Source organism: Periplaneta americana, chromosome 2 (genome assembly GCF_040183065.1).
Source record: "Periplaneta americana isolate PAMFEO1 chromosome 2, P.americana_PAMFEO1_priV1, whole genome shotgun sequence".
Lineage (NCBI taxonomy): Eukaryota > Metazoa > Arthropoda > Insecta > Blattodea > Blattidae > Periplaneta > Periplaneta americana.
In genome coordinates, this window is record NC_091118.1 from 212,491,512 (window position 1) to 212,563,600 (window position 72,089).

General features: G+C 36.2%; 2 protein-coding genes across 6 annotated transcripts in view; both read right to left on the bottom strand.

Annotated features, from left to right (window-relative positions):
• Positions 1–14,357: 14,357 nt before the first annotated feature.
• Positions 14,358–33,795, bottom strand: LOC138695110 (ankyrin repeat domain-containing protein 7-like). Of its 2 annotated transcripts, XM_069819511.1 has the most exons (5): positions 33,414–33,795; positions 29,714–30,023; positions 21,717–21,848; positions 18,748–18,776; positions 14,358–16,521 (listed from the first exon to the last, which is right to left on the bottom strand). In XM_069819511.1, exons 2-5 carry the CDS (start codon positions 30,018–30,020, stop codon positions 15,757–15,759), a joined length of 1,233 nt encoding a protein of 410 aa, XP_069675612.1. In that variant the 5' UTR covers positions 30,021–30,023; positions 33,414–33,795; the 3' UTR covers positions 14,358–15,756. The 2 variants fall into 2 exon arrangements, with proteins under 2 accessions (XP_069675612.1, XP_069675613.1); XM_069819512.1 differs by lacking the exon at positions 21,717–21,848.
• Positions 33,796–48,552: 14,757 nt separating this feature from the next.
• LOC138695104 (serine/threonine-protein phosphatase 6 regulatory ankyrin repeat subunit B-like) overlaps positions 48,553–72,089 on the bottom strand; it is a 29,210-nt gene continuing 5,673 nt past the window's right edge. For all 4 annotated transcript variants that reach the window (XM_069819500.1, XM_069819499.1, XM_069819497.1 and 1 more), the window contains 4 exons: positions 66,830–67,129; positions 65,533–65,652; positions 61,794–61,822; positions 48,553–57,963 (listed from right to left, as the gene is read on the bottom strand). In XM_069819500.1, coding sequence (XP_069675601.1) covers positions 54,226–57,963; positions 61,794–61,822; positions 65,533–65,652; positions 66,830–67,109 — 4,167 coding nt within the window. In that variant the 5' untranslated portion in view covers positions 67,110–67,129 and the 3' untranslated portion in view covers positions 48,553–54,225. The remainder of the gene's footprint in view (positions 57,964–61,793; positions 61,823–65,532; positions 65,653–66,829; positions 67,130–72,089) is intronic.

Sequence of the window (72,089 nt, forward strand, 5' to 3'; positions counted from 1 at the left end):
AGTATTATTTGACATTCAGTTTACATGTTGGAGCCAATTGCTTTGATATTGATGTATATGATCCAAAACAGGTATCATTTGGAGCTCGTTCAAGACATCTTCATTTCTTTTCCTATCCCATTTCGTATAGCCTGCTGTGCGGTGCATGAATTTCATTTCACTGGCAGTAATGCGGTTTTCATCACGTCTCCGAAGAGTCCAAGCCTCACTACCATAACACAGAACAGGTCTCGCCAAGTTTTTATAGAGGCAGAGCCGTGTACGTCTTTGGACTAATGATGATTTCATAACGCTGTTGATTATGCCCATAGATTTATTAAATTTAAGAATTTTGTCTGGTATATCTGATTCTGCCATAAATTATATTTTATAACCAAGATAACTGAATTTTTTTTATTATTTAAATTTAAATATACAGAATAAAGAATATAATTACAAAACAAACAAGAGAAATAGAAATAAAATAATACAAACAATATAAAAAGAAGATACAGTAGTATTAACAAAATTTGAGACCGAATGAGCAGCATTCGTGCTTAGTCCCAGTTCAGATATAATATTAAAATTAAAAAAAAAAAAAGATAATAATAATAATAACAATAAATAAGAAAAATAAAATAGAAACTAAAATATAATTACAGCGGCAATGGAATTATATAATATAATATTAACACTAGAGAAGAATAATATCGCACGTGAAAAGTAGGATTAATATATATTTCAGAATTATAGAATACAAATATAATATAGGTTGATTAATTCATACACATAGGCTATAAATTTATTTAATCAAATTGAAGATATTAACACGTTTCTAATTTTCTTGTTATATGTTGGTGAGTTACATGTTAGAAGTTCTGGGTGTAATTTAGTTACAGCATTGTACAACCGAGGGCCAAAATTTATGCTATGCTTTAGACCAGCAGATGTGAGACATTTAGGTTCTACTAATGTTGAATTAATATTTCGTCTTGTGTCATAATTGTGTGTCTGTAATACAAACTTATTACGATTTTTATGATAAAATTTTAACAGCGTATACTTATAAATTTGTTCGATATTAAATACATTAAATTCAGAATAAATTAATTTAGTTGGATAATCGAAACGTTTCTTCAAACAAATTTTAATTATTCGTTTTTGTAGTAAATTTAACGGACTAAGATTAATTTTTGTACTTCCACCCCAAACAATTATACCATATTGAATGAGAGACTGAATAATGGCCAAATAAACATTTCGTAGAACTCTAATAGTTAAGTAGCATCGAAGATTGACGAATTTATAAATTGTTTTACGAAGCCTCTTACAAAGATAAGTAATGTGATGAGGCCATTTTAAATTCTGATCAATAATGATACCCAGAATTCATTTACTCTTTCTAATATTTCATTACTGATACAAATTTTGCTTGGTATTGGTTCTTTTCTGTAAAAAGCCATAAGTTTAGATATGTCTGTAGAAATTTCCATTGAATACATAGGACAGGCAAGTTTGTAGGATTGAAATCAATTGAAAAAAGATATAAAATTGAAGGATGAAATGTTCTGGGAGGAGAGTCGATAAACAGTATATTCCGGAAAGCTCTAAGATATTTTAAAGAGTTAACAATGAATTAAAAAAATAATATCTTGGACTCTCACTTTGAGAGAGGAACATAGGTTAAGGGTGTTTGAGAATAAGGTGCATAGGAAAATATTTGGGGCTAAGAGGGATGAAGTTACAGGAGAATGGAGAAAGTTACACAACGCAGAACTGCACGCATTGTTTTCTTCACCTGACATAATTAGGAGATGAGCAGGGCATGTAGCACATATGGGCGAATCCAGAAATGCATGTAGAGTGTTAGTTGGTGGGAAGATAATATTAAAATGGATTTGAAGGAGGTGGGATATGATGATAAAGACTGGATTAATCTTGCTCAGGATAGGGACCAATGGCAGGCTTATGTGAGGGCCGCAATGAACCTCCGGGTTCCTTAAAAGCCAGTATCGTGACGTCTACAGTTTTCAACATTCATATTGCATAATTTGGCAAAAATGTAAATGGAATAGAATTATAATACATTCATATTACACTTACTTACACATAATAGTCATCTTGGGAGGTTTTAGTGAATGTTAATCCCGATTCTAAATTTATTTTTTATGTTTTCTGGTGTTTGACATAACAAAAGAAAGTCGTCAAAATCAAAATGGCAACAAAACGATACAACATTTACAACGCATTCTAAACACAGGGGTGCATACGTTAATTTATATTGCGTAGATAATTAACCTAAATTGTTATTTACAAGGACAAAATAGTTTTCATACGCTAAATGTAGACTATGGCTAAGAGTTGAATTTAATAAAGTTAGTTGCAAGATGTGTTAATGATTGGTACCACTGGTTACGATTTGAAGACTGACTCTTTTTTTATAAGATACTTTTCGCGGTTTACTATCTGTAATGGTTCATTTGGTTGTTTTTTTGTTTTACTCGGAATAATGATTTTGAGCAAAGTTTATACGCATTACGCATAAAGAAAGCTGTTTAAAGAAGATCACGAATGCAGCGCTACATTAGGTAAGTTAGTTTAAGGCCTTTATTGATAAGTAATTTAGTTAAATCAATATTATTTCATTGGTTTATTTAATAGGTATATGATACAAATAGTATCATTTAAGAAGTTATAGGTTAATAGGCATTGTTACGCAGTGTTGGATATGAATATAACTTTAACATACTGAAATACAATAAATAGGAGTCATATTTTGTAGAAATGCGAAAGCCAGGACTTTCCGTATGACATTGTGTAAAAATCTAGAATCCGTATGACTCTGTTATTGCACGTACTCACCTGCAATTGCGCACAACACATGCGCATACGGTTTGCGAGTTCAAACCCGGCTCAGGGCATTGAGTTTTAAAGGCTATCGCCTTATTAGCATAGCTTGATCCTGGAGGAAAGCAAAGCTGTAGTTCCATTGTCGTAGATATAGCTCTATATGAGCCGGTTAAAAGAATCATTATTTTTGTAAATAATATTAGCAGATTTTGCAGTATATCTTTGGCGCTCGTATACGACAAACTACAAACATTCATGACATACCTCATCTGATACAACTGATGTGTTGTATCTACAGACTAGAAATCAGTGTACCATTTACAGTACGTTACCAACTACTTCCAAAGTAACAGCCGTTATCGCTCAAGATCTACCTCGTGATATGTACGCAGAGGGTCATTAAAATATGCATGGGATCTAATTTCTGACGTTTTACAGGGACTCTCAGGGAAACAAAGACAGGAGAAATTGTTTATTCAGTCGTTCATTTATGTAATTATTTACTTTATTAGGCTTATTATTATTATTGTTATTATTATGCTTTATTTATTTATTTATTTACCTTTCTATTTAAAAGGAGCGCCATTAAATATTAAAAAACACGCCAAATGAATTATCTTTGCACCAAAAACGGATGCTCCCTGGACCAAATGATCGTATTTTGTTTGATTGCAACAGAATCCACAAGTCTTGCTAAAGCGCTACGAAATGGCGTTCCTGTGCTTATCATTTACTTTGGAAATTATTCTCAATATTCAGGCTGCAACAATAGGAAATATTGATCACTGGCTCCTAGAATGTCAATATCCTTAGGGGTGTATGGAAATTCCATGCGTATTTTTAATGGCCGTCGGCGTACGCATACCAGTTATTGTATCAGTGACGTACAGCACTTACCCAAATCAATTAAAAGGAAACTGCAAGCACTGTTTTAATTATTATTGTAGCAACATTTTCCAGTGCTAGAACTGAGGTGTTAGTAGAGATGTGATTTTTTTGGTATAACAATATCGCGAAATGTGTTACAAATTTAATTTTATGCATGGAAAATGAAAGTCCAAAATAAAGTGGAAATATATCTGCGAAATTTATAGAAATCCACGGAATTACTTCATAATGATATTAAAAGTAAAACATATTTTATGGAGAATTCGCACCATAAAGATGTTTTTTTTTTTTTTGCAAATAAAATGTGAAAATTTTCATTATAAAATATACGTGAACATTTCTATTATTTGATCGTTCAGCATTACATGCATGGGACATCTGGAACGATGTACGTATAGTTTGAGGGAGTGCTTCCAGGGGGCAGCGCAAGCAGACAACGGTCATTTCTCTTTCCCGCAACAACTGCCTTCGTGAGATCAAGAAGGCAGTGTCGTCACCCTCTCACAGTCGAATGAAATTAAATTATGAATTTAATTAATGATGCAAACAATTTTCTGTTAGTTTCCAAGGGATTATTTGAATAATACGAGTAATTATAAAAATATATTTTATAATTTTTTAACTTTCTTTAGGCTGCGAAATATGCGTGAAATTGCATGTTATTTTTTACGAAATATTCACCGAAATTAAACCATTTTAATCACCGAAATAAGGGTAAAATAATTACCATAAAACCACAACCCTAGGTAGGCCTACTAGTAATAAAAAACATACGTAACTATTTCAATTTTGTTTTATTTCAAATAATTAATAGTACAAACTATTGTGTAGGAACATCACCTTTCTTATTGGACGTGATAGGCTACATATTCGTTGTTCATATTTATTGTGGTTCTCAACAATGGCATTAGACCTAAGTAAGAGAATTATCCTTGTACATACGATATATACGGTATCGTTGAATCAACATTGACGATGTTGATTTGTTACAGTTTAACCTCCTTTCGTAGTAATCCTGAAAATGAGTACTGGATAGAGATGGTAATAGTAGGGATCCTTGTTATTTCTTCATTGAAACTTAATATCAGCTGATCGGGCTGCCAGCCGATAGTACAGGACCGGTCTATCTTCTTTCCGTTTTACAGAGTTGCCAAATTTATGTGAACAACTTGATTTTAATACGAGTATATCTGTGCACAGGGGCGGACGCAGGATTTTTTTTCGGGGAGGGATTTGAGGAGATAGTAAAAATGGAGTAATGAGAAATAAGTTTATATACTCACAATTTGTTTCCGAGTCACAAACATTTACAATTTGGCCTGAGTAGCGTAGTCGGTATAGCCTTCTGTGCTCGAAGTTGCGGGTTCTACCCCAACCCAGCTCGATGGCATTTAAGTGTGTTTAAATGCGACAGGCCTCATATCAGTCGATTTACTGGCATGTAAAAGAAGTCCTGAGGGAAAAAATTCCGGCACACCGGCGACGCTGATATAACCTCGGCAATTGCGAGCGTTGTTAAATAAACCATAATTTTTTAATTTTAACATTTACAATGACTGCAATACAAAAACAATGACAGAATGACATTTACAGAAGAAGGCGACGAGGCTTCTTAGATATTTCATCCAGTACTTCATGAGCTTTTACTTCTACATTTTTATGTATATATATCAAGGCCAGTCCATTTAATCTGTCTGCTCCCATCGTGCTCCTCAAGTAAGTCTTCAAATACCGCAATGTTGAGAACGACCGTTCTGGTGTTGCTGTAGTTACAGGCAACGTGCAGAAAAGTTTCATCGCCTTGCAGGTGCAGGGAAAAATAATTTCATTGCACCTGTTCAAAGATGATATAAAAACAGTAGGTATTAGGTGAAGATTTTTCTGATGAAGGAAATTTCTTCTCCACATCTTCAGTTCATTGAAGAAAGACTCTGGTGATGCATCAGCATCATTGGGCCACTGATTTACTACAGCCTCAACAGCAGTTTCTAAATCTTCATCTGATGCTCGCACTGTGTTTTTAGGCAGAAAAGTTTGTATGGACTTCAGGATTCCCTTGTGATTTAAAAACCTGTCCTTGAGCTGACTAATGAAATAGTCTAATAAGAGAAGGAAAATTAAAAGCCTAAAATACTCTTCATGACTCTCTGTCTTGAAAAAGAATGCTGTGTTTGTCTTCCTGCAGTTCTTGGAATTTAACACTTTAGCAAAGAGAATTAACGTAGAAAACTCTTTAATTCCTATGTAAATTCACGAATTAAAATTAATATTATTTTTGTTTCTTGTTTCGTATTTTTCTTAAAATTTCGGGATGGGATATATCCCATTAATCCCCCCCTTGCATCCGCCCCTGTCTGTGGTAGTAATAATTTCACACGTTACGACTACCAGCTCGCCACTTCAGGACGGAGATGAAACAAGGAAGCCATAGAAAGAAGTTTACGAGAAATTTCGGAGAAAATATTAGAGAATTTGGTGACAATAATAATAAAAAAACAAGCGAGATGGCAAGGAAACCCTTATAATTGCGTGGAACGTTTAGTCCTACGTGGTTGGTAGTTGTGTGTGGACTACATAATAATAACCCGTGGCACGACAGCCCATGAAGGACCATGACCGACCAGCCGGCTGCTGGCCTCACGTCCATATGCCGAAGCAGAGGTGGACGATCATCCAACCAGAATGGAGGTATTGTGTGATTAGCATGATGATCCCCCCAGCCGTTATAGCTGGCATTCGCAACCGGATTTCGCTACCTATCGTAGCTTCCCAAGTGCATCACGATGCTGGGTGGGCACCGGTCCCATACACTGGCCGAAATTTCATGAGACAATTTCTTTCCCCATGAGGACTCGAACCAGCGCGCATTCCGTGACGCGACTCCTAGGCAAGATGCCTTAGACCACGACGCCACGGCGCGGGACGGATAGGACTAAAGTTCTTGTAATGTGTTAGAGCATGCAACCAATTGTGCGAAAGAGCAGTAAAGTGTATCATACAGGGTTTACATTTCAAAACTTCCCAGTCTAAATAACTAATTATTTAAGTTGAATTCAATTTAAACAAAAAACACGTTAATTTAGATATTGAGGGGGAAGTCTGAAGCCGGGCTTAATTCCATTTTAGATTTCACCCCCCACCCATCAGTCACCCCCACTTTGAAATTTCAAATGGCACCCCTATATTTTTATCTATACTAATAATAAATCTGTAGCCAAAATTTTTCTGGTAATTTTCGATTTTCCAAAAATAATTGATGTTAACATGTATAATTAACCATCCCGAAACCGAAAATCGCTGTTTTGAAATTTTTGTTTGTATGTCTGTCTGTCTGTCTGTCTGTCTGTCTGGATGTTTACCTTTTCACGCGATAATGGCTGAACCGATTTATATGAATATTGAAATATAAATTAAGTTCGTTGTAACTTAGATTTTAGGCTATATGGCATTCAAAATACTTTATTTAAAAGGCGGGGTTATAAGGGGGCCTTAATTAAATAAATCGAAATATCTCGCTTATTATTGATTTTCATGAAAAATGTTACATAACAAAAGTTTCTTTAAAAATAATTTCCGATAAGTTTTATTCTGTACAAAATTTTGATGGACTGATATTTAATGAGATAAATGAGTTTTAAAATTACAATAACGCCATCTAAGGCACTGTACTGAAATAAAAACAAGTGACTTCGTCTATAAGGGGCCTTGGACAACAACAATCGAAAGCTATTAAACATAGCCTACAGAGAATTTTTCTGTGTTTGTAGGAAGTAATATCGGAAGCTAATTAATTGTTTGATTATTATTTCACCATTGGAAAGTGTAGTTTCTCTAGATGGACATAATTCTACAATGTTATTACAGTAACTTCTGAAACATATAGCAAGTAATATAAAGTATACACATTAAAACTAAATTATATGTCAGTCTTCATTAAACTATGTTTGCATGTAATACCAATTAATAAACATGTTAAAGGAATTGTCATTGCACCAAATGAGTGGTCTCTGGACCAAAATGACCGCATTTTAAATATTTAAATACAATTTAAATTAATTAACATATTAAACGATTTATCCTTCTATCAACCACGAATGTTCCCTGGATCAAACGTCCTATTTTAATTATGTAATTACTTTATATTTATTTCTAACAGGTGCAGCGGAGCGCACGGGTACGGCTAGTACTTAAATACGACAGAACATTCAATTGCTTATATACCTCATTTGTTATCGTATCTTTTGTTTTCTATCGTCGCCTGGCAACCTGTACTTTTGTTATTATCAGTTTATTGTAGGATGAAAAACACAGCTTATTTTGTGTAATTTCCTAAATGTAATTAATAAGGATGATTTATGTTCTCTCTTGAAAGACATACACCATTTTAAAATAATTTAATACTGCTCAATCAGTTTTTGTAGTTTTTTTCTCTTCAGCTCTAATCAACAATAACAACAATCCAGGTTTCCAGATGACGATAGAAAACAAAAGATGCGAAAACAAATGAACGAGGTGTATAAATAATTGCATATTCTTTCATATTAAAATTTAAAAATATAGGGGTGCCATTTTAAATTTCAAAGTGGTGTGGCTGGGGTTGGGGATGAAATCTAAAATGCAATTAAGCCTGGTTTCAGACTTCCCCCTCAATATCTAAATTGACGTGTTTTTTTGTTTAAATTAAATTCAATTTAAATAATTAGTTATTTAGACTGGGAAGTTTTGAAATGAAAGCCCTGTATAATAACCAAGTGCAAGCAAAAAAAAAAAAAAAAAAAACTACACAAAAGAAAATGAAAATCCCGTCCATATAGTTTGTGCGTTTCTGGTAGTCATCATTGGTATGACGTCAAAGACAGGATTGCCAGGTTGCATTAGCTCTTAATGGGTTGAGGGGAAAACCCAAAACCTCGGAAAAAACCTCAACCAGATAACTTGTTCCAACCAAGAGCTGTGGCGTTGTAAACAAGCGAATCAAGTGGGATGGTCTAACAAAATCGAAGCGCGCAAAAATTGGATACGATCTGTTTTAATCTTTGCTCTCCTGTGGATGCTTTCCTCTGTAAATATAGCATACGAAATCCCGTCAGTCATTCTCGGAGAGCTCTGCTGGGAAGAAACTGCGTTATACACTCTATAATAAGAGCTTTAAAACCGATTGTAGCATGTAGAAGTAGTAATTATGTACATTATTGACCCGCATTAAGCCCGATATAGGAGTCCACGCACCAGAAAAGGATTTATCTTCGAAATTAGAGAACTTCACGATGCTATTGATAGGAGTTCTTTTCGATTTCATTGCTGTGTTCTTCATCATTGAGATATTAGCCTATTTTTACCTCTCAAATTAGCTTCTATTATCCATGTGCTAAAAAGGATAAATGTTCATCTCCCCTCTTGCTTAAAAAAGTCCCTTGTGCAGACGCTTGTATTTCCCTATTTTGACTATGCTGACATTTTACTGACTGACCTCTCCAGCGACAACAAAACGAAACTTCAACGTGCTCATAATTTGTGTGCACGTTTTGTAAGCAATGTTCGTAAATATGATCATATTACCCCATCCCTGGAAACAATAGGTTGGCTTAAACTAGATAAGAAAAGAAATTTACATTCACTTCTCTTTCTCTTCGAAATCTTGAACTCTTCTATTCCTTCGTACCCGTCGTCTCGCTTCACTTACCTTTCTTCCCACCATAATCTGAACACACGCTCTCGTCATGAAACAATACTAACAATACCATCCCATCGCACCTCCTCATACTCATCCTCTTTCACAATATCCCTGCCAAGACTCTGGAATTCGCTACCTGCTAGCATCAGGGACTGTCGAAATAAAATTGAATTCAAACGCAAACTTACTAGGCACTTGGTCAGTAATTGATTTCTTGTAAATAGTTTCTTTAATCTATCACAAAATATTTCAATATCCAGTAATTTCATCACTATGCAATTTTGTTATTCTAGATTTAATTTGTAATTCAGTAAATATAAAATATTCTTTGTTTTTCTATGATAAATTATCTAGCTTTAATTAGTCAGGTAATCTTTTCGTACTTTGGTTTTTATTGTAAATGTAGTTGTAAATTTAATACTAATTGTAATTTTATTTGTAATTGTAATTGTAAATTTAATACTAATTGTCATTTTATTTGTAATTGTAATTGTAAATTTAATACTAATTGTAATTTTATTTGTAATTGTAGTTGTAAATTTAATACTAATTGTAATTTTATTTGTAATTGTAATTGTAAATTTAATACTAATTGTAATTTTATTTGTAATTGTAGTTGTAAATTTAATACTATTTGTAATTTTATTTGTAATTGTAATTGTATATTTTACACTTATTGTAATTTTATTTGTAATTGTAGTTGTAAATTTAATACTAATTGTAATTGTAAATTTAATACTAATTGTAATTTTATTTGTAATTGTAATTGTAAATTTTACACTTATTGTAATTTTATTTGTAATTGTAGTTGTAAATTTAATACTAATTGTCATTTTATTTGTAATTGTAATTGTAAATTTAATACTATTTGTAATTTTATTTGTAATTGTAATTGTAAATTTAACACTTATTATAATTTTATTTGTAATTGTAATTGTAAATTTAATACTAATTGTCATTTTATTTGTAATTGTAGTTGTAAATTTAATACTAATTGTCATTTTATTTGTAATTGTAGTTGTAAATTTAATACTAATTGTCATTTTATTTGTAATTGTAATTGTAAATTTAATACTAATTGTCATTTTATTTGTAATTGTAGTTGTAAATTTAATACTAATTGTCATTTTATTTGTAATTGTAATTGTAAATTTAATACTATTTGTAATTTTATTTGTAATTGTAATTGTAAATTTAACACTTATTATAATTTTATTTGTAATTGTAATTGTAAATTTAATACTAATTGTAATTTTATTTGTAATTGTAGTTGTAAATGTAATACTATTTGTAATTTTATTTGTAATTGTAATTGTAAATTTAACACTTATTATAATTTTATTTGTAATTGTAGTTGTAAATTTAATACTAATTGTAATTTTATGTGTAATTGTAATTGTAAATTTAATACTAATTGTAATTTTATTTGTAATTGTAATTGTAAATTTAATACTAATTGTAATTTTATTTGTAATTGTAATTGTAAATTTAATACTAATTGTAATTTTATTTGTAATTGTAATTGTAAATTTAATACTAATTGTAATTTTTATTGTAATTGTAATTGTAAATTTAATACTAATTGTAATTTTATTGTTCATATTATAGTTGGAATCTCCTGGTAGAGGGGCAGAGAAGGCCTGACGACTTTATCTCTACCAGGTTAAATAAATAAATACTAATACTACTAATACTTCCATACTTATTTTTATTTACCAACTTATTTATTTTCAACTACATAACTTAAGGTCACCCTACTCGAAAATTATTTGAAGCCGAATTTACTTGAAGAAAGAGATTCTCAGTGATCAACTTAGTGTGAAAGCTGCCATTTGAAATAATGCTTTTCCTTCAGTTGACTGACTTCAGTCTCGCCTATTATAGTAGTGAGGTTGAGCTATAGTGGAGTTCACGTAAGGTTATTTTCTAAAAGCAAATATGTGCATCTTTTCATTGTTGCCAACTGTTATCAGATATCACCAAAGCAAGTGAAGTTACAATGTTATATACTGAAACAGTAATATTATTTGAATATTCGTTACTGGAGGTACGTTAACAGGAAGCCACAATTTAAGTCACACAGAATTTGTGTGCACTCAAAGTTGGGTTCTGGCGTCTTATTAACCCATTTGAGTTGTGTGGATATAAAGGGAAAATTGTGACGGTGTCGTATATAGTTCCTGGGGTAGCTCAGTCGGGAGAGCATTCGTGCACTAAGCGAAGGGTCCCGGGATCGATACCCGGCCCCGGAACAATTTTTCCTTGAAATTATTCAAACTTGCTTTACAGGGAGCTACTACCTGAAAGCCAGATTTGCATAGTAATATTACTTATTTATGATTGATTGATTGATCTAATTTTAAAATCTATTTAGTCTGGAAACATGAAATTCATTGGTTTTACTAAACAGTTTATGATTCATGAGATATAACTTCAAAATTTATTTTGTTTGACCACATTAAATATCAGTACGGACTCCAAAAATTTAATGCCACTTTAAAATATATGTTATCTATTTATCAATTAAAGGGCTCAGAGCCAAAGGCGACCAACCCACAATTTTGTATTGTTCATTATTAAGCCTTTTTTCAAAACTGTACATTGTTGTTATAGATTCATGATATTTTTTTGTGTTTATTCAATGTAAACCAATTAAAATAATTTATGAAACCAATCATTTTTGTCAGGATCTTAATTTCAACCCTTATTTACTCATTTTGTAATTGTGGGTTAGTCGCCTTTGGCTCTGAGCCCTTTAATTGAAGAGTACAGGGAAAAACAATCAAAGTCACAATTTCCTTAAGGGCGGTGTCATCTTCTAATTCAGGTTATTACTGCAAAATTTATTGCTGTTCGTAATGAAAAAGTAGGAAGGGTTGACTACAGTGATCCGTGGTGATAATTCCCCTTTACCAGTTTTGATAAGAAATAAAACTAAAATTTGCAGCAATATACTGAATTAGATGATGACATCACTCTTATGAGCATTGTGACTTTGATTGTTTTTCCCATGTATTCTTCAAATATTAGGCCTACTGTATTAAATATTAATATTGTCAATTATGTTCAAATTCCAAATAACACTAGCTAGTAACTTCCGTTTCATGAGCGTTGACAGCGAGCGTATTCCGAATCTCACCGGTGAGCAATCCGATGGCATCACGGTGTTCCCAATTCCACCGATAACGTCATTGATGCTCCACCGGTGTCGCACCGGTGCCATCAACTTGCAGAGGTGGTCCATCAGCCGCCATCAGTGAATCTGATTGGTTCTTGTGTAGGGCGGGAATTAGCAGACGAATAACATCGTGCACTGTTGTGTCATGGCGGTGTGTTCTGCTTTAGTTCTGCTGTATTGTTTGTAATGAGCACAACGTAAAAACAATATGTTAATGGCTTATGAGCGAACATGTCAACGGACCAGTTATTACTACCGGTTCAAGAAATAAATTGTTTATGCTATCTTTTCTTTGAACGAGACGGGAGTACGAAAATTTCGCAAAATTTTGCTAGCGTAGCACAGACAACAACTTGTACAGTCGCCATGACAGCCATAGATCCTTCCAGCAGTTTTGTTCCTTATTGCGCTGCAACGTGACGTCATTGATGCCACCGGACCGGTGAGATTCGGAATACGCTGAGCAGCTTCTTGAAAGGCAAACGATAACGATGCTGTTTGTCAGTACCGGAATTCGAAAAGAAATTGGCAAAAAGAAAATTCAACCTGACAACTAGAAAATCACTATAATCCACAGTAATAGGGGGGAAATGGTCAGGTTTCACCCTTACGGTATAAAGTAAAAAGACCGGGACTATACCATAGACGGGCGCTGACAACACTGAATAACAAGAATTTTGCTCCGACATAAAACAAAGTATCCCTTATGGTTTGGTGTGCGCTGAATTCGAAATTTCTTCTCTTTTCTTCGTATCCTGTTAGACTTTTAAGATACTCATATAATTAGTATGATTTCACTTTTTGATAAGCGCTATCCCAGGAAACATCTGGCGCGGGTTGGGGGTTGTAAGCCATAACAAAAGCTAATGCATTTTATATGAGTTTATGACCTATTTCCGGTTTCTTATGGTTATTGGCATGTTCTTTTGTACTTCTAATAAATAAACAGATATTGGTCTCTTCTGTTCAGTAAATTTTGTAACAGTTCAAAGTGAGGTCTATGCAATGAACATAGTAGAAGGGTGTGGTTTTGAATATTTAAAAGAAAAGTTTACCAGTTTGAGTGAAGGCGAATTAAAAGAGGCACATTTTTACCGGTCCACAAATTCACAAAGTTATGACTGAATCTTAGTTTGAGGAAAAACTTTCCATTACAAAAAAAAATGACATGGCGCGCTTCCAAAGATGTTTGCTCAAATTTCCTTGGAAATTCTAGGGCAGACAACTACATCGAACTCGTGGAAACCATGTTAAGTGCATATGAGAAAATGGAGTGTAATATATTTCTCAAAATACACTTTTACATTCTCATTTGGATTTCTTTCCTCCTAACCTTGGAGCGGTAAGCGACGAGCATGGGGAAAGATTTCATCAAGAAATATCTGAAATGGAAAGGCGATATAAAGGAAGATCATCATCCAGCATACTTGCAGAGTATTGTTGGTTCCTTGTAAATGACAGTCCTGAATCTAGTTATAAACAGAAGTCATCCAGAAAATTCTTTTAAATGCTAAGTTCAAATTCGGAGATTTTTCTCATTATAGGCATGAAATAATTTTATTGTTATTGTTTTTTTGTGTTTATACTATACAACATCATTTTTGTATCCAGTACACATTTTTAAAGTATTAGGAGGCATTTTAATCCCTAGTATGTTTTAATTTTATCAGTAGCAGTGAAAAATAAAAAAAAAATATGTTTTTTCATAAAAAATTCAATTCACTTTCCCCGGAAAATGGTACGTGATGGGGTAATTTGGATTCTAAATTCAGATTTAGGACACACATATTAGTAATATTCACCTATTTTTATTTCGGTGCAAGACAAAAAGTAAAAATTTGTTACCGTATACATCTTGATTACACAACTTTTAACACTGTATCACTTCGGAATATGTATGATAAGAACTTTCTTGTATTAAATATTATTAACGTACCTTTGTTAACATGTTTCGACTTATTTTCGGTCATCTTCGGAACTGGTCGTTATTGGTCTTGGCGCCTCTTGTTTCCTGTGAGGGTGCGTTCGTAGTGTAGAGTCAAAGAGTGTGTGTGTGTTTTGAAGTTGAGTTGTGTGTTGAGAATATCGTTGGGGTGTGTTTTCGTCTGTCTGTATATTTCATATTGTTCTAGTGTGTTGAGTTTCTGGCTTTTTGGTTGGATGTGCAGTATTTCCATGTCTATGTTGATGTCTCTGTAGGTGTGGTTGGCATTTGTGATGTGTTCTGCATATGTGGAGGTGTTTTGTAATTTTGTTATGGCTGTGATGTGTTCTTTGTAACGTGTTTGAAATGATCTGCCTGTCTGCCCTATGTCAGGATTACAACGAAGAACTAAACACAATCAAATACATAGCACAAGAAAACGGATACAACCCCAACATAATAGACAACATAATACGTAAAACAAAACAAAACCACAAAAAAAGAGAAGAATACAACACAAACACAAGAACACACAAAATACATCACACTAACATACGAAAATAAAAACACACATGAAATTGCAACCTCATTCAAGAAATTAAATTACAACATCGCATACAGAACAAATAACACTCTACAAAAGCATCTCAACACACACAACACAAACAAATAAGTACAACCACACAGGCGTATACAAACTCAAATGTAACACCTGCAACAACTTCTACATAGGACAGACAGGCAGATCATTTCAAACACGTTACAAAGAACACATCACAGCCATAACAAAATTACAAAACACCTCCACATATGCAGAACACATCACAAATGCCAACCACACCTACAGAGACATCAACACAGACATGGAAATACTGCACATCCAACCAAAAAGCCAGAAACTCAACACACTAGAACAATATGAAATATACAGACAGACGAAAACACACCCCAACGATATTCTCAACACACAACTCAACTTCAAAACACACACACTCTTTGACTCTACACTACGAACGCACCCACATAGGAAACAAGAGGCTCCAAGACCAACAACGACCAGTTCCGAAGATGACCGAAAATAGGTCGAAACATGTTAACAAGGTACGTTAATATTTAACACAAGAAAGTTCTTATCATACATATTCCGAAAATAAATTTGTTGTTCGGTGCAATCTGACTGCAGTTGTCTCGTTGAAAGTACACAGTTAAAAAATAAAGCTGCCAAAAACGTTACACCGATCTGTCACCTACCGCGAAAGGGCCCTAAATCCCACATTCTTCTGTGCCGTCACATTCTAAGTACGCCGACAGCCACTTTTTAACACCAGGCTTTGCCACTTCCAGGGGAGTTTTATGCAGATAATTACGGGCATGTATATCTGCGCCTTTCTGTACCAGAAGACGAGTTAAGTTCACATTGTCTTCGACAGCTGCATAGTGTAGAGGTGTTTCCAGTTTGTCGTTTGCAAGATTTACGTCAGCACCTTTAGCTATCAGCAAATCTATCGCTTTTACGGCGCCTAACCCAATAGCAATGAAAAGTGCAGTCTCGTTACGGTTGTTTCTAGCGTTCACATCGGCTCCGTAGAGTATGAGACGGTTCACCAACTCGTCATTGTCGTTCATGGCTGCGAAATGTAACGGCGTGTCCAGAATCTTGTTCCTGCAGTCTCCAGGAACTCCATTCTCCAACAGCAGCGTGGCTAGTCTGAGTCGGTTGTACGCCGCGGCCCTCATGAGCGGGGAGTCCCCCTCTTCCCTGGACCGGATGGTGAGGTTCGCGCGGTGTTTGATGAGGACGAGCGCCTTGCTCTGGTCGTCGTGCTGAGCTGCGATGTGCAAGGCAGCGAAGCCCCTGTCGTCCAGGACGTCCGGGTCAGCTCCACAGTCCAGCAATGCGTCTAGAAGCTGAGACGTCCCGTACCTCGCAACTGATGCTGCAGACGTCCAGTCAGCACTGATGTTTCTGTGCTTCTCCAACATGTCGAGGTAGCGTTTCAACTTCTTCCAGCTGGCGTTAGCAGGTTCCTGCAAAAAAATAACATAATGATTGGTGTCACGAAACGATCACTTCATTACTTTATCATATACCAAATTATCTATCTATCTATCTGTCTGTCTGTCTGCTTGTCTGTCTGCCTTCTACCTACCTACCTACCTCTCTGTCTGCCTGCCTGCCTCCCTGCCTGCCTGTCTGCTTGTCTGTCTGTCTGCCTTCTACCTACCTACCTACCTACCTCTCTGTCTGCCTGCCTGCCTCCCTGTCTGTCTGTCTACCTATCTACCTATCTACTCATCCATCCATCCATCCATCCATCCGTCTGTCTGTCTGGCTGCCTCCTACCTACCTACTTACCTCTCTGTCTGTCTGATTGTCTACCTGCCTGCCTGACTGTCTGTCTGTCTGTCTGTCTGTCTGTCTGTCTGTCTGTCTACCTACCTACCCATCCATCCATCCATCCATCCATCCATCCATCCATCTATCCCTCTGTCTGTCTGGCTGCCTCCTACCTACCTACCTCTCTGTCTGTCTGTCTACCTGCCTGCCTGTCTGTCTGTCTGTCTGTCTACCTAACTACCCATCCATCCATCCATCCATCGATCCATCTATCCATCCATCCGTCTGTCTACCTACCTACTTACCTACCCATCCATCCATCCATCCATCGATCCATCTATCCATCCATCCGTCTGTCTACCTACCTACTTACCTACCCATCCATCCATCAATCCATCCATCCATCCGTCTGTCTGGCTGCCTCCTACCTACCTACCTACCCATCCATCCATCCGTCTGTCTGTCTGGCTGCCTCCTATCTACCTACCTACCTCTCTGTCTGTCTGTCTGCCTACCTGCCTGCCTGTCTATCTATCTATCTATCTATCTATCTATCTATCTATCTATCTATCTATCTATCTATCTATCTATCTATCTATCTATCTATCTATCTATCTATCTATCTATCTATCTATCTATCTATCTATCTATCTAATCTAATCTAATCTAATCTAATCTAATCTATCTAATCTAATCTAATCTAATCTAATCTAATCTATCTAATCTATCTAATCTGTCTGTCTGTCTGTCTGTCTGTCTGCCTGTCTGTCTGTCTGTCTGTCCGTCCGTCCGTCCGTCCGTCCGTCCGTCCATGTTGAAGTGCTGCACTTGTATGACATTTAGACTCAATCAATAGAAAAATAGACTTTTGTCTTCGAGTACGATATTCATGTCGATTAGATTTATGTTTTATTTGATTTCTGTGGTAGTAAGTTAGTAAACTATATTTATAAATTTCTTCAATAGTTAATACTTTAAAATCTGTATAAATTAAATTTGTTGGGTAATCCATATTTTTGGTCAGACAAAGTTTTATTAATCTTCTTTGTAATAAAATTAATGGATTAAGTACAGATGATGCTACTCCACCCCAATTTATTATACCATATTGTATTAATGATTGTACCAAAGCTAAAAATATTATTCTCAATGCCTCCTTAGTGATAACATTTCGAAGTATTATGAATTTATAAATTGTCTTTCTTATACTTGTACATATGAAATCAATTTGTTTATCCCAACGTAAATGCAGGTCTATAATAACTCCTAAATATTTGACTTGTTAATTCATTACATGAAATATTATGTATTACTAAGTGATAATTATTCATAGGTGGGGGTAAACTTTTCGTTGTTGAAGAAAATGGAATGTACGTAGTTTTATTAGTATTTAAGGACAGGAGATTAGGGTCAAACCAATTTTTCACTACCTTAATTGCATTGCTAGCATTGAAATAAGCTTTATCCCAATTTACCCATTAAATTTTAGTACAGTGTCATCTGCAAAAGAAAATATATGACAATTTTTTTCCGAGTTTAGTATTATTTCCGAAATTTAGGTTAGTTTTTCCGAAATTAAAACTGGGTTTTCTGAAATTGAGATTAGCTTTTCCAAAATTGTGGCTGAAAGGTATAGATTGTAACAACTGTCGTGGAATTACTTTCCCGAATTTGGGATATAAAACGAGTGCAAAATTCCATCATCGAAATCGTCACAGACAGAATGGTTATCAAGAGCGTGGTTTGAAGTGTTAGCCAATGATAACCAGGACTGGCGCCACCATAGAATGGCTACGTCTGGTCTACCAGCATTTGAAATAGACTGTAATAATGTTGTAGAAGAAATCCCACAAGTTCCTGTGGGCTTACCTTTGAGGAACTCTGATATCAGTTAAGTTTCATATTATACAACTTACCTGATTTATTCTTTTCTCTCTGTTATTATCTGTAACAAAATTAATACATACATACCAATTACTCGTATAGTGACAGTATTTTCTAGAAGAAAGTAATATTTACATAAAATACTCCTGAAAGAAAAATAAACCAGAGCTGAATCGATCATAAATTACTTAATACATTGAAATGCAATTCCTTCGGTAAATTAAAAGTGAACTCTGTGTGTATAAATTGCATTGTTTTTTTCGATTCCCGGCGGGGTCAGAAATTTTCATGTAACATTTCTACCTCTGGACTAGGAGAGATAGCGGTGCACAACTTCTAATCACTAGATTGTGCACCAATATGCCTGGGTTAGATCCCAAATCTCTCCGCAGTGACATATGAAGAGAAAGCATTTGTCACTGTTGATTCGCCCGTCGCTGCATGGGGACGTTAAGCCTGGCGGCCTCCTTGGTGCTATTCGACAGGAGTAAGCTAAATGGCGGCACCGGATTTTCCCTTCTCCCTTCACCTTCATCATCATCCTCACACATTCCGTACACTACACTTACACGAACACTTAACATACACTCGCCCTAGTACACGACATAACTCTTCACAGATACACATCATGCATAACGTGGCCCGCCGAAGTGGTGTGTAACTTGAAAATGGGTCACAGTCCTGCCATCTATCCTTAATATGCGAAACCCGAATCATACACATATTTTTTGATACACCTAGGTAAGTTAGTGCACATGACTTGAGAACAATAATTGTACATAATATCTCAACGTTATACAATACACGTGATAGAAAATACACAGTTTTCATGGACATACAGAGTGACTCAAAAGAACGGAAAATTTTGGAACTGTAAATTTATGGAATAGAATAAATATTTTAAATACGTTTATTCATTTCTATTAATAGTAGAGAGTATGCCATTAATGAATTTAGTATCGACAATTATGTCTGGAAGATATCATCCGGCAGATGACCACCATTACTGCGCAGGTATTCTTGCAGTCTGTTAGGAACATTTTTCATGAACCGACGTAACATTTCAACAGAAATGTGGCGATTTCCTCTCGGACCCTCGCTTTCAGTTCTTCAGTCGTAGTAGATTGAATACACCTTGCCCTTAATGTGACCCCACAAGAAAAAATGGCAGCAGCTCGAACAGCCTAGATATTGTATAGTATACCAGGGGTTCGCGTTCGTCCTACAGTTTCTTTTTTTTTTTCTTTTTTTTTTTTAGTTCCGAACCAATTTCTTAAAAATTACATATCCATGTGTTAATGGAACACAACCATGGAATCCTAAATTAGTCTAAAGTTGCGCTTCCACGCTGTAATATTGTTCTTGTAACATGCTTTGATCACAAATGCACGATGCACGGCATGATAACAAAATGGCAAGATGTTTTAGCAGGGTTTTATATGTCATTGAGCTCTATATGCCTCATAGGGCTGCTGCTACATGTTTCAAAATTTCCCATTCGTTTGAGTCATGTTGTATTTTTACTATATCTATTAAAAAAAGTAACAAGGCAACCGATTTCAGACACAATCAACACAGCACTGAGTTATGCAGTATAAAATCGCGTATCCACGAAGCGAGGCTGCTCCATGCCGAGCTCGGATTTTAGGTAAAAACTTATTTTATTCGTCATGTAGTGCATGAAAGTAAATTCATATAGGGTAAAGGTTGCTAACACTGTGATACGAGTAATATTGTGATAGTTCTTTTTGAGAATTTATTACAATTTTACTGAGCGAGAGAAGGACCGGTTTTGTGCAGCAACTTGTCCACGAACATTCTCTTCAGGAGTTAAGTACAGCTTACAGATTTTAAATTGCTCTCCTGAACAATTTGCTAAAGCTCCTACTTTCCCTGCAGCTTTCAATTGATTTTTGGATGCGATCAAAGATGCCTCGCAGTGATTAACTCGCTCCGTGTGGACTGTTCGTTAGTGAAGATGCCATCACGTAGCACTATGTTAACTGCCTCAATTGCAGCGCACTAAAGGCTGGTTCACAATAAACCGGAAACGAGAATCGGAACGAAAACGAAAATGGTAAAATTGTTAAAATGTGTACATTTAAATGTGAGCATTCACAATTAACGAAAAGCTTGCCGGAGCCCGGGATCGGGAACGGAGAGTTGGCCAAGTTTCAATTTTGGCGTTCACGTTTCCGATCACAGCCCGCTAGATTCATTCTATTGCCATCTAAAAGCTATTTTGTCGTCGTATATTTTGTAGCAAGAAGACCGTGACATAACCTATGCATTATTTTGTTCTGTGCTGTGCATCATGGAGCAAGTTTTATTTGATGAGATTCTAATATTGAGTGTTGAGGAAAATCCTCACGTTTACGATAAGCGGCGCGCCTCGTATAAAGATGAGAAAATGAAGGAGAATACGTGGCTTTTAATGGCTGCATTTTGAACACCGATCGGAAGTGAATCATATTTTATTACTGTATTGGTTGTATTACACACTACATATTCATGCTTCAATTCAATAACTACTGTTGTGTTCATTTTTGTTCTATTACAAATGTTTCTTCTCTAATTATTTTACGTTATGGTAAACTTAAAATAGGTTGTGATAATAAATATGCATGGGTATATTTATAGTTCCGTTGAAATTTTGAAGTTGGTTAACCTGTGTTTATGTTGGCTGCCTTGTACTCATGAGAGAACGCCTTTGGTCAATTATACACAAATAACATCAGAATGCGTAATATCGACTTTACATATCGTTATTGACATGCATATCGATATGCATAGTCGTCTGCGTTCTCGGTTTATTGTGAATAAAAAATTTTCATATTCACATTCTTTGCTTCTCGTTTTCACTCTGGTTCTCGTTCCCGGTTTATTGTAAACAAGCCTTAACTATCGCGCTCTTACCTCGCTACCCGAAGAACAAAACCGCGAGGCAAGCAACAAGCGAGGCAGCCGTGGATACGCGCTGCACTGTAATAAAGCTACTCACGTGTGATGACGAGTGAGATGGTGGTGGACACGGCGATGTTGGCGATGAACACGGCCACAACCACCAGCAGCACGTGTCTCCGCCTGATCCAGGCGAACAGCAGGCCGCGCTGCACGTTGTAGCGGACCTTAACTGCGCACACAGATCAAGACGCCTGACTGTGAGAGCATGTAATATTTAACATAGGGTCTGGTCGCTTTGAATGCAAGTTATACGGCGATCGTAACTAGCCTGTGTGTATAAGTCCGCGAGCAACAAAAATAGTACGCATGTACGAAATATCAATCCCTGCAATGGCCAAGTCGTCAGACCTTCACCCTGTCACGCAGGCAATCCGGGTTCGAGTCCCGGCTAAGTCTGGAATTTTTCATTGACTATTACACTTTTACTATGTCATACTACTTTTGACCATTGGGTCACTTCCCACAGACTGTCATGTTAAATTTACAGTCCCATAACTTCTGTTCCTATGGAGCTCAGGCGGAAAAATTTCACCTGCTAACTTACTTTTGCCTGCTCTTTCCAAAGATATAGGCACTACCGCCTTTTCAATTCACCATGAAAGAAGGTTCTCTTGTGAGTGCCAAGATCCATATACTAATAATAAGTCTGTAGCCGAAATTTTTCTGGTAATTTTCGATTTTCCAAAAATAATTGGTCCTAACATATATAATTAATCGCCCTGAAACCGAAAATAGCTTTTTTTTTTTTAATTTTTGTTTGTAGGATGTCTGTCTGTCTGTCTGAATATTTGTTACCTTTTCACGCGATAATGGCTGAACAGATTTATATGAAAGTTGGAATATAAATTAAGTTCGTTGTAACGTAGAATTTAGGCTATATGGCATTCAACATATTTTATTTAAAAGGGGGGCCTGAATTAAATAAATCGAAATATCCCCCTTATTATTAATTTTCATGAAAAATATTACATAACAAAAGTTTCTTTAAAACTAATTTCCGATAAGTTTTATTCTATGCAAAATTTTGATAGGACTGATATTTAATGAGATAAATGAGTTTTAAAATTAAAATAACGCCATCTAAGACGGTGCAATGAATTAAGAAACAAATGACTTCGTCTGTAAGGGGCCTTGGACAACAACAATCCAAAGCTATAAAAAATAGCCTACAGAGAATGTTTCTGTGTTTGTATGAAGTAATATCGGAAGCTAAATTAACCGATTTGTATAATTAATTATTAATTCACCACTGGAAAGTGTAGTTTCTCTAGATGGACATAATGCTATAATGTTATTACAGTAACTTCTGAGTGAATCGAGGACAGGTAAGATTAAAATAGCTTCTTATGTACAGAAAACTTGATAGGCTATTCTGTACATTTGTTTCCTGTATTTCCTAAAATAATTTTTATGACCAAATGAGTGGTCTCTGGATCAAAATTATCGCATTTTAATTTGTTTAATACAACTTAAATTAAGTAACATAATAAAAGATTTATCATTCTATCAAACACGAATGTTCCCTGGATCAAATGTCCTATTTTAATTATATAATTACTTTATATTTATTTCTAACGGATGCAGCGGAGCGCACGGGTACAGCTAGTCACAATTAATGAATTAAGCAATGTACATTTTAGGGAATTTCTGGAAAAGTACATATAAAATTAGTGGGTTTCCAGTGTTGAGCGACGTGCCATATCCTAATGATACACGAAAAAATATCAGACAATAGGAATATTTTGTACAGAGACATCATTTTATTTTTACTTCAATTTTTATTGTACCTGAGTTTTTGAATGTATTTCACTCCCATCCCTTCTACTAAGGAAGTTCCAACTCCACACAGAACCAAGACCGCAGATAGTAAGCAGTACTGAGTTACTGAGTGTAGTACGTTCCAGAAATATGTTCGCGTTTTCCAGTGACGAAAGAGCTTCCAATATTGAATCATATTTTCGCACAGGTACTGTCCGTTTGCCTACGTCGCATCCCGATTTCTCCCCCCCCCCCTTGCTTCTGCTCGCCCCTCTGTAATAGCTATCTTAGCTCTTTTCTGAAAACATTAATTTTGTCTTAGGAATTGGACGTTTACGTAATATTATACAGCTGTTTAATTTAACTTAAATAAAAGGGTCTCGTTAAGTAATTAACTGTCACGTGATTTCCTCCCTTTCTACAATCCTGCGGCATAACCACTTGGACGGAAAGTAGATAGCATGTCTGAGTAATTTTATATTGTCTGGTCGGGCAGAAGTGAAGATTGAATTTACAGTACGTAGAGTAGGTACAGAATTATTTCAACATGAGTTACTAGTACGAAGGACGAAACTGGCAATTGGAATTAGATGCAATAGTCTATAGTGCGATAATATGCACAAAAGAACTGAAGCCTGTATCGAAATGAACGGCCACCATTTTCAAAATTATGTTTAAATATTCATATTATGATTATTTTTCAATTTAACTTCTTTCTCTATATTGTGAATTTTATTAGTAACAACAATGTAATTTATTCGCCACAACAATAATTCCTTTCTACAATTCACCTTAAACGCTCTCGTCAACAATTGGATCTTCACTCAACACAGTATTCGTTATAGCACTCCACCGACGACAATGACAATTTACTTGGACTAGTACGAACAACAATGAACTGTTAATCTTAACTAATATTTACAAAGCACTATTTACAAATCAGAACTACCAGTTCTCAGTTCACAGTTCTTCTATCTCAGTCACTCGAGTTCACAGTATCTCGAACCACAGACCTTCAGAGACAGTTCACTGTACTCGAACTCGGGTCCCTCCAACTGCGGTCCACTGCACTCGAACTCAGGCCTTCGGATGCTGACGCAGATGCGGACGCACACTCGAGTCGAACTCCGGCACACAAGTCTGGCTTGCTTGCTCTGGCTTACTCACTGACTGAATAACTGAAAACTCTGCTCTAGTTCGCTGGCGCTTCTTCTTTTATAGCAAAATCATAGTTGCGAGAAATTTCTACAGGTGTGTAGAGAATTATCTGGATATCTCCACTTCGACGGACTTCTGGAATAGTCGAGAAGGTCGTTCCACATTCACTGCTTTAAGTAGCAGCTGCGCGCGCAGCCTTCCCTCGCGTGTAGGCTCCTTTCCCCTTTCCCCGTGAAGCCCGCGCGATATGCTCTCTCGCGGGACGCTGGTCGTGAGTTCGAATCTCACGTCGCTGTCACAATATTGTACGCTAATGTGCTGTAGACAGTATAATATACACCGCATAATGAATACGTTCGCATGGATAACTCACTTCGTGAGTAAAAACACTTATTCTTAATACAGTACTGTACTTTGATTAAAGAAAAACCTAATGAAAATTATCAAATTCAAAATCGCGATATTTCCTAGTTTACGTAAATGGATGAACTACTTTTCTTCCCTCCTATACCTAGTAGAGTGATTTGTGTTTTACGCCAGTATCATCGAACTCCAGTCTTGAAAGGGGGAGCAAGCGGTGTTTCCGGTTCTCTAAAGGTATAGACAGGTTAATATTAAAAATGTTAGTAAAAATAAAATGATGTCCCTGTATTACACCATGCACTAGTAAAGTCATGTGCTATTGAAAGAATTTCTTGCGATATAAAATCATTTCAAGTGACATCCGCATATGTTCAAGTTCCGTAATTTACGAATGCACTGATAAGCATGAGGTGTACGAGGAAATTGGGTGCCTTTCTGCTGACGGTTCAACTCGAAGAGCAGATATCATTATTGTAGACCGAAAAAAAATTGTGGACTCGTTCTCGATCCCACAGTCCGTTTTGAGAACAGCGAGGAGCAACCTGTAGAAGTCTGCAAAGAAAAACGGGCAATTTTATCTGCCATGCTGCAGCGATTTGGGGACCAAATATAACATCAAGACATGGGACGTTATAGGATTGGGGCTAGAGGCACAATCCTACGGAAGTCCTTAGAAGTCTTGCGAAAATTAAAAGTTCCTGACAGCACCCTAGACATGATATCCTCCACTGCACTGAAGTCATCGATTAGCATAATTAATCACCACATCTATATATATATATATATATATATATATATATATATATATATATTGAACTGGCAATGGAAATTACGGGAAAACGGCTGAACGGATTTTAATAAATGACCCCTCATTCTGAAGCTTGAAACCCAAAGTTTTTCAGAAAAATAGTAGTTTTGAGTGAAATGTAAATTTTTCAACATAATTTTCCTATTTTCTAAAATCCATCTGTTGTCACTAATTGCATTTCAGAATAAAACAAAACACACACTACAGTAAACAATATTACACGAAGGCCATGATCTGCAAGAATGCTGACATATTTAGAGCTCAAATTAAATTGGTTATTAAACATTTCAAGACTGTAAAATTAATTTACAGTTCTGATTCTGTGGTGTGTAATTTTCTGAGTACAGCTGTGTATTGGATATTAAAAACTACAAAGCTTGAGGTGGTTTGATGACATTATTACCATTAGAAATGAAATATTATTGTAGTTAATGCCATGCTGTGACTATTTTTCATTAATTATACATATTAATGCTATATTGATGATATGAAAGTGAAACGTTTTGGGGTTATATAAGTAGATGTAGAGAATATCTTAAATTAGATCTTGATTTATATAATTTACTGAGTGGCGGCTATATAGTATATGTTACTGAAAACTATAAAACTTAAGTAAGATAATAATATTGTTGTTAAAAATCAAATATTTTTATAGTTATTAATCAAGTGGGGTTGGGTCTTTTTCATATATTTAATGGCGGTGTCGTGTACATATTTATATGCGTGATTCTCTTCAGTATTGGCTCGAGTGAGCGCAAAAATTAGAGTTCCTAAGGAAAGACCAAAAGATATTACTTACTGATAAAATATGAGGCCTACAAGATTTTGTAATCTCCCGATCATTTCAGCAAGATCTCTTAGCAGGATAAAATGATTTTACTCTCTACATTTCAAGGTAGTTTACGAAACATGCAGCAGCTATACCAAGATGCTATGTCTATTGTTCGAAAGCATAGCAAACCTGACATTTTTTTAACTTTCACCTACAATCCGCAATGATCTGAAATAGCTACTTCTTTACTCCCACATTAAAAACCGACTGATAATCCTGACATTGTTACTTGCGTTTTCGCTTTCAAACTAAAAAACTGGAGGTATATAGGTTCAAGAAAAAGTATTTGGCATAAAAAAACCATTCAGAGGGAGTATGTTTCATTATTATGGAAGCAAATAACTTTCAGAATGTCTGATATTCTTCATTGAAAATAATTCTGAAAAATGTTTATTTGAACGTCTAATGAACTTAGTTTGCAGCATTTGCTGCACAAGCCACTAGTATTCTTTATAAAATGTAATTTGTCTTGTAGCCTAAATTGTTTGTTGCATTTCCAATAAATTTTTCAATGATAGCCTACCTAACTAGGGTTTCTATTAAAGGAAAAATTGAATTAAAAATAAATATTCATTTAGAATTGATTAGGAGGCCGATTATTAAACCCTGGTTGGGACGGCTATCAAATATCTATATATCTGCAAAGATCACGACGAAAATGAACATCACTGCACAAGCATGTGTGTACTAGTATAGCTTCAGAATGTCGGGAGTTGACTGTAGGTACTCCACGAACACGCAGCGACGACCTGTTTGTTTACATTCTTATCCGTCGCATTACCTGTGTTCGGCGTACTATATACCCAATGTGTCTTTAACTTCAGTCTTTAGGTAGCTGGAATACGAAGCCTACTCCTTACATACTTATATTGTTGCGGGTTGCTTGAAGACTAGGTAATTAAAACCAGGGAATGTGAGCAGGTGTTACCGAACTAGGCGACATAGTGGAAATGGCATTGGCTACAACCCCCATCAGGAACAAATTCCGCCGAAGAATATTATATTGCCAAACAAATTATGTTCTCAACGAAAATTTAGTTCACATCCGAAACCCCTTATACAGGGACATCATTTTATTTTTACTTCAATTTTTATTGTACCAGAGTTTTTGAATGTACTTCACTCCCACCCCTTCTACTAATGAAGTTCCATCTGTCCTTGAGACAGAATCAAGGCTGCGTATAGTAAACAGCACTGAGTTAGTGAGTATAGTACGTTCCAGAAATATGTTCGCGTTTTCCAGTGACGAGAGAGCTTTCAATATTGAATCATATTTTCGCACAGGTAGGCTACTGTCCGTTTGCCTACGTCGCATCCCGATTTCCCCCACCTGCTTCTGCACACCCCTCTGTAAAAGCTGGGCTGTCTTAGCTCTTTTCTGAAAACATTAATTTCTCTTAGGAATTGGACGTTCACGTAATATTATACAACTGTTTAAAATATGCCCTAACTTAAATAAAAGGGCCTCGATAAGTAATTAACTGTCACGTGATTGCCCCCCTTCCTACGATCCTACGGCATAACCACTTGGACGGACAGTAGATAGCATGTCTGAGTAATTTTATCTGTGCGGATCGGGCAGAAGTGAAGATTGAATTTACAGTACGTAAGGTACTCTGTCATAGAGTAGGTACAGAATTATTTCAACATGAGTTACTAGTACGAAGGACGAAACTGGCAATTGGAGTTAGATGCAATAGTCTATAGTGCGATAATATGCACAAAAGAACTGAAGCCTGTATCGAAATGAACGGGCACCATTTTGAAAAATATGTTTAAATATCCATATTGTGATTGTTTTTCATTTTAACTTCATTCTCTATAGTGTACGTTAATGTGCTGTAGACAGTATAATATACACTGCATAATGAATACGTTTGCATAGATAACTCAGTTCGTGAGCAAAAACACTCATTGTTAATACAGTACTGCATTTTGATTAAAAAAAACCTAATGGAAATTATCAAACTCAAAATCGTGATATTTCCTAGTTTACGTAAATGGATGAACTACTTTTCTTCCTTCCTATACCTAGTAAAGTGATTTGTGTTTTACGCCGGTATCATCGAACTCCAGTCGTGAAAGGGGGTAGCGAACGGTGTTTCCGGTTCTCTAAAGGTATAGCCAGGTTAATATTAAAAATGTTAGTAAAAATAAAACCTCTAGACGTAAACCCAATCACAACCCAATATTCTTCCGCGATGAATGCTCAACATAAGCACCACAGGTCGCTCGCGTCAAATCAGTCGGCAAGATCATCGTAACTAAGTCAACCGTATTTCATCGTAAGTACGTTCATACAATTATTATATTCATTTACACCAAATTTCATATATTCTGATATTAAATTTCATTACAGATAAAACCCAGTCCCAAAAATCGTCTCAATGCAAATGTCAACACAGATAACCTGTGCAGTACACATGATCTTAAATGTGAGTATTTAATAAATTTTAACATCGCGTCATATAGGATTCTCCACATAATAACTAATATATTTCAGATTGAGTTCACCAGAACAAGTAATGAACCATTGAGACAAGACTAGCAGCAAAACATCCAATTAATGAAATTATGAAGTTTAAAGAGGAATGAAATGTTTTATCATGTTCAAAGTTTTATGATGTTATAACACAGCAGTGCAGCCACAATTGTATGTCATTATTATGTAATACATTTTCATATCTGTACATTAATTTTAGATTGTTAATTACCATAAGTCAATTTTAAATAGTTATTATTTTCATTATTAAAAAGGTTGTGATTAATCATTCGTTCCACAATAAGAGACAAAATGTACAAGATATTGCATGTAAAAAAGCCTGATGATGCCCGAAGGGCGAAAACGTTTGCTTAATTTTTACTTTTTAATAATTAATTAATTTCTAATTTTTATATTTGTATAGTACACAATGATCACTCACATGGGTAAGTATCATTGACTTTTTATATTTGTGATATGTCAATTAGACTGCATTAATAAAACAATATTATATTATATTGTCTATCTGAACATTTCAACATGCATTCTAAGATAACACATCCCTGCCTAAAATAATAAATGTGTGTTTTTTTTTTTTTTGCTTTGCGCCGTGTAGCATTCGCCCAGTCTCACCTTTGTCGTTGGGTATAATTTCATCAATTGTTTTCTTCGCAGTGTCCTGGTCCTTATCGCTTAGGAAGTTCTGGTTGATTACCACAGGCGCGTGGTAGTGTAGGCGATGTCCTAGCTGTACCTCGGAGCAGTTGAAGAGATTGGCTGTAGGGGTCGCCATTGTCTGTGGATCGTGGTTCGAGATAATGCCTTCCGTTGGCGGAATTTCTGAGACGTCGGTACAGTTCGCTTCTGTCCCATCTTCGGCAGAAGAGACTCTTTCTGACAGTGTTCTAACCATTTCTGACTGACCATCTGCCATTACCATTCACTAGTGAAAAAATAATAATCCAGTTTACTATAAAATGAAAGAATTTACTTTTAGAAAAATGATAATAATAATAATAATAATAATAATGATAATAATAATAATAATAATAATAATAATAATAATAATAATAAGGAATGGTCCTCCAGCTTGGGGGTTGGGCGAAGGGCTAACAACCCAATCACCGTAAAAAACAGCTTGTTACGAAACCTAACAATAAGCCTCGGAATGAGAGAAGATAATATTAAAATGGATTTGAGGGAGGTGGGATATGATGGTAGAGACTGGATTAATCTTGCTAAGGATAGGGACCGAGGGCGGGCTTATGTGAGGGCGGCAATGAACCTCCGGGTTCCTTAAAAGCCAGTAAGTAAGTAAGTAAGTAATAATAATAATAATAATAATAATAATAATAATAATAATAATAATGTGTATCCAGTGCCTATCCATTTCACTTACGTGATTAGGGTTCCGCATATTGCGGATAGATGGTAGGACTCTGACCCATTTTCAAGCTTCACACTACTTCGGCGAACCACGCTGTGCATTATATGTAATCTGTGGAGAGTTATGTCGTGTAGTGAGGTGAGTGTACGTGTAAGTGTTCGTGGAAGTGTAATGTAGAGAATGGGTGAGGATGATGATGATGATGATGATGATGATGATGAGGAGGAGGAAGAGAGATGGTGAAACCCGGTGCCGGCACGTAGCCTACTCCTGTCGAATAGCACCAAGGGGGCCGTCAGGCTTAACGTCCCCATCCGATGGACGAATCACTATCAACGTATGCCATCTCGTCCACATCTGTGGAGTAACGGTCAGCGCGTGTGGCTGCGAAACCAGGTGGCCCGGGTTCGAATCCCGGTCGGGGCAAGTTACCTGGTTGAGGTTTTTTCCGGGGGTTTCCCTCAACCCAATACGAGCAAATGCTGGGTAACTTTCGGTGCTGGACCCCGGACTCATTTCACCAGCATTATCACCTTCATATCATTCAGACGCTAAATAACCTAGATGTTGATACAGCGTCGTAAAATAACCAAATAAAATAAAATAAAAATATACCATCTCTTTATATGCACTGCAGAAGTATTTGGGATTTAACCCAGGCATATAGGCTTAAGAACTTTACTAACAGACGGTAATTATACACAGTATTTAAAGGGTGTAAATGATATGTTGTTATTGAAGTGTTGTATCAGTGAAGAATTATGTTGTGTCAGCGAAGTATGTTGTATCAGTGAAGAAGTATGTCGTGTCAGTGAAGTGTGCTGTGTAAGTGAAACGTGTTCCTGTCAGTGAAGCTTTATAGTTTATAGTGACAGTGCAAAGTATTTGAACAGTGAAATGTTTTTGAAGTGTTAGTGAAATCAGGATAGAATCAGTGAAATGTGTCGTAGTTCCAGTGCAGTGAGTGAGTTGACAGCGAAATGAGTGTAATGTTGAAAGGTACTTGTGCACATATGAACATAGGCCCTATCATACTCGTGGGTTTTAGTTCGAACTTAGGTTTAAGATACAAATTAGATGTATTTCAAATATTATTTTAAGTGATCGTTTCATTTAATTTAGGATATTCCCTGTTATTATTATTATTATTATTATTATTATTATTATTATTATTATTATTATTAGTATTATTATTATTATAAATTATTGTTAGTATTAATTATTAGTATTATTATTAATTGTATTTTTAATTAATAAGTTTATTATTGTCATTATTGAGTGTAATTAGTTATCACTGCCACCGGGTATATATCCATTGCAGTGTGAATAAATACATACATACATATTGGTGCACAATTTAATGATTGGAAGTTGTGCTATCTCTTCTAGTTCCGAGGTAGAAATTTTACACGAAAATCTCTTGTCCCACTAGGAATCGAACCCGGAATAGCCAGTCTGAAGGCAGACGCGCTACGATAGGGCTTACTCGGCGGGTATAATAATAATAATAATAATAATAATAATAATAATAATAATAATAATAATAATAATAATAACTAGTACATTTCTTGTGGAGAAAAAGGTGGTGAAACCCTGTGTAAAATATTTTATAGTGGACGGGGAGATGATTAGCTACTGTTCAATGCACGGAATTTTATCGTTTTTAACCTCCTTTTCGCCCAACTAAAACTTTCAAGGTCTAACCGGAATTCAAAGAAAACATATATTAAAAACATAGTTATTCACACATAGGTCTATTTCGGTTCCATGATGAAAAATGCAACAGAAAGGTTTCGGAACGCCGTTCCAGCGCGTTCCGCCAGAAAAAAAACATTGATAACAACTTCTATGTAGTGTTGTAGATAGGTCGATGTTAACACGCAATCGAAAATTCTAAACGAACAAGCAGTAACTTGAGTGGCATAGGAAAAAAAGCAAAGGTATGTGTCAAAAATCCCAACCTATCAATGCTGGATGTCCGATAAAAGATGTACGATCAAAGATTATCGTTTTTGAAAACTCGCCTATTTAAATTAATGTGAAATCTGCGCTTGGTGGGTTGCACAGAGTTTCTTTATACGTGGCCTTATGGTTGAAAAGCTGAACTGAACATTGTTGCAGGTGTTCACGTTTCATTGGTAAAGTCTGTCTCAAAATGAAATGTATCATATCAAAGACTTCGTTGCAAATAAAAAATATGTTGTAAAGAGACTTTCTGGATGGCATAAAATTTATTTTTCAAATTCAAAATTTCGCGACACACTCCATGGATCTGCTCGACACACCGGTTGGGAACCCCTGCCTTAATACGCTGACGCAAAAAACCGATCTTCTCTCGCTCAGTAAAATTGTAAAAAAATTCTCAAAAAGAACTATCATAATATTATTAGTATCACAATTTACCAATCTTTACCCTATAGATTAAAAGTACAGTTATCACATTTTTAGTAGTTACATTTAATTGAAAAATGGGCATGAAAAAAGGCTGTAAGTGCAAATATCGTTGAAAATTAGTTTTTTTTTTAGAGCGTGTCTCTGGCTCTGTCCACTAAGAAAAAATAAGTTCTATTGCAATTTTATTTAGGCCCTAGCTTGTCCATAGAAGTGCAAAACTTATAATATTACAAGTTAGCCGCAGAAGAAAGCTCTGTTTTCTGCGGTTTGTATCTTTGAAACTTAAGCATTTTTATGTCCAGACTTCAATTATGATTTTTTTTTAATCTTCAACTCGAAGGGAACAATTACCCCATCCTATTTCTCTGTATAAAACCTCTGTATTATATAGAATATCGACAAAAATGTTACTTACTAATCATTGTGCTATAGCAACTTGTATAATGTTCAAGGTTGGCACTGCTAACTATGGCTGTCATATCTAACACAAACTCGATATCAAAGAGGAAGTTATGGCACATTCCAATTAGATTCTTATGAAGGAATACTTACAAAATTGGATCAACATAGTAATGTAGGCACTGCCGCTGACAGTCTTCTATCACAACCCGGCCATATTTTCCTTTTCAACTTCCTCATGAAAATGAGGTTAGTGTCAGATAAGGAATCGTAACCACAAATATTACACGTTCGTAGCGTCATTTCGTAGAGTAAAAAGATAACAACTTCTTTTCTTCAAACATATTTTTAGAAAATACGAATTTTCAACAATCAACACGAATCGATCACATCAAATCAATGCAGACTCGTTTCCAAAGAATAAGTTGCAGAGCCGACGTTGTCTGTCTGGTGTCGTAACACTCCCGCTCACCTTCACACACAGTTGCCACGATAATGCGAGCCATTACCGCAACCAGCCTTGCGCAGTCAATGAGTGACTCTGTGATATTCCAACAGTCGTACGAGCGGCAGCCCGGCACATACATAAGTCGCCACTGCAACTAACAGAACTGCTGTTTCATGCAACTTTCTGTGGTAAATGAATTGCGGGAAATAACTGTGTAACTTTATACAGGATGTTTAAAAAATACGGGGCATAATTTCAGGTATGTATTTTCCACATGGAGCCAATCAAAATAGTTCATTACAACATGTGTCCGGAAATGCTTCATTTCCGAGTTATGGCCTTCACAACATTGAAATTTACCGGAACGTTTTTCTTTCCGCAGGTCGTTGTCATTACAGAAGATGTTCAAAATGTCCACCTCCTGATTGAATACAGACCTCACATCGATGTCTCATGACTTGCGAACTGTGACCTGTACACGTTGCAAATGATAAGGATACAATTGATACTCTTTCAACAGTCTCCAGACAGTCGTATGAGGAACATTGACTTGCACCGCTACCCTTCGTGTGCTGATAGAAGGAGTCATGTTCGCAGCCTCCAGAATCTCCTCCTGTACTTCTGGAGTTGTAGATCTTGGTCGTCCCCTTCCCCAACCAGGAGAGTTAAATTTTCCATACTCGCACAGATGGTAATGGAGACGTACAAATGTCTTCCGATCTGAACATTGTCGCTGTGGGTACCTCTCCTGGTACAAACGACGAGCCAGCGCAGCATTGCCGTCCGCCTTACCGTACATGAAGTGTATCTCTGCCAGCTCTTGATTTGAATACATGTCGCACAGTCTAACGCCTACACAACACTGAATGTAACCTTCGCCTCGGAATGAACTGTCAGAGTGCCCTCTTAATGTCTCCTTTGACGGCAACGACCTGCGGAAAGAAAAACGTTCCGGTGAATTTCAATGTTGTGAAGGCCATAACTCGGAAATGAAGCATTTCCGGACACATGTTGTAATGAACTATTTTGATTGTCTACATGTGGGAAATACATACCTGAAATTATGCCCCGTATTTTTAAACACCCTGTATACAAGATGAATCTAAATTCGACCGACAAACTGTGTTATTATCGCCGCGCTCTCATGGTTAACATTCGGCAGGTCTTTGAAATTTAATTGTATTATTGTTTTCAATTTCTAATGTCGCCGCTCCAATCATTCGCCTCAATTTAAATATTGCAACCAATAAGCTGCTTCCATTATTAAATGACACCTACTTGTCTAATCAGCGTGGACTAAAACCCAGGCTGCAATGTCTTGTGCTGAGGACGAACATTAAGGTAAGTTATGTGATTAAAAATTATTATTAAAGAGTTATTATTAAGAGTTAAGAATGTCAACGTACTCGTATATGAAATAATAATAATAATAATAATAATAATAATAATAATAATAATAATAATAATAATAATAATAATAATAGCCATTTAACAATATAACAAACTACAGTCGCGACGCTGTTATTCCCGGCGTGACTCCTCTTCTTTGCTTACGTCTTAGGAAGTGAAGGCTCTGTAAAGTCTAGATAGGTAGTATCGTTCGCCATTTTTGTTCTTTCGTTGCCGAGCTACCAGACGAGGAATCTATTTGCCACACCGTTAAACATTATTACGTAGTAGTTTCTATGATAATAAATCAAACGCAATGTAATTCAGCAAATAATTGAGCGGCAAATAACGTCTTCGTGTGCTTTCTGCGAACGCCAACGAAAGAGCCAAAATGGTGAGCGGTTATATTAAGTATTTATCGAGCCTTAAGAAATGAATAACGTCATCATCAGCGAATCACAAGACGCACACGTTTAAATGTAGCCGACCTGCAACGTGATTGACTGCCGGAAATTAGAGCGACGGGACAGTGCTTAAGGCTGGTTCACAATAAACCGGGAACTGAAACGGCAACGAGAACGAGAACGGAAATATTATTAAAATAAATGTATTTAAATGTGAGGCTTCACAATTAACTATTGTGAACGTTCACATTTAAATACATTTATTTTAACATTATTTCCATTCTCGTTCTCGTTGTCATTTCCGTTCCCGGTTTATTGTGAACCAGCATTTATTCTTATGGAGGAAGTAGACGTGACAACGTGACGCTTAGAGTGAAACCTACAGAGCAACAATCGGTCGGCAAAATTATGTTTTAAAAGCACACCGCATGTTATTGTATGATGCCAACATGTTAAGCATGAGGCCGCGGCGATAATAACTGATAGGAGACATCATTTGAAGCAGGGGTGTAGGCCTATTTAAGGCCTGGCGGGCTCTGGCGGCACCAAGGTACTATTTTTCGGCGCCAGGGCACTTTTGTGATTTTCATATTATAGACAGATTTTTCTGAAGTCTGATTAGTATAATATACAGAATGTAACTAAAATGTATGTTAAAAACTTCAGGGGCGTATTCCTCTCATAGAGTGGATGAATAAATGTTATATGAACATTGGTGCACAAACACTTCATTTCCTTGCTACAGCTCTTTTCATTCAACATTAAGCCTACTTACGTTGATGCGGTACATTACTTACTTACTGGTTTTTAAGGAACCCGGAGGTTCATTGCCGCCCTCACATAAGCCCGCCATCGGTCCCTATCCTGAGCAAGATTAATCCAGTCCCTACCATCATATCCCACCTCCCTCAAATCCATTTTAATATTATCTTCCCATCTACGTCTCGGCCTCCCCAAAGGTGAGGTACATTATGAAATAAAAATAGCATACCACATGGAAATATCAATGTTTGCGCTGGCAAACCAGGCTCAACGGAGAATGATGCAAAGAATTCTTAGAGTACACCTTAGCGAATCTAACTACTTGGCTCCTCTAGGCAGAGAAAAATATTTCCGTCCCTTATTTCGCCCTATATGTGTTTCTAATATCGGAAATGCCTGACTCAGATAAATCGGCACTCCACTATGTTCGGTACTGTTCGGCACATTCTTACACTCTGATGTATCTGGACTCGAACTGGAACAAGCTGGTTGTGTTTGTTTTTTAAATAGCACATCTATTTTTGCATTTTTTTCTCACATTTTCCTCTTTTTTAATGCCTTGTCTTTCGCGAGTTTCCAGTATTGTTGTTTAGTCAGCTGTCCGAAGACACGTCTGGACTCCACAAGTGACACCATCAAGGCATCACTCATAAGGCAATTTGGCCAAGAGATACTGAGGTAGGGTGGCCAGTTCCTTTTCGTCTCCATTGCATACATCGCTGACTAATTACATATTACAGTAGTCACACTTCAGATGCATACAAACAATATTGTCCTTCCTCTGGCACATATCGTGAAGTGAGATATACTGCCTGATAATAGATGTACATTTCAGAACCTCAATCAGAGGTTTTTCTGACTGTCACGCATAATGAATATTAAAATATAAATATAAATCATCTAGGTACAAAACAACTGCACTCTTTACTGTTTCAAATTAAAATTAATGCGTTGATGCTGGCTACTTTTATGACAGAGTTAGCGAGCAACGAGATTTGCCTTCCTAAAGACCCATTCACAACGATAATTAAACATAACCGTAACATAAACACAGAAGTTTGCGCCCAGGCTACCAAATGGGAACATTCATAATGATTCACATAAGCATTGACATAAACATTACCGTAAGACGTTAACATGAAAGTTTGCAAACTCCAAACTTTCATGCTTATGCTTACGTGATTTGCAAACAGAACACAATCGAGGAGCGCTGAAGTATATGACAGAATATGAGGAAATGGCGTCGTTGTTATGTTTCCATGGTTACCAAGTATGTTTGCTGTTATGTGAATGATGGTATGACTTCTTGATTTTTTCGTAACTTTTATATTCTTAAGTTAACGCTTACGTTATGTTTGATTTCCATTGTGAATGAGCCTTAACGTACCGTAACATAATACGAGTAAGTTCTTTAAGTTTACCACGTGAGACTCTCACGGTGAGAGGGCATAACATTGAAAAAGTGCTATGATCGCATTGTGACACTATTATTGAAAAACTGTTCTTTTTCCCGTTGGTAGATCGTTGATTAAATTTGAACTGATTGTTGCCAATGATTCATATCTTGTCCATTTTGCGTTTAAGTTCATGTACTCTTTTAAACAGTTATGAATAAAATTAAAAAATACGGTACAAAAAATTAACAGTAATACGGTAGGTTAAAAACCGCCCCCTCAAATTTGCCACCCTAGGCAGCTGCCTAGTCTGCCCCTGACTGTTGCCGTTAGCTTCTGTTCACTTCAGTGTCAATATTCGCCGATTTCTGCTCGTAAATCAAAGGTTCCGTAATAAACGACTAGATAGAGATGGACCAATACTTTGAGCTCTGGACTCTCCAGACCTAAACTCACTAGACCAGGCCTGCACAAGGTTTGCGGTCTCCGAGCCGGCTCACAGCTCATGAGCGGAATGCAGATATTAGCTGCGCTCAGTATAGGGGTGGACTGGAAGAAGGGATGATCTCGTACAAAATATATACAAAAGGGAAGTACTATTACGAGTGTTTGTGAAATGAATTCCCGTTCAGTGTTTGCAAAACTATCTTGGACTATTATTAATTAATAAAGAAATATTTATTTTACAGAAGTAATAGAAATTCTATAGCTACTTAAATGTACAATATCATTTTGTTATATTTTTATTTATCAGTACATCAAAACGACGTTTTATGCTGTTGGCAGCTGAAAGAAACAGTAGCCTACTGATCGTAATGAAACATCAGTTACAGATGTTCGATGTCTGCCTTCATTAAAGTTGATTATAGAAAACAGTTGCTCACAAATATAATTGTTGAGCCAAACATAGGAATCATTTTCACAGCCAGCCTGTGTAGTCGTGGATATTATTGCTAATGTTTAGTCTTGTAAAACTCAACCACGCTAGTAGTATTATTCAAACGATCTTTAGCCCTTAGGTCACATTGAATATCAATAACTTCGAGCTGTAAAGGTCCATTCACAATGAAAATTAAACATAAACATAACGTAAGCATAAAACCTTGTGTCCATGTTATTTAATGAAAGCATTCACAATGAATTACATAATCTTAATCATAAGACGTTAAAATGAAAGTCTGCAAACTCCAAACTTTCATGCTTATGTTTATGCGATTTGGAAACAGTACACAAGCGGAAAGCGTGTTTTCACTTTTTGTTTAACATCTCATGGGCTTTGCCTACAGGCAATATTTTGATCTATTGGCCGTGATGATAGCTAGGCGCGCAAAATGGAATCATATGACGAAGAGTTGATTATTTTACATCTCCGTTTCTTTGATTTCAAGTATTGAAAGCCATATACTGATGCCATTGTAGTTATTAGAAACATAAATTGAATAGCTACATCGTCAGTCATTGTGCAATTCTCCATTTTTATGTAACAGATTCTGTAGTTTTGTTGATTCGGTATGTTTGTTTCCACACACGTGTTATGTTTACGTTATGTTTAATTTTCATTGTGAATGGGCCTTGGCTACTTAAGTTTGTGGCATATGTTTATGTGCTTATGTTAATGTTTACGTTATGTTTAATTTTAATTGTGAATGAGCCTTAAATCGTTAAATGTTATGTTCCGTCTTTTAGATTCCTCCATACTGTACTGTAGCAGTAGGTAAGCAACGTGAAACAGTTACTGAGAATAGGCCTACACACTGCACTCCACTAGATAGCTGAGTGGTCGTTTCCCTCTCCTCTACCTATAGCAAGTCTATGTCATTCTGACGTATCTTCCTCTCCGTTTCGGCGAGCGGTAAAGACCGCTCTCCCTCTCCGAAGGAGCGCGCGCGCTCGTTGAGCGCTGTTTGTGCAGGCCTGCACTAGACTTTTATTTGTTGTGTTATTTAAAAGAGCTTGTAAATGGAACCCTGGTGCAAGAGGAAGAGACTCTGCGAGTCCGTATTTTGGAAGGCTCTCAGACAAAACGATATTCTCCAGGGATACGTTAGCACAGTGGTCGTCAGCACTCGCTGAAATGTGCAACAGGTAAGCGGTGCTGTGCCGCGTGCTCGTGCAGCAGCAAGAGATAGAGAGCATACCCGCTAGCAGCTACGAGAGCACCATGGTGCACTGCGTTTTCCGCGGGTAAGAAAGGGTGCTCTGCACTGACGACCGCTGCATTAGCGCATCCGAGATTGAATGCGACGTTGGGTTGATGCATATATTCATGTTAACGGGGACCATCTTGAACACTTCCTGTGAGACAGACTTCCACGTGGTATGCTATCTTTATTTCATAATGTACCGCATCATACAAAGTTGTAAGACAAGGGCTTTAACAAGGAAGTAAAGCGTTTCCGGACCAATGTCCATATAACATTTTTTCATCCTCTATATGAGAGAAATATGCCTCTAAAGTTTTGACATACATCTTAGTTACACTCTGTGTAGATAGTCAGCGATGTAGCCTATGCAATGGAGAGGGAAAGGAACTAGCCATCCTACCCATTATCTCCTGGCCTAGTTTCCTCATAAGAGATGCTCTGTTTGTATCACTTGTGAGGTTCAAACCTGTCTTCGGACAGTTGACTAAACAGACAGATTTTGGAAAAAAAGTTATATTATTCATTTTTAAACAGTTACTTACTTACTTACTTACTGGCTTTTAAGGAACCCGGAGGTTCATTGCCGCCCTCACATAAGCTCGCCATTGGTCCCTATCCTGAGCAAGATTAATCCAGTCTCTATCATCATATCCCACCTCCCTCAAATCCATTTTAATATTATCTTCCCATCTACGTCTCGGCCTCCCCAAAGGTCTTTTTCCCTCCGGCCTCCCAACTAACACTCTATATGCATTTCTGGATTCGCCCATATGTGCTACATGCCCTGCCCATCTCAAACGTCTGGATTTAATGTTCCTAATTATGTCAGGTGAAGAATACAATGCGTGCAGCTCTGCGTTGTGTAACTTTCTCCATTCTCCTGTAACTTCATCCCTTTTAGCCCCAAATATTTTCCTAAGAACCTTATTCTGAAAAACCCTCAATCTCTGTTCCTCTCTCAAAGTGAGAGTCCAAGTTTCACAGCCATACAGAGCAACCGGTAATATAACTGTTTTATAAATTCTAACTTTCACATTTTTTGACAGCAGACTAGATGACAAAAGAGTTCTGGTACAATTTCCTTTTCCCAAATTGCAAGTACAAGGTTATAAATTTCGCTATATAATGCACGTCCACATCTTGTATTAATTCTGCTCGAATTTGATCGATACCTGGAGACTTGTACTTTTTCAGATTTTCTATCGCAATTTCGACTTCAGAAAGTGTGGGTTCCGGTATAAATGGCTCAGCAGTTTGTATTTCAATTTCGTCCCGATCATTTCTACTTGGCCTATGTATATTTAATAGTTGCCCAAAATAGTTTTTCCATCTGTTAAGGATTGAATGAGAGTCTGCAAGCAAGTCACCATTCTCATCCTTGATCAGGTTTACCCTTGCCTGATATCCATTTTTAAATTCCTTTATACCCTTATATAAATCTCGAATGTTTTTATTCTTACTATTTGTTTCTACCTCATTCAGTTTTTCCTTCAAGTAATCTCTCTTTTTATTCCTAAGTGTACGACTTGCTTCCCGTCTTTCATTGAAATAATTATCTCTATTCTCCTCAATTGGATCTGTAAGAATTTCAATTTTGCCTGTTTCCTTCTATCTACTGCAATGGAACAATCTTCATCAAACCACGGTTTCTTTTTCTTAGTTTCATGATAACCTATGCTCTGCTCAGCTGCAATTTTGATATTATCTCGGATAATTAACATCTAACGCTATTAACATCTAACTCTTTCTCAGCTTCGTCGGAAGTTGCTAAAGCAGCAAACCTATTTGAAATTTTAACCTGATAACGTTGCTTAATTTCCTCGTCCTTTAATTTCAAAATAAAGGACGAGGAACAGTTCTACAGTGAAGTCTACTCCGCAGACCAAACAACCTCTAAATCTAGAGTCGAACCCAGGTACTTACGTCTGACATTCCATAAGTATTTCTGCGGAAATGGTGACGATGACGTTGTGACGACGACGAAGACAACTACTACTACGGATGACTGAAAAATGGGTGGCAGTTACATATTACCCATCATTTAAAATATTCTAGACACCCTATATCAAGTGTCATCGAAACTAAACAGACGCCATTGTAAACCTGAATAACCATATTTTAATACCTTAAAGACTAATTCGAATAATATTAAGGCATGCTCATAACAACGCCTCATTGAAAAAAATAAATAGTTTTATATTTGAATGCACCAATTTAAATTCGTGCGAATTTCATTCGTATTTAAGAAAATCTTATTCCTAATCCATCTCCCAAGATTCATGACGTAGTCTCAAAAAACCCATGAATAATTAAATTAATATAATTATTAATTTTTGTTCCGACGGTTGAAAATCGCTTGCTATGTGTGGCTGTCGTAGACTTCATAACGATGAGTAATCTCAAACGTCCGTCTCCCTGACCATGACCGCGCAACATTCTGTACGACGGGAGAGCCTACCTTCTGAGCTCCTTTGTTCCGGTGAGTTATTTTTATTAAAAACTGACATGATATTTAAGTCTGCATTCTGAAATTTTCACAGTGGAATCAATATACCCTAAAGAATTAAACACATGTTTTTTCGTCTGTAAAAATGAGGTGCATTTTGTGTTCTATGCTTGTTTAAATTATTTTAAGGTGGGTAACTATTTGAAAAATTATATATATATATATATATATATATATATATATTTCATTTTAAGGGTATTTATAAACAAGGCTGTCCTTTTTCGAATTGCATTGAAATGACTTTTCCATCTTCCTTTACATAGTAAGGAAACTTCAATGAATGAAACCGTGTTCTTTGCTGAACCAATATTTTAAATTCTGATTGCCGCCAAACTATGAAAGATATAAATATAATATTGCGTGAAATTCATATTTAGAACATACAAAATAACCTAATACAATATTTTTTAACTTTTGAGACATCATGGTTCAAAAACATACTTTTTTGCATAGAATAACCCCTGAGGAAGCTACAAACATTCCTTGGCACAAGATCGAAGTGCTTGACTTCCACTTATTTCTAAATTAATTAATTTAGACATTTCATTCTTCACTTTTTCAGTATTAGCATTAAATTATTTGTAATATGTCTCTGTTAGTACCAAATCTAACGGACCTGGATTCAAATCCTGGTTGGGACAAGTTACCCGGTTGAGGTTTTTTTCCAGGGTTTTCCCTCAACTCATTAAGAGCAAATGTCGGGTAATTTTTGGCGCTCGACTCTGGGCTCATTTCCCTGACAATATCACCTACAGTCGTCCTGGGTGGCGCAGTCGTATAGTGCTGGCCTTCTGTGCACGAAGTTGCGGGTTCGATCCCGGCCCAGGCCCATGGCATTTAAGTGTGCTTAAATGCGACAGGCTCATGTCAGTAGATTTACTGGCATGTAAAAGAACTGCTGCGGGACAAAATTCCGGCACATCGGCAACGCTGATATAACCTCTGCAGTTGTGAGCTTAGTTAAATAAAACAATTTAATTCATCGCTTTATAATTTGGACAACTACTAAATATACATAGGCCAAATAGAAATGATCGGGACGAAATTGAAATACAAACTGCTGAGCCATTTATACCCGAAACCACACTTTCTGAAGTCGAAATTGCGATAGAAAATCTGAAAAATTATAAGTCTCCAGGTATCGATCAAACTCCACAGAATTAATACAAGAGGGTGGAAGCGCATTATCTAACGAAATGTATAAGCTTGTACTTGCTATTTGGGAAAAGGAAATTGTACCAGAACAATGGAAGGAGCCCATAATCGTACCTATCTTTAAGAAGGGGGACAAGATTAACTGTAGTAACTTTCGAGGAATATCACTTTTGTTGACGTCGTGCAAAATTTTGTCCAATATTCTTTTGAGAAGGTTAACTCCATATGTAGATGAAATTATCGGGGATCATCAGTGTGGTTTTAGGCGTAATAGATCAACTATTGACCAGATATTTTGTATTCGACAGATAATGGAGAAAAAATGGGAGTATAAGGGTACAGTACATCAGTTATTCATAGATTTCAAAAAGGCGTATGACTGGGTTAAGAGAGCAGTTTTATATGATATTCTTATTGAATTTGGTATTCCCAAGAAACTAGTTCGATTAATTAAAATGTGTCTCAGTGAAACGTACAGCAGAGTTCGTACAGGTAAATTTCTGTCAGATGCTTTCCAATTCACTGCGGGCTAAAGCTAGGAGATGCACTATCACCTTTACTTTTTAATTTTGCTCTAGAGTATGCCATTAGGAAAGTCCAGGATAACAGAGAGGGTTTAGAATTGAGCGGGTTACACCAGCTGCTTGTCTATGCGGATGACGTGAATATGTTAGGAGAAAATCCACAAACGATTAGGGAAAACACGGGAATTTTACTGGAAGCAAGTAAAGAGATAGGTTTGGAAGTAAATCCCGAAAAGACGAAGTATATGATTATATTCCGCGAACAGAATATTGTACAAAATGGAAATATAAAAATTGGAAATTTATCTTTTGAAGAGGTGGAGAAATTCAAATATCTGGGAGCAACAGTAACAAATATAAATGATACTCGGGAGGAAATTAAACACAGAATAAATATGGGAAATGCCTGTTATTATTCGGTTGAGAAACTTTTATCATCCAGTCTGCTGTCAAAAAATCTGAAAGTTAGAATTTATAAAACAGTTATATTACCGGTTGTTCTATATGGTTGTGAAACTTGGACTCTCACTTTGAGAGAGGAACATAGGTTAAGGGTGTTTGAGAATAAGGTGCTTAGGAAAATATTTGGGGCTAAGAGGGATGAAGTTACAGGAGAATGGAGAAAGTTACACAACACAGAACTGCACGCATTGTATTCTTCACCTGACATAATTATGAACATTAAATCCAGACGTTTGAGATGGGCAGGGCATGTAGCATGTATGGGCGAATCCAGAAATGCATATAGAGTGTTAGTTGGCAGGCCGGAGGAAAAAAGACCTTTAGGGAGGCCGAGACGTAGATGGGAAGATAATATTAAAATGGATTTGAGAGAGGTGAGATATGATGATAGAGACTGGATTAATCTTACTCAGGATAGGGACCAATGTCGGGCTTATGTGAGGGCGGCAATGAAGATCTGGGTTCCTTAAAAGCCAGTAAGTAAGTAAGTAAGTAAGTAGTAATTTATCACCTTCGTCTCACTCCGACGCTAGATAAACATAGCAGTTGGTAAAGCGTCGTACAATAGCCAAGTACCAAACCCAACCAATTAAATTTAATGACATGTTATACAAAAATAATATAACTTTTAATTTCTCTTCGATACACGTGTGATACATATTCTCAAATCATTATAATAATTATTTTTTAGTACACGCTCTCTAAAATAGTTGTTTTTTTGGACTGTTATCAGTCCGAAAAATTTAACTTTAGTGGTCTAGGCCTTTTATACTTATATTTATATTTACTTTTACTTTATTTCACTTCATATAATTTAGAGAGCTTTTACTAAAAACTATTGGATGCACCACGTACGCTAATCCTTTAGCGGAATCATCCCGTATTTTGGACTCTGCTTACACCTCATCCAAAAATACTGAATTCGTCCGCTAAAACCTTATTTTGCGTACTTCATACATAAATAGCTATTCCACTCCCACTGCCGCAAATATTCTGTTATTCGCTTGTTTTTAGAGAAGTAAAATTTGATTTTACCGTGATAGTGTTGGTTGCTATTGACGACAGGACGTAAGTCACATTGCTTCTCTAGGGAAGTAAGTGAAAATATGTTTCATTCAACAGTAACATAGCAACAAACAAAAGAATACTCAAAACTTGACGACCCTCCCAACAGATCTGATATTAAGGGGAGAGGATGGTATTTTTTGGTGAAAAATGAGTAAATTAAAAAAAAAAAAATTTCTTTAAAATATCCTGTGATATGTGGGTATTTGTGCCCTTATCGGATGTTGAGTCGCCATTTTTAAACTTCCTGCGATATGGATTTTAAATCACTCGCCCACTTTTATTGTTGTTTCCGGTAAATTAAATTAAAAAAACTTTTTTTCTTTAAAATACTCTTTGATATGTGTGGAATGCATTGCATAACATTTTGTGGGTATTTGTGCCCTTATCCGATGTTGAGACGTTATTTTTAAACTTCCTGCGCTATGAATTTTTAAATCACACGCCCACTTTTATCGGTTTCCAGTAACTTCATTTTTTTTTGCTACATTGCCAGACAAAATTGCATATAATTTCTGAACTATTAAAGATACATGCATGAAATTTAGAACACACATTCTTTAGACTATTAGGAAACTTTTCTCTGTAACAGAATTTTTTTAATTGATTTCATTTTAAAAATACGTCCGTTTGTTTGCAAGAAAGGAAATCAGAAAATTATTATTAAATTTTAATTGTTTATTTTACAAACGTAGGGACTAATATTAAAATTCTGTTAAAGACTGTAGAACATGCTTTTGCAAATAAATTGCAAAAAAAAGTTTGAATCTATATTTAAAAACGGTTTAGATATATCAGTTTTAGTACAATCCTGCATTGGGTATATATTTTTTTTTCAAATTTGGGCCCCCAAATAACTTTTTTTTTAATATATATATTTGGTTGACTTTTTACAGCTATGAGCTCTCTACATACAAAAAATTAATATTTTACACCAAAGAGGAAAAAAGTTTTAAAAAATACTATCCTCTCCCCTTAAATCATGTAAAATGAAGAAATATATTTTTGTTACGTAAAATGTGGGAGTGGAAAACACATTCGTGAATTAAGTAGAATTTGCTAGTCTGAACTATTTAATTGTAGTTCTCTCTATAGGAAGCAAACTCGTCCTTGACTACTTACCTCTCTTGATACATAAATAACTATAACTACATTTTTCACATATTTCTCCTACATAAAAATACAAACATATGTATCTTAGATACGGTTATCACAGAAATATCCTTATTTCGATTATGGGATGAACAACAAAGAATTCTGCTTGTACTTATGAGGTAATGAGGATACCAGTCCTAGATAAACAATAAGAATCCTAGCTCTAGTGAAGAGAGAAACAATAACAGTACTAGTGCTAGTTATGAGGTCAACAAGAATCCTAACTCTATAGTAGTTATAATACGGTTCCGGACAATTGGCCACAGAAAATTGGTAACTGGGACAATTGGCCACAGAAAATTGGTAATAGGGACAATTCGCCACAGATAGACAATTTGCCACACCGTCCATTATCCAAAAATGGGACCGTAACAATTTATTTAAATGTGAATTAGTGGCAAATATGATAACTTTCACGTTGGCCTCCGGCTCAAAAGACAACCACCACCTTTCTTCATGTACGGTCTTAGTGTATCTGTCGGCTATAACGTTCAGTTCGTCAATATTCCTTGGTTCAGGCGGTAGGTGCAGCTTCCTGGCACGGCGTTTTTTTTTAATAGATGGTTTCTTCAGTAGATTCACATTGGCTTCGCTTGCGATACGCTTTAACTCATTTTGAATAATGACAGACGTTGGTTCTCGGGAAGTCCCGCCCTTGCCTTCATGTTCTCTACACATTCCTTTGCCTTAATCCTTCCCCAGTCTGCAGAATGATTCTTGTGTTCAGACGGTTCTTTGACGACACTGCTTCCACCTTCTGATAACGTGACTGTTGCAATACACCGCCACGCATGTCACAGCGCCAAACAACTGCATTCTCATTTTCTCCAAGTCTCGTGTACATGTAGCCAAGCTATATTAATTTGTCAGAGCCTCTTTCTGTTTTTGTGAAGCGAGTTTCTTATGCCATAGTTCCTATTTAGTTTACAGCTTCTGGATTTGTCTTGTGTTACCATAGAAATATACAGACGTGGACAAATTATTAGCAAAATGGAAGATTTTTACAATATATTTTTATAAAATATGATTCTTCAATTTAGACTACAGTTGACATTTTTGCGTATTTCCAGATTATTAGCAAAATTGAAGATTTTTATTATATATTTTTATAAAATATGATTCTTCAATTTAGACTACAGTTGACATTTTTGCGTATTTCCAGATTATTAGCAAAATTGAAGATTTTTATTATATATTTTTATAAAATATGATTCTTCAATTTAGACTACAGTTGACATTTTTGCGTATTTCCAGATTATTAGCAAAATTCAAGATTTTTATTATATATTTTTATAAAATATGATTCTTCAATTTAGACTACAGTTGACATTTTTGCGTATTTCCAGATTATTAGCAAAATTGAAGATTTTTATTATATATTTTTATAAAATATGATTCTTCAATTTAGACTACAGTTGACATTTTTGCGTATTTCCAGATTATTAGCAAAATTGAAGATTTTTATTATATATTTTTATAAAATATGATTCTTCAATTTAGACTACAGTTGACATTTTTGCGTATTTCCAGATTATTAGCAAAATTCAAGATTTTTATTATATATTTTTATAAAATATGATTCTTCAATTTAGACTACAGTTGACATTTTTGCGTATTTCCAGATTATTAGCAAAATTCAAGATTTTTATTATATATTTTTATAAAATATGATTCTTCAATTTAGACTACAGTTGACATTTTTGCGTATTTCCAGATTATTAGCAAAATTGAAGATTTTTATTATATATTTTTATAAAATATGATTCTTCAATTTAGACTACAGTTGACATTTTTGCGTATTTCCAGATTATTAGCAAAATTGAAGATTTGTATTGTATATTTTTATAAAATATGATTCTTCAATTTAGACTACAGTTGACATTTTTGCGTATTTTCAGATTATTAGCAAAATTGAAGATTTTTATTGTATATTTTTATAAAATATGATTCTTCAATTTAGACTACAGTTGACATTTTTGCGTATTTCCAGATTATTAGCAAAATTGAAGATTTTTATTGTATATTTTTATAAAATATGATTCTTCAATTTAGACTACAGTTGACATTTTTGCGTATTTCCAGATTATTAGCAAAATTGAAGATTTGTATTGTATATTTTTATAAAATATGATTCTTCAATTTAGACTACAGTTGACATTTTTGCGTATTTCCAGATTATTAGCAAAATTGAAGATTTGTATTGTATATTTTTAGAAAATTTAACTCTTCAATTTGGACTACATTGGATATTTTTGCATATTTACAAATTATTAGCAAAACTGAAGGTTTTTGTTATATATTTTTACAAAATTCGATTCTTCAATTTGGAATACAGTTGACAATTTGGATACTTTCAAATTATTAGCAAAACTGTAGATTTTTATTTTATAGTTTTACAAAATTTGACTCTTCAATTTAGACTGTATTTGACATTTTTGCTAATTTATAAATTATTAGCAAAATTTAAGATTTTTATTATATATTTTTACAAAATTTAACTCTTCAATTGAAACTAAAGTTGACATTTTTGCATATTTCTGTCTATTGTAATGATAGAAATACGCAAAATTGTCAACCGTAATCTAAATTGAAAAGTCAAATTTTGTGAACAGAATTATCATAAAAATCGTCAATTTTGTTAATAATTTGTCCACGTCTGTATTATAAATTGTTGCGAATTTGAGTATTGCCTTGAATTTTAATGTGTGACTAATTGTCTTTGATAGGAATTTAAATTATGTGGCGAATTGCCTCTGTGGCCAATTTTCTGTGGTCAGTTGTCCCCAACCCGCTATAATAATATAAACTCTCTTAACAACGTAGCAATCTCCAAAATCACAGTTTTTCGAAGAGATCAGGGAATGTGGGATTCTTTCAACTGTCGGCACTGGTCAGGGAAATTCTGACAATAATAATAATAATAATAATAATAATAATAATAATAATAATAATAATAATAATAATAATAATAATAATAATATTTTGTCTAAGAATGCATCTAGAAATTAAGTGAAGTATACAATACACACGGTATGTGAAATGTTTGCAATTGGTATAGCTGCTTATTAAGGGTCTTATGCCCCATTCACAATGAAATCGTAGGCGTTACTGTTTTTGTTGTTTGCTTATTTGTAGACGCCACCATCCAATCACGAGCGTCCGGATATTGATTCTGCGTGCTTCTTTATTAATCTACTTTTATGACACAATCCTCTTTAGTGCACCCAATGAGTCCATAAAATAAAAATATCCCTTTCCCCAGTTATAGATTTTGGCATTAACGCCTCTAGCACTGCTATCACTTCAGCTGTAAATATTGAGAATGTTTGATGAAGACGAATAAGTCTTGATTGGTTTGAGGATATAAAAAACGTTAACAAAAGCTGCCCCCATTCCATTCTTGGTCTTAGAACTCCCAGTAAAATCTATAATAGGTAAATCGAATGTAAACGTTATCACAAAATCAAGAAATCATACCACTATTGATGATCTAAACACACACATAACCATAAAAATACTTGGTAACCATGGAAACATAACATCGACGTAATTTCATCACAATAATTGAATCAATGATCGCAAAAAGGACCTGGGTCACATTTTTAATAAAATTCAGTTATGAACAGATTCTTAATCTCTCTCTGTACATAGAAATACCGCAATATATGGAGATCTAAGGTTGAAAACATGGGACTGAATCCTCGGCCTCATCTTTCTAAATATCATCTCGCCATCACCAATTCCATCGACGCTAAATATAACCCAATAGTTGATATACTGTCATTAAATACTTACTTACTGGCTTTTAAGGAACCCGGAGTTTCATTGCCGCCCTCACATAAGCCCGCCATTGGTCCCTATCCTGAGCAAGATCAACCCAGTCTCTATCATCATATCCCACCTCCCTCAAATCCATTTTAACATTATCTTCCCATCTACGTCTCGGCCTCCCCAAAGGTCTTTTTCCCTCCGGCGTCACAACTAACACTCTATATGCATTTCTGGATTCGCCCATACGTGCTACATGCCCTACCCATCTCAAACGTCTGGATTTAATGTTCCTAATTATGTCAGGTGAAGAATAAGGGGGACAAGACTAACTGTGGTAACTTTCGAGGAATATCACTTTTGTTGACATCGTACAAAATTTTGTCCAATATTCTTTTGAAAAGATTAACTCCATATGTAGATGAAATTATTGGGGATATCAGTGTGGTTTTAGGCGTAATAGATCGACTATTGATCAGATATTTTGTATTCGACAGATAATGGAGAAAAAATGGGAGTATAAGGGTACAGTACATCAGTTATTCATAAATTTCAAAAAGGTATATGACTCAGTTAAGGGAGAAGTTTTATATGACATTCTTATTGAATTTGGTATTCCCAAGAAACTAGTTCGATTAATTAAAATGTGTCTTAGTGAAACGTACAGCAGAGTTCGTATAAGTCAGTTTTTATCAGATGCGTTTCCAATTCACTGCGGGCTAAAACAAGGAGATGCACTATCACCTTTACTTTTTAACTTTTCCCTAGAGTATGCCATTAGGAAAGTCCAGGATAACAGAGAGGGTTTGGAATTGAACGGGTTACATCAGCTGCTTGTCTATGCGGATGACGTGAATATGTTAGGAGAAAATACAGAAACGATTAGGGAAAATACGGAAATTTTACTTGAAGCAAGTAAAGGGATAGGTTTGGAAGTAAATCCTGAAAAGACTAAGTATATGATGATGTCTCGTGACGAGAATATTGTACGAAATGGAAATATAAAAATTGGAAATTTATCCTTTGAAGAGGTGGAAAAATTCAAATACCTGGGAGCAACAGTAACAAATATAAATGATACTCGGGAGGAATTTAAACACAGAATAAATATGGGAAATGCCTGTTATTATTCGGTTGAGAAGATTTTATCATTCAGTCTGCTGTCAAAAAAATCTGAAAGTTGGAATTTATAAAACAGTTACATTACCGGTTGTTCTGTATGGTTGTGAAACTTGGACTCTCACTTTGAGAGAGGAACATAGGTTAAGGGTGTTTGAGAATAAGATGCTTAGGAAAATATTTGGGGCTAAGAGGGATGAAGTTACAGGAGAATGGAGAAGTCGTTAAATAACCAAGTAAAAAGAAATAACTAAAAGCATTGGTTTGTTCAGTATTTGAATTTGTCTGCATTACTAGATATTCACTATGATTTATTACTATATTTCATCCCATATTTCCAGAAAGGACTTGGATCCATCAATTATAAATTGTAATCTATGTTTTAATTGAAGTAGCAAGTCTTAACAAGATAGCTTTAAATTTGTATCTAGAGGTATTCTTTCCAGAGAAATTAATATACATACATATCTATAAAATTGTCGTAGGAACTTTCAAATAGTTTTTCATTTATATCTTAAAATTGTACTGAAGTGGCTGAGATCCTTTCAGCAATAATCGATTCAATTATTCTTTTGTCTACTTCAGCGCTCTGCGATTGTATATTGTTTTAAGATAACATAAACATAAGCATTGAAGTCTGCAAACTTTCGTGTTGTACCTTATATCCGAATATATTCTTACGTAATTCACTGTCAGTGCCTGCGTTAGATAATGTAAGCTAGGTGTAAGGTTTTATGCTTAGACTACTTTAGCTTCTTTATAAATTTCATTGTGAATGGGACCTTATGCTGATTCCTGTTGTAAAGAGTACCGGTAATTTTCACATTAGCTTTATTTTTTGCAATAAGCCTATTATTATTATTATTATTATTATTATTATTATTATTATTATTAGACTTCGTGGAATTGTCACGAGAATCGCAAGGTTTACTGCGCACGCGGTATAGACTGTATACGTGCAAAGGATAGATTATGCCTCTAATGTAAACACTGAGCAATATACTGCGGTTACAATAAAACCTGTATCCTGCATTCAAGAAATATAATGAATGATCATGAAAGTAGGAAATGTCTAAACATGAAAATACACAATTATTTTACAGTGAGATATATCAACTCTTAAAATTTAATGTAAGATGCTCACATCATCCTTGAATATGTGCATTGCAGTGAAGAGTTACGTACATTTTGAGTGACTGCAAAGTAACCTCCTCCGATGGTCACTTAAACAGTTTTTATTTTGGGAAAATGTACGTTCGACATCACACGATCTAATACGTACATATTTGAAGAAGGGAAAGTCACTACATTACATTTTAGTACACCAACTTCAAATGTCTTGTCGTAACCTGACAGTACATCATTTATAATACGAAGTTGTGAATAGCCAGAATTTTTAGGAATAATGTTTCTCAACTTACATTTCACTTTTTCTGAGATTAGTGAATTGCTATTTTGGATAACGGTTTGTGATACTTTATCCACTATATTAAGGACTTCTGAGAGTTGTAGTTTAGACGATTCTAACAGGATGATGCTTTTGGACACGATTTTAAAATTAGAATCAATGAACAGAATATCGTCCAATAGCTGTTCAGAAGACAATGATTTTACAGCTGCAACAGCGGAACTGTCTGTCCTATCCAATGCATCAATGACCTCTATTATTTTGACGTAATGTTATTATTACCAGCATCCAACCACGTTCCCCAACTGGTCAAGACTGGCTGCGGGGGTAAGGGTATTCCAGGGGCAATTATTTAGAACAGCAACACTCTCATTGCAGTATGTTTGATTGAATTCTGTCTGCACTGAACAAATGTTAAGCTTTGACAATTCCAACCACAATAATGCAAAAACAAGTGCTTACATAGGTATACATTAGCTGTAGCTGCTCTATCTATTTGGACCGGTCACAACTCTTAACATGAACTGCTTATACTACGAGACCAGGCGGTCGCTCACCTCTTCTATACTACATACATCGGCAACCTAATTGCATGCTGCGTGTGGCAATTCAACGAAGTCTAATTATTATTATTACAGACGTGGACAAATTATTAGACTAAAATTTTTTCTTGGAAACATAATATAATTCGTCATAATATCAACCATCAGTATAATTCACAGAGTCTCTATTGTTGTAAATATGATTGTTTACATCTTCTAGTATACTTTTCCAATGGGTATAAGTGTATTTTTTCTCGCTATGTTGGTACTACTGGTGTTTTAATTTTATACTGCAGAAGATATTCTCCCATGGCCTGCAAGAAGACCGGACATGAAAGAACTTGAAAATCTGTGATCTATACTGAAGAGGAACGTGAACAAAAAGAGGCTTACAACAAAACATGGACTCATTTAAGCACTGTCTGATATCTGGCTAAATGATGCTGATATTCAAAGAAAGTGTCAAACTTTGGTTTCCAGCATCCCTGACAAAATCAACGTGTTAATAAAGAATAAGGGAATGTTCACAAAATATTAGTAACCTCCAGACTGAAGTTTCTGTTCATTATATCTGTGCAAAATAAATTTTTGTTCGTTATTTCTACCGATAAATATAGCTTCGTTGCACATATATTTAATTTTGTCTAATAATTTGTCCACGCCTATTATTATTATTATTATTATTATTATTATTATTATTATTATTATTATCACCACTGCCTAGGATTCAAAATTTCCCTGTTGCATCAGATATTGCACAATATCATGGTGCTTAGAATTCAGTGCGTAATCATAAGCAGATTTTTTAGCATTGTCTCTAGCATTGACATCAGCTCCCCTGTCCAAAAGCGTTTTAACTGTCTCCAGTCGTCCATTATCCGCAGCACGCATCAACGGTGTAATACCGGCGTTGTCTCTAATGTCTACAGGCACTCCATTATCCAGAAACCAGTTCACTACGTCCAATTTACCATATCCAGCAGCATAGGAAAGGGGAGTCTCTCCATACTCGTTTGCAGCGCTTAAATTCCCGCCCTGACTGTCCAGATATTTGATGATATCCAGGTTTCCACTAATCGCAGCGTAATGTAATGCCGAGACGTTTATCTTGTCTACAGCATTGATGTCTGCTCCTTTACGTACGAGGTCCATGAACGTGTTGAATTTTCCTTGGGATGCAGCATTAAGCAAGGGGGTAACGCCTTCATTATCTCTTATCTCTATCGGTACGCCGTTGCTTAGCAACCAATCAACAACATCCACGTGACCAGCTCCTGCTGCATTATACAGAGCATTGTGTCCTTTGCGTTTGTTCGATGCTGTTAGATTCGCTCCATTTGCAGCAAGTAATTGTATTATGTTTAAATATCCACCTTTGGCCGCATAATTAAGTGCTATAATTCCTCTTTTGTCTGCTGCATTGATGTCAGCACCTCTGTTGACAAGTGCTGAGAAAGTGTCATATTGCCCACCTTCCGCAGCCTTCAGTAAGGGAGTGAGATCATTGCTGTCCATGATGTCTATAGGGACTCCATTGTCGAGTAACCAATTTAGAACATTAACACGACCGTACTGTGCCGCATAATGGAGGGCTGTCTGTCCAAAAACGTTTGCAGCATTCAAATTTGCTCCGTGACTCACCAGATATTTAATAATATCAAGATTTGCACCAAATGCTGCATAAAGCAATGCTGATACGTTTGCATAATCTACAGCATTTATATCTGCCCCTCTATGGAGAAGGCCAAAGAAAGTGTTAGAGTGGCCTCTTGTAGCAGCGTTCAACAACGGTGTGACACCTGCGTTATCCCTGATGTCTATTGGCACTTCTTGGTCTAGCAGCCAGTTCACTACATCCAGATGGCCGTGACCTGCTGCATAGTATAGAGCATTCTCCCCATACACTCTTGTAGTCGCTGTTAGATTCGCACCTTGTTCGGCCAAGAATTTTATAACATCTAAATTGCCACCTTTGGCTGCATAATGAAGAGCTGATACTCCCATTTTGTCTGTTTCATTGATGTTACCACCTCTCTTCACAAGTTCTGCGAAAGTGTTACGTTGCCCTCCTTCGGCAGCCTTCAGTAAGGGAGTGAGATCACTGTTGTCCCTGATGTCTATAGGGACTCCATTGTCGAGTAACCAATTTAAAACATTAATACGGCCGTATTGTGCCGCATAATGGAGGGCTGTCTGTCCATACACGTTTGCATAAGTCAAATTTGCTCCGTGACTCACCAGATATTTAATAATATCAAGATTTGCACCAAATGTTGCATAAAGCAATGCTGATACATTTGCATAATCTACAGCTTTTATATCTGCTCCTCTTTCGATAAGGCCAAAGAAAGTTTCAGATTTCCCCCGTGTAGCAGCGTTCAGCAAAGGTGTGACTCCAGCGTTATCTCTGATCTCTATCGGTACGCCGTTGCTTAGCAACCAGTCAACAACATCCAGGTGACCAGCTCCTGCTGCATAATATAGAGCATTTTCTCCATGCACTCCTGTTTTTGCAGTTAGATTAACTCCATGTTCTGCTAAAAATATTACAATATCTAAATTTCCACCTTTGGCTGCATAGTCAAGAGCTGTATCTCCTGTTTTGTCTGCTGCATTTATGTCAGCTCGTCTGTTGACAAGTTCTACGAAAGTGTTACGTTGCCCACCTTCCGCAGCCTTCAGTAAGGGAGTGAGATCATCGTTGTCCCTGATGTCTACAGGGACTCCAATGTCGAGTAACCAATTCAAAACATTAATACGCCCATATTGTGCCGCATAATGGAGAGTTGTTTCTCCATACACGTTTCTAGCAGTCAGATTTGCTCCGTGACTCACCAGATATTTGATAATATCAAGATTTGCACCAAATACTGCGTAATGTAATGCTGAGACATTTGCCTTATCTACAGCATTTATATCCGCTCCTCTATGGAGAAGGCCAAGGAAAGTTTTATACTGGCCGCCTGTAGCAGCGTTCAACAACGGTGTGACACCTGCCTTATCTCTGATGTCTATTGGCACTCCCCGATCTAGCAACCAATTGACTACATCCAGATGGCCGTGACCCGCTGCATAATATAGAGCACTTTCTCCATACACGCTTGTTGTGGCTGTTAGATTCGCCCCACGTAGTGCTAAGAATTTTATTATATCTAAATTACCACCTGTGGCCGCATAATGAAGAGCGGTAAGTCCAGATTTGTCTGCTGCATAAGTGTCAGCGCCACTGTTGACGAGTACTGCAAAAGTGTTCTGTTGACCTTGTGCAGCTGCCTTCAGTAAAGGAGTGACATCATTGTTGTCTCTGATGTCTACAGGGATTCCTTCTTTAATTAACCAATTTAAAACATTGACACGGCCGTATCTTGCCGCATAATGGAGGGCTGTCTCTCCAAACACGTTTGTAGCAGTCAAATTTGCTCCGTGACCCGCCAGATATTTGATAATATCAAGATTTGCACCAAATGCTGCGTAGAGTAATGCTGAGACATTTGCCTTATCTACAGCATTTATATCTGCTCCTCTATGGAAAAGGTCGAAGAAAGTGTTAGATTTTCCCTGTGTAGCAGCGTTCAGCAAAGGTGTGACACCAGCGTTATCTCTGATCTCTATTGGTACTCCGTTGCTTAGCAACCAATCAACAACATCCAGATGCCCAGCTCCTGCAGCGTAGTACAGGGCATTCTCTCCATAGACGCTGGTTGCCGCTGTTAGATTCGCGCCACGTTCAGCCAAACGTTTGAGTATGTGTAAGTTTCCACTAATGGCTGCATAATGAAGGGCAGTTATCCCTGTTCTGTCTGCTGCGTCGATATTAGCACCTCTACGGACAAGTTCTGCGAAAGTTTTTTGCTGCCCTTGTGCAGCAGCCTTCAGTAAGGAAGTGACGTTATTGTTGTCCCTAATGTCTACAGGGACGCCATTATCGATTAGCCAACTTAAAACATCAACACGACCAGACCCTGCCGCGTAATGGAGGGCAGTCTCCCCGTATTCATTTGTAGCAGTCAAATTTGCTCCGTGACTCACAAGAAACTTTAAAGTAGCAACAGATCCACTAAATGCTGCGTATAGAAGTAATTGTGAGTAATTTGCCTTAGGAAACCCTCCCTCGATTGAGTTGAGCAATGGTGTAACATTTGCGTTGTCTCCTATGTTAGTTGACACGCCGTGGTCTATAAGCCAGTTCACTACGTCCAGATGACCGTGTCCCGCTGTCTGGTAAATTGGTGATTCCCAGTACGGAATAGACCAAGATGTAACGTTACCACTATACTTGGGCAGTAATCTGACTGTTGGTAGATTTCCATCTTTCGCTGAGTAATCTAGAGGGTGTAGTCCGAAACCATCCAAGGTATTGGGGTTGAGACTAGAGTCGAGGAGAACTTGCAGTCCATCTGGTTTAAATTCTCGCGTCGTTTGAAGAAGGAATCGGTTCTTTTCTTCAACGCTAGCGATCTGCAACATATAGCATACAGTACCATTGAATAGAACCTTAACAATACAGAGGAAATTCTCTTTAAAATATGTGACTGGTTCTCAGTCAATAAATTAGTATTCAATTGTAACAAAACTAACATAATTCAATTTAAATCCTGTCCAAATTCAACGTCGCAAATTTCTAGCGCAATAATTAATATTAGATCCCTATTAGAAACAACAACAACCAAATTTCTTGGCTTAAAAATCGATAATGCGTTAAATTGGAAAAATCATATTAAAAAATTACCCACAAACTAAATTCAGCTTGTTTTGCTATTATATCTACGCAAAAGATAGTAAATATCGATACCTTAAAAACAATATACTTCGCATACTTCCACTCGGTATATTTCTATTACAAAAAGAGTAATTAGAATAATAGTAGGTGCTAAATCTAGGGAATCGTGTAGGGCTATTTTAAAAAAACTACAAATAATGCCCATGGCTTGTCAGTATATCTTTTCATTAATAATCTTCCTCGTATGTAATCGTGAAAACTTTGTAACTAATTCAAGAGTTCATAGCATAAATACACGTCAAAAAATGACTTCCATACTCCATCGGCAAGTCTATCGTGCTATCAAAAAGGAGTGCGTTATATGGCAGTAACAATTTTTAATAGCATCCCTATCGATATAAAAAATGAAACTCAAAACATAAATTTATTTAGGGCCAAATTAAAGAGGTACCTAATTTCTCACGCTTTCTATTCTGTAGGTGAATTCATGACATTCAATAACACTTCATGAAATTGATACTAAAACTTTGTGTTGTACTAGTAGACTATATTGTAAATCTCGTCTGTATATATTTCATCTAGACTGTGACTATAAATTAAGATTTTATAATAGTATTAAGTTTTTTGACTTGTTCCATATTCTAGCTGTAAGTATGTATGAATACCATGGAATGTTAATAAATACAATACAATACAATACAATACAATACAATACAATACAACTATTTGTACTGTACAGAGTGTATGCGAATTGGTGTAAAATGTTTTGGAAACGTTATTCCTAATAACAAAACATTGAAAAACTGTCGTATAAACATGGTCCTGATAATGCTTAAATTCAGAAATACTCTACTTTATTGCTAACGAATAAGCTCACAGTTTAAATGATACTAAGCAACTTATTACAAGAAACAACTTATTACAAAACTTGCTCAAAGTGACCTCCTCCTGCGTCGATGCATCCCCTGAGTCTGCGTCCCATGCTTTGACGTACTCTGTTGAAAACGCATAGAGTGTTTCGTATTTGTTCAAATTCATTTTGGATACGCTCTCTCAGAACGTCAACATTAGGCACACGAATTTGCATAAATTGTAGATTTCAAATATCCCAAAAGATAAAAAAAATCAATTGAATTTAAATCCGGCGATCGGGGAGGTCATTCAATGGATCCCCCTCGACCAATTCCTCTTTGCGAAAAACTGCGATTCAGATGATGACTAACTCACAGACTACAGTGAGTGGGGCGCCATAATGGAGGTACCACATTCGGCGGATAAGGTAAGCGGTATATCATCCATTAATTGGTGCAATTCGTTTCTGAGAAACCACCGCTATCTCTCATTTCACTCACTGAATACATTTTTGTTACTATGCAAACAACGAAAGAAACAAAAGACAATCAGACAATGGAAAATAAATCTGATAACCTGTTCTAAAGAAAGAGTTAAAACATTAAAGCAATACCGGTACTGAGTTGACTAATTTTCAGGAATCGATGCAAGGAAAAACTCCTTACTAACTCTGAAAGTAAGCATTTTCAGGACCATATTTGTATGAAAGTTTTTCAATGTTTTCTTGTTACGAATACGTTCACAAAATATTTGACACCAATTTGCTCCGTATAAGGAAATTTCTTGAACTGTGTTATAAATTATGTCCATAAAAACAAAAGATTCAGTATAATTTCGAGGGAAAAATTGTTCCGGCGCCAGGCATCGAACCCGGGACTTTTGGTTTAACGTACCAACGCTCCACCAACTGAGCTACCCGGGAACTCTACCAGACACCGATCCAATTTTTCCCTCTATATCCACAGACCTCAAAGTGGGCTGACAACCGTCAAGCAACCAACGTTGAGTGCACACTAACTCTGTGTGATTTAAATTGTGGTTTTCTGTTAACGAACAGTGACGTGCTTGATTTGCATAATTCACGTCACTATTCGTTAACAGAAAACCACAATCTAAGTCACACAGAGTTAGTGTGCACTCAACGTTGGTTGTTTGACGGTTGTGAACCCACTTTGAGGTCTGTGGTTATAGAGGGAAAAATTGGATCGGTGTCTGGTAGAGGTCCCGGGTAGCTCAGTTGGTGGAGCGTTGGTACGTTAAATCAAAGGTCCCGGGTTCGATGCCTGGCCCCGGAACAATTTTTCCCTCGAAATTATTCAAATGAACTTTACAGGGAGTTATACCTGAAAGCTTGATTTGCAAAAGATTCAGTATATTCACAAAAAAGCGTTTGACGTCACAACATTAAAATTGCTAATTGTTTTATTTGTATTCCTTTGGCAAACTTTATTTCGAGTTACGATAAATTAAAGCTATAATTTCATGCTTTCTTGTGTATATTGTTGCATTTTTGCACGAAATGTTTCTTTTTTTTTTCTAGACGCGAATTAGCCTCCTTTAACTGCAGACTTTCGAGAATTTTGCAACTTCCGAAAAGATTTATAATTAAATCTCTTCAGGTGTGCGTGAACCATTGAATCTGTCTTCAATCGGTAATTTAGTTGCTAAATTAGAAGAATAAAATCCGTAGAACATAATGTAAATTCTGGATTTTTTTTCCAAAATCAATTGAAAATTATGTTGGTAGAAGTTGGAGATGCAGATACTTTAAAATAGAGGAAACTGCACAATAAAGAAATTTATGACTTTTACAATGAACCTGAACCTGGTATTCTGGCCAGAATTAAAGTAAGAAGACTGCTGTGGATTGGACACGTGCTAAGAGTTCCAGAAGAAAGAAGAAACTCAGTACTCCTGTAGGGAAAAGACCGTTGGGAAGACCTAGGTTTAAATATTTGGACAATCTGAAGGAAGACTTAAAATCTTAGAAATTTATAACTGGGAAATTGTTTATCAGCACAGAGTGCAGTCGTGTTATGTTGTAAATTCAGCAGCAAGAGCTTTCATAGCTTATGAGGCTGTCAATTAATATTTGAGGAGAAAAATTCGCTCCGGCGCCGGGGATCGAACCCGGGTCCTTGGTTCTACGTACCAAGCGCTCTGACCACTGAGCTACGCCGAATTCAATCCACAGCACCGGACCGAATCCTCCTCCTTCAATGTTTCCCTTTGTGGCCTGACTCCAAGTTAGGCATATATGTTGACGTATATGTCTAGTGTCAACTGCCATTATACTAGGAGCGCACTCAGTTGAGTGACTTGTTGGCCGGGATTCCGCAGTTATGATGCACTGCTAGCTATGAGAATATTATGGATTTATTAATTTTTCCTACAGAATAATCTCTGTAATGTTGACAATTAATATTAGAGGAGAATACACTGAGATACACTGAGGGAGGAAGATTCGATCCGGTGCTGTGGATTGGATTCGGCGTAGCTCAGTGGTCAGAGCGCTTGGTACGTAGAACCAAGGACCCGGGTTCGATCCCCGGCGCCGGAGCGAATTTTTCTCCTAAAATATTAATTGTCAACATTACAGAGATTATTCTGTAGGAAAAATTAATAAATCCATAATATTATAAGGCTGTGTAATAATAATAATAATAATAATAATAATAATAATAATAATAATAATAATAATAATAATAATTCTTACCTTATTTATTATAGTCTGTTGGTTGAAATCTGCAACAAATAAAACATAAAGCATTGGTGATACTGGAAATTGTAATACCCAGTGGCGTAGCCAGACTAATTATTTTGGGTGGGCCAGATATGCAGGGTTTAGAAAGTACCTGATCCATCTTCTGACAATGCCGCTGCCGTCAACTCTCTTGAAACTCATTCTCGGAAGTCTTATTTAACAACATGCAAAATTATGATAAACAATCATGCGAGGCATACCTATACAAACGCTTCATAAGGTGAACTGGAGCCGTCGAGATTTTCTAGCAATGAATTTATCGATCGCTGATGATGGGTCCTTCAACAAATCTCAACTTTTCTCCCTCTCAATGGATAGAATTGCTAGTTTACAAAGCCTTGTGCTTGACATGATTGTCGAATTTTTCTTCGTTTCAGAGCTTTGAAAAGTTTTATATCATTGCCCTAATGAAGGACGAACATTTACTAAAATCCATTTTTCGAGACTGAGGTGCTTCCGATAATGAATTTGCAAGAGCAAGAATATCGTCTAAACATACTAAATAAAATTAGGTGTCAAATTTTTCTAGCTGATGTGACAATTCAGTAGCCTCCACGGCTTCTTTATTTTTATCTCTGCCAGATAATTTTTTAGGCCCAACCTAACACAGTTAAATTGGCTCTTGAAGAAATGAACGCATTTTTGACTTCTTACCTTAATGCTATCGACTGTAATTATTGCTCTGGATTCATGGTTTAGTTTTAATGTTGAGTATTTTCCATTAAAAAACGCAAATTTCGCATATTTTTTGGATGGGCCTGTGCCCACCTGGCCCACCCGCTGGCTACGCCACTGGTAATACCAATAATATTAACACGTAAGATGTACACAAACCGTTAACTGGTACAGAAAATAGAACTGCGAGACTTTATATTTTGTAAAAATGAATTGATACGTATTCATTTGGAAAATTATATTAGCGCTGATCATTTTCACCTATCATTTAATTACTGTATCATTATTGTATGTTTATTTTATTTTATTGGGTTATTTTACGACGCTGTATCAACATCTAGGTTATTTAGCGTCTGAATGAGATGAAGGTGATAATGCCGGTGAAATGAATCCGGGGTCCAGCATCGAAAATTACCCAGCATTTGCTCGTATTGGGTTGAGGGAAAACCCCGGAAAAAACCTCAACCAGGTAACTTGTCCCGACCGGGATTCGAACCCGGGCCACCTGGTTTCGCAGCCAGACGCGCTGACCGTTACTCCACAGGTTATTGTATGTTATATTTATATCTATTTATATTTATTATTCAATTATATTTCATTATTTAATAATCCCATGAGTGACACCAATAAGGCATCACTTATGAGGCAAATAAGCCAGCAGATAATATGGTAGGATGACCAGTTCCTTTTCCCCTCCATTGCGTACATCGCTGAATAGCTACATATTACACCGACGTGGAAGAAACAGTGCTTGATACTGTATATACAGAGTGATTCAAAAGTCACGCGACATAGACAACTCCGTTATTGGTCCACATAGCGAAAAATGGAAAGGGGGAAAAGTTGTTGGAAATAGGTAGTTTTCGATCTAATGTGCTTGAATTTTCAACGTAGAATACACTGTTGAGGCTATACACTAGTACGATACACCCGCCAGTCCAAATGTTACGAAATTAATGGATTTTCAGCTATTTTACCGGAGTTTAGATACGTAGATACGTAGTGCATGAATAAATTTTGAAATGATTACGATGATTAGCAGAGTTGCCAATACAAATTCTTTGCACTGTGAGAAGTTAAATAACAGCTAAACTCTGCATGTCAACTATTCTTCTCCGTTATCGGTAAATAATAAGTTACATGTCTAAAAATCCAGTAGAACTAGCCGAAAAGCCACTAATATGGCAGCATTGGAAATGGCAGGTATGTCATACTAATGTACAGTCTCAACGTTGCATTCTACGTTGAAAATTGAAGTACATTAGTTTGAAAACTACCTATTTCCAACAACTTTCTCCTCTTTCCATTTTTCGTTATCTGAACTAATAACAGAGTTTGTCTATGTCGCGTGACTTTTGAATCACCCTGTATAATAATGAACAGTGAAGAGGAAAATTTGTTATTGTAGACATCGGAGTCTGTGCTGTAGCGTGATGGATTGCACAGACAACAACATCAAGACGACTGCATAATGCAATCTATTTTCATACAATTATCAAATGTTTATTTACCTCCACATCGTTCTTGTGTGGAAAATTGGACTAATCATCAACAATGTATTATAAAAATGCATTACTTTGTAGAACTCAGTGCCTGTCTTCATAGAGACTAAAACTAATTTCGTAATTTCCATATTAACAGACTGTACCGAACGTACCGAAAGTTCCCGCGCTACAATTAGATGACAAATCACATTAGGCAGCCGTGGCGAAAATGTGATCGTGCGCCGAGCCACTGTGTAACCTGCAACGTGCATAGCACCTATGGAGGGAGGCAGACACCCGAAGGGGAAGTGAAGCAACTGTCTGACTTATTAACGGATTTCATTTTCCTTATGTCAACCACTTAAATGTATTTTTTATACAATATAAGGTTACAAACTAATGTTTAGTACGTGTAACGAAGAAAGAAATGGACAAAAACATAGGACACATTATCACAACCTATTAATTGTCTTCAGAATGTCTCTGCGACAGAGTTTCAAAATCAAGAATTATGTCACTTACTGCCAGTCGTAGTTGATCACGAAGATATTTGTCTGTCAGTCGTGATCTAAATTTCGTTTTTACTATTTTCATTGTTGAAAATAATTTTTCACAAACGTAAGTTGTAGCGAACATGGCTTCAACAGAGCAAGCAAAAGAACGAATGTTCGGATATTTATTTTTGACAAAGATTTGAAAAGTTCAACATTTGTCAAGTCCTTACATCTAGCTTTCATTTAACATCACATTGTAAATCTGTGAGTTTAAATTGAAAATCTAACCGCATTATTCGTACATCTGCTGAAAAAGGGTCGACGTACAGAGATAATAATAATAATAATAATAATAATAATAATAATAACAATAACACTTAACCTTTTAATGTTTCATGAGTAACATGTAGTATAATGGCGTTTTATGTTATACAACCGTTTCCCTCGTAATACTTGTGAACAAATCATACATTTAATATTCTCTTCATATTGGCAGCAAAAAAATGCGTCCTTCCATCCTCCTTGAAACTTTCGTTTTTGTAGAGGTACATGGTTTCGAGAGAGACATTGCGACGATACACCACTCGCAGATCAGAGACAAATATGCAAATGGAACGGAGTTTGATTCCAGCACAGTCTACTATATACAGTCACGAAGCTTGAGTTTTGAGGGTGCTAGACTGTGACGGTAGTATTTTGCATTGCCTGTAATGAGGCGATATTAGCGTTCCTAGTGGTCAGCAACTATCTAATGTTTGCATATTTACTACGTATTGAGCTTCGCGACTGTATATACTAGACTGTGATTCCAGTGAGTGAGAGTGTGAGGGTTGGGGAAGGCAGGAAGTAAGAGAAATGCATAGCTATCATTGCGAGCCACAATATGCTCGTGAGACACATTTTCGCCACTGCTGACGTTAGGTATCACAGCGGCGTAATGCATTGCGCATCAAAATGTTTACCTCAGTATTTTATTATATGAAATTCAGAATATTGCACAGTGTAAAGAACCGCGATATGATGGAGCTGGTTACTCACGCGTGGTGACGAATGAGATGGTGACCAGCACGGCGATGAGGGCGATGAACAAGCCGAGGATCAGCGGTCTCTTCTGGTGCCACGCCGAGCACAGCTGCTGCAGTCCGGAGCTCGCCTTCTCTGTGTACAGAAAGTAGCGTGCGATAATGAATTCCATCCAGGACTGCATAGTGGTATTTTGTTACCTACCGACAACGGTCAGACTTGAATACCGTGTAGGCCAGGCCTGCACAAGGTTTGCGCTCTCCGAGCCGGCTCACAGCTCATGAGCGGAATGCAGATATTAGCTGCGCTCTGTATAAGGGTGGACTGGAAGAAGGGGTGATCTCGTACAAAATATACACAAAAGGAAGTACTATTACGAGTGATTATGAAATGAATTCCCGTTCAGTGTTTGCAAAACTATCTTGGACTATTATTAATTAATAAAGAAATATTTATTTTACAGAAGTAATATAAATTCTATAGCTACTTAAATATACAATATCATTTTGTTATATTTTTATTTATCAGTACATCAAAACGAGGTTTTATGCTTTTGGCAACTGAAAGGAACAGTAGCCTACTGATCGTAATGAAAAATCAGTTACAGATGTTCGATGTCTGCCTTTATTAAAGTTGATTATAGAAAACAGTTGTTCACAAATATAAATGTTGAGCCAAACATAGCAATCATTTTCACAGCCAGCCTGTGTAGTCGTGGATATTATTGCTAATGTTTAGTCTTGTAAAACTCAACCAGGCTAGTAGTATTATTCAAACGATCTTTAGCCCTTAGATCACATTGAAGATCAATAAGTTCGAGCTGTAAATCGTTAAATGTTAAATGTTATGTTCCGTCTTTTAGATTCCTCCATACTGTACTGTAGCAGTAGGTAAGCAACGTGAAACAGTTACTGAGAATAGGCCTACACACTGCACTCTACTAGATAACTGAGTGGTCGTTTCCCTCTCCTCTACCTATAGCAAGTCTATGTTATTCTGACGTATCTTCCTCACAGTTCCGGCGAGCGGTAAACACGGCTCCCCCGCTCCGAAGGAGCGCTGTTTGTGCAGATATGGTATAGACTAGCGTTGTCAGACAGGGACTAAACGGAGCGGAGCGCTCCACTAGACTCGTTGCGAGCTCCGGTGTTTCCACAGACATAAGTAAGTTCACGCTCCGACTCTAGCTCCACAACCGGTTTTGGAGCTTACAACTCTGACACTACTGGTGTAGACCGAACTCAAACCCACGACCGTTGCAACGTCTTAGCCTCTATTTTTACCACAACCCAACCTCTGTCGTGAAGCTCACCTTTGTCGCCGAGTGTGCAGTCTTCAGGCCACGCCTTCCCAGCACGCTGATCCCTGTCGCTTATGAAAGTCTGGTTGACTGTGACAGGGCCGTGGTAGTGTAGGCGATGGCCCACTTGCACGTCGGAGCAGTTGTTGAGATTAGCGGCAGGAGTCGGCATTGTCTGTGGACCATGGTGCAAGACAGCGCTCTCCGTTGACGAAAATTGTGAGACATCGGTACAGTTCGCTCCTGTCCCATCTTCAGAATCGGAGACTTGTTCTGGCATTGTCCTAACCATTCCTCATCCATCACCGCGCACTAGTTGAAAATCAATGCAGCGTTTTATGTTAGTAAAGGAAATTATTAAAGGATCAACTTAGAAGGGAGTAATTATTATGTGAGGCGTTCAGAAGTCAACATGATTAACTCCACTTTTGGTTGTTTCAGAGTTTCTAAATTGGCATTGTATTAAATTGACCGTATTTTCAGTCGTCAATGTGATTAACTCCATAGTTCACTAAAAAGCCCACAGAATGCAGTATTCTTCTTGATTACATCACAGAATTAATTATGTGTATTTAATTTTAACCTTGAATATCTCAAAATCTTTGGAAAAGGAGTTAATCATGTTGACTTCGAAACGCCTCATGTATACTAATTAGCAGGGAACGGATTTATATGGACTAAAAATATATGAAATATGTAAATATATATGTAGTTATTTTTACCAAAATATGGAATTAAATATGGATTTTTACCAAAATATGGAATTAAATATGGACTTGAAATTATAAAAAAATGACTATGTACGTTAAATATTGGTACATTTTAATCAAACTAAACAAAAAATATAAATCAAACTAAACCTTATCTTCCAATGTAGTTTCAACAAAACACAATTTTTATTGTCTGTTACCATAACAATAGGTTACAAACATTTCTTTCAAGTGCTGAAAAGTGAATCTTCTTCTATTGTCTCTGAGGATAGATTTATACTGACTAAAAGAGCGTTCGACGTCACAAGAAGTAACTGGTACATAATTCAATTTCACAATGTCTGCTGGGGATAAGTCCAAGTTAATCTTCACTGTTGATTCACCACTCATCACAGCAACAACCTTTTGTAGTTCTTCATATCCAGGGTTTTTTGAAAGTACAGTGTCCACCTTAGCTCTTACTGCATCTGCAACTTTACCTCTACCACGATTCAGTTGTTCCACAGTACTATTTATAATTTCAAAACTTTCAGATAGTGAAAGGTGCCTATTTTGGAGACTTTTGAGCGTTTTTATGATGCATGAAAATGTATGCTGAATGTGAGCTAAGTCATTCTTCACACTTATGTCACAGGTAACTGTTTTCGCAGTATCAATTGAGACTGCATCTTCAGAGTCCAATGCAAGGAGAACATTGTTAATAGAGTCTATATGTTCGGCATAATATTCAACTGCTTCTAGCCATGTACCCCATCTAGTTAAAATTGGCTTTGGTGGCAATGGAATTTCAGGGTACATTTCTTTCAACACGTTAACTCTACTGGGAGCTTTGAGAAATACTTTTTTCACTGATGAAATCAACAAATCTACTTTAGGGAAATTGTCTCTGACCACTTCTGCCACACGATGAAATGCATGCGCCACACAAGTAAAATGAGTCAATTTAGGATATACAACAGATAATGCTTGTCCAGCTTTGACCATATAAGGGGCAGCATCGCTAATAAAGAATAACACATTATCGTACATAATACCCTTTGGCCACAGGATACCCATAGCTTCGTTGAACAGTTTAACTATAGTTTTGTTATTGCACTTTTCTAGAACATCACAATGTAAAAGAATTCGTTCAGAATATTGTTCACTTAACAAACCGATAACTACATTACCAACAAGTCTACCTTCTTTGTCGGGAGTCTCATCAATGGAAACCCAAATTGAACTATCTTTAATTTCATCTCTTATCTTCTGTATTGTCTCATCGTAGATGGATGGAGCATACGTCTTCCTAAGTGTTGACTCATCCGGGATTGTATGTTGAGTATATTTTTCAAGGAATTCCCTGAAGACCTTATTCTTTAGTTTGTAGAGAGGAATATCAGCAGAGATGAGAGAACGGCACAGGTCGATGTTAAACTCAGATCTTACATTCGATGTTGTTGGTTGTGTTAAAAACAATTGTCTCTGCTTGGAATTTAGTTGTTTGTTGGCCTGATGTTTACTAGTTGTAATGTGTTGTTGCACCAGGAACTTTTGTGTAGATGATACTGCACACTGACACAAATTACAAAATAATATTTTATTGTCAGTTGATAAACCATCTTCTTTAAATTCTGAAATGTAACTTGTTAGTTTTGATTTTAAATTGACTGAATGACGTACTTTTGGCATATTTACCGTCTTTATAGTATGATTTACAAAACTGAACCTATGTGTACTCTGACTGGCATTTAACTGTTGAGCTGCACAACTGAAGTCTGTTAAAAATTTTAAATTAAATTAATACAGTTTTGTAACTTACTTTCCCATTGTTGATAGGACTGCTAATTTTCAAATAACTCTGATGTTAAAGGGATTACTGAACATGTGTTTAAATCTCTATTGTTGAAATGTATTTTTAAAAGTTAATGGAATTTTGTTTTGTTTTATTGTTAAACCTAATATAATATGGACTGTTTTATATGAAATATGGAAAATATATGGAAATTAACGAAAATATGTACTAAACTCTAAAATATGGAAAAATATGGAAAATAAAAGTAGGATTTTTCAACCCTACACATTGTGAAACATAAAGATAATGCAAAATATAAATTATATTAGCTTTATAAGTAAATATGTATTTACATATAAATCCTTTCCCTGCTAATTAGTTATATAAGCATGTTGTATATGACAATTACTTAAAAAACAATATATATATATATATATATATATATATTGATGTATGTCTTAGGAGCTGGTGCAGCAAGTGTAATAATACAATGGAAATTCCAATAATAATAATAATAATAATAATAATAATAATAATAATAATAATAATAATAATATACAAATCTGGCTTTCAGGTAGTAGCTCCCTGTAAAACAGGTTTGAATAATTTCAAGTAAAAATTGTTCCGGGGCCGGGTATCGATCCCAGGACCCTTCGCTTAGCGCACGAATGCTCTTCCGACTGAGCTACCCCAAGAACTATACACGACACCGTCACAATTTTTCCCTTATATCCACACAAACTCAAATGGGCTGACAAGACTCCAGAACACAACTTTGAATGCACACAAATTCCAACAATGTGACCTCCGCGATCTCCAGATTTAAATCCGGTCGACTTTTGGTTGTGGGGTTATCTTAAAGAACGAGTTTTCCTGACACATCCAACAATGCTCTTTCGACTGAGCTACCCCAGGAACTATACACGACACCGTCACAATTTTTCCCTTATATCCACACAAACTCAAATGGGCTAACAAGACTCCAGAACACAACTTTGAGTGCACACAAATGCCAACAATGTGGCCTCCGCGATCTCCAGATTTAAATCCGGTCGACTTTTGGTTGTGGGGTTATCTTAAAGAACGAGTTTTCCTGACACATCCAACAACCCTACTGCAACTGAAAGATGCCATCTCGCAAGAAATTGCCAATATTCCAAGACATTATCTGCAAAATGCTGTGCATAGTGTCGCAGACAAGAGAACCACGGACATTTTCCCAATATTTTGTAAACCCCGGTGTTTTCCCAACACTGTGATGTTTTTGTTTTTTCCCTATCTCAAATATTATAATATTTATAGCGGTTTAATGTTTCAACTGACTTTTGAAATACCCTATATATGACTGAGAGGAAAACAATGGACTATTTTCGTGATACACTGGGATATTTTTTGGCTGTGAATGGTTCCCATTTTGAGCACCTGTGATAAAGATTGGTTAGTTATAGTGTTTTGCTTAGTTTTATGCCCTACTCTACAAGATTTTATATACAAACTTATTTGTCTGAAATTTGAAGTCCACGAAACAAGTTTAATAAATTGTTAAGAGACGTGAAACGGATGAATGGGTAAAGTTTCTACGCATTAAAATTTAATTGAAATTCGGAATGTGTAAATTTTAATATAGGTTGCTATTTAAAAAATAGTTTACTATCACATTCTATATATCTGAATAACTGTTTTCGAACACTGGCATAATATTATACGGTTTATCTCCAACAGTTTTTTTACAAAACTTTTTTTGTAAGATTAAAATTTAAGAAGTTATTAACAATATTCCATACATATTGTTAACCCTGTATAACAAATCACTGTCAGATGTAGAGAATATATCAAGAATATGCAGATAAGAACAATATCGATTTATATTTGCGTGCCATCAGCTACAGAATAAAAACCGAAAAAAAGGGACGAAGAGCAAGTACAAAATAATTAATGTTGTTTACATTTTTCTTTGTTTGCTTCAGAAATTAAATCTGTAGTTAGTTAATTTCATTGTACAGGGACATCATTTTATTTTTACTAACATTTCTAATATTAACTTGCTATACCTTTGGATCAACGATTAAGAACCGGAAACACTGTTTGCTACCCCCTTCCACGACTGGAGTTCGATGATAATTACTTACTGGCTTTTAAGGAACCCGTAGGTTCATTGCCGCCCTCACATAAGCCCGCCATCGGTCCCTATCCTGTGCAAGATTAATCCAGTCTCTACCATCACATCCTACCTCCCTCAAATCCATTTTAATATTATCTTCCCATCTACGTCTCGGCCTCCCCAAATGTCTTTTTCCCTCCGGCCTCCCAACTAACACTCTATATGCATTTCTGGATTCGCCCATACGTGCTACATGTCCTGCCCATCTCAAACGTCTGGATTTAATGTTTAGGAGTTCGATGATACTGGCGTAAAACACAAATCACTCTACTAGGTATAGGCGGGAAGAAAAGTAGTTCATCCATTTACGTAAACTAGAAAATATCGCGATTTTGAGTTTGATAATTTTCATTAGGTTTTTCTTTAATCAAAATACAGTACAGCATTAACAATGAGTGTTTTTACTCACGAACTGAGCTTTCCATGCGGACGTATTCATTATGCAGTGTATATTATACTGTCTACAGCACATTAGCGTACAATATAGAAAAACGAAGTTAAATTGAAAAATAATCATAATATGGATATTTAAACACATTTTGTAAAGTGGTGGTCGTTCATTTCGATACAGGCTTCAGTTCTAATGTGCATATTATCACACTATAGACTATTGTACGTAATTCCAAT

What these genes read in the sequence shown, in the direction of transcription:
- LOC138695110 (XM_069819511.1), bottom strand. Translation starts at nt 30,020, where the DNA reads ATGGTAATGGCAGATGGTCAGTCAGAAATGGTTAGAACACTGTCAGAA. An exon ending in AATTATACCCAACGACAAAG is followed by an intron (nt 21,849 to 29,713) that starts GTGAGACTGGGC and finishes CTGTGTGCGCAG; the next exon opens with TTAAGGTCCGCTACAACGTG. An exon ending in GAGAGAAAAGAATAAATCAG is followed by an intron (nt 16,522 to 18,747) that starts GTAAGTTGTATA and finishes ATTTTTTTGCAG; the next exon opens with GAACCTGCTAACGCCAGCTG.